General features: G+C 42.8%; 2 protein-coding genes across 2 annotated transcripts; one reads left to right on the forward strand and one right to left on the reverse strand.

Annotated features, from left to right (window-relative positions):
• The first annotated feature begins 20579 nt into the window (after positions 1 to 20579).
• On the forward strand, positions 20580 to 26091 carry adoa (2-aminoethanethiol (cysteamine) dioxygenase a). Its single transcript, XM_034118866.1, is given in 3 exon segments — positions 20580 to 21163; positions 24655 to 25080; positions 25082 to 26091. Coding segments are annotated over 3 exon segments (792 nt in total). The 5' UTR covers positions 20580 to 20827; the 3' UTR covers positions 25112 to 26091.
• A 4509-nt stretch (positions 26092 to 30600) lies between these two features.
• egr2b (early growth response 2b) lies at positions 30601 to 33103 on the reverse strand. Its single transcript, XM_034118964.1, has 2 exons — positions 32750 to 33103; positions 30601 to 32440 (listed from the first exon to the last, which is right to left on the reverse strand). The coding sequence occupies exons 1-2, from the start codon at positions 32916 to 32918 to the stop codon at positions 31278 to 31280; spliced, it is 1332 nt and encodes a 443-aa protein (XP_033974855.1). The 5' UTR covers positions 32919 to 33103; the 3' UTR covers positions 30601 to 31277.
• Between the last annotated feature and the right edge of the window lie 23587 nt (positions 33104 to 56690).

The following is a 56690-nucleotide window of genomic DNA, read 5'->3' on the forward strand; positions in this document are numbered from 1 at the left end:
TTTTCCTCAACATTTCCTGGCCTGCTGGACTGCCATGGCACGTTAGTGGAGACTGGGGTTTCCCTGATGTTGTTGTCCACAAACCGGGCCTGTGCCCTACCCCTCTCACTGAAGACAGACTTGTGAGTAAGAACATACTCGTCAGCCAAAACCGCAGCATCAGACAGTCTTACGGGTTTCTGCTCATTAAAGGGCCCATGTCATGCTTTTCCGGTTATTACCCGTGTGTTATGAAGGTTTTTCTGCATGTAAACGGTGTGCAGAGTCAAAACCCTCAAAGTACACCCTGTAGCGAGTAAAACTCTAACACAGAAAATACCTCCCCAAAATGCCTCGTTGGAGATACGTCATTGTCCATTTGATTCTTCCATTTCGTTCCGGGTACCGCATGATGTCATGCCGTACCCGGAACGAAATGGACCAATCCGTGGAGCCGTTACGTTACGTCCGCGGAGCCGTTACGTTAAGCCCCCGCTGATTAGTCCAAATTGACCAATCCACGGACTTCCTCACACACACACACTCTATGTGTAGGCAGCTCTGCTCTGCTGATTTCTCCTCCCTGGCTGCAGGCTGATAACAGACAGTTGGGATCGCGGCGAAATTCTCTCTGCAGACCCATTCTCACAGCGTTTATCAACCTTTTTCTTACTCAATATCAAGCCACACTTATTGTTTTTACTTCGGCTGTGACTTTGTGTGTGCTCAGGATGAGTTTGGCTGTGTTTCGCTGTGTATCCTAAACAAGGAAACAACACCTCCACGGAGCTCAGCGCGATTCACAACGTCCCGACCAATCAGAGCACACTGTGCTCACAGGGAGGGTGGGGGCTGGAGCTATTGGAGCTACAACGAGCCGTTAAAGGCAGAGAGTGAAATTCAGTGAATACACGTAGTTTACAGAGATACTGTATGAGAAACCAATGTGAGTTTGGAAAATTGCACAATATAAATCTATTCTAGTAGACCTCAACAATGGAATTATGATCAGTGGAAATGGCCATGACATGGGCCCTTTAAGATATGTGGCCACTCTGTCAGGTAAACAGTTTTTAAATTCTTCCATGAGTAACAACGTTTTTAGGTCCTCTAGAGACTTTACCCCCGTCGACGAGCACCATCGTTCAAACAGAACCTCTTTCTCACTGGGCGAACTCCACATAAGCCTGACAATCTTTTTTTTTTAACTACGAAACCTCTGACGGTATGCCTCTGGCACCAGCTCATAGGCGCGCAGAATTGCAGCTTTTACCTGCTCATAATCCAGGCTAACCTCCTCAGATAATGCAGCATACACCTCCTGTGCTTTACCCGTGAGAACGCACTGCAGCATAACGGTCCACATGTTCTTAGGCCATTTCAATGTGGTTGCTACCCGTTCAAAAAGGACAAAATATATATCAACATCTCTCAAAAGTTGAACTGAACCTATAATCTTTTATAGGGCCCAGTGATAATGTGTTTGTCCATTGGCCTTCCTCAGCACCATGTGGCTGGTGCCCAGTGGGTCACTCATCCATTCACACCTTGAAAAGTGTGTTGTGCATACCTCCTGCTATATTCATATAGTTATAAACATTAAAAAATATATATTTAAAAAATGTTTTTAGCCTCCTTTGTAACTCAACAAACGCACACAATATTAACTGCACCACAGTATAAATATGGCCCAGGTGTCATCATGATACCTTAGTATAAAGCTCAGGAGAACTGTGTGAAGAGTGTGTATACATTATCATATTTATTATCATACGAAAAGGAGACTTAAAAGGGCCACTGTTTCGGGTGAGTGTGTTTGTGTAACCCTAACCCTAACCCTAACTCTGGTAAGTCCTAAAGCTACACCTACCGAGGTTAAGCTCCGCCAATGAGCTGTTTGCTGTCTACAGCAATGTTTCTTTGACTAAAACTCCAATCTGTGAAGAGCGCAATAAAGAATTTAACAAATGAGTTGTTTCATATTCTACCTTTCTAATCAAATAATAAAATTATAAAATGCAATAACGTGCTTTAACCAGTAGGTGTCCCTTTCTATCAGCTGTGCACCGTTATGGCGTAAATACAGCATATCTACCAATTGGATCAAATATAAAAGTCAGCCGAATTAGTGTTGATACTGCAAGGAGACGTATTGTGTGAAAAGAAAGGTAAGATGTTGTTTAATTGCTTATATATTTAAGATCCACGTCAAGTTTTCAGTTTTGGCGGCAGTTCCTGTTTGTCTAGAAGTCTTGTCATCAGGGCTCTATACATAGAGTTAACTACAGCAGATATGTCATATTTAATGCAGCCGAAACGTGTATTACAATGCCGTTATGTGATGACTTTCAAAGAGAAAAGCAAGCACACTCGGAATAATGTATTATTTAATTTGTTTATACAGTCTATGGTTGCTACAGAGGATTGTGGGTAATGTAATGTCTTCGGCCATCCAAAACTCATAGAAAACTACTTGTTTCTCAGAATTGAAGGGGAAAACGTGACAAAAGCATTGTACACACACTAAAACCTATCAATGTCGTTTAATTAACAAGGATAATCTGGTGTTTTTGAGTTGATGAGTAGTGGAGATATCACTGTCAAATCAATCGACAGTAAGGGGAATACTTACTTCCGGGTGTACAATTCTCCGTTATCCAATGGGAATGGACGCTCACATTGCCTTTAACAGCCTCCGACACAAACGAATGCCGTGCTTCCCTAAGCGTGAAATACCACCGCCGATGGGAATACATTGCAATCAGTTGAAAGCTCTTTGCGTCCGTTTATGAAGCTGAAGGAGCCTCGGCGCGTCACAACTGGACGCCACGGGACCCTGACCAAGCGTCGCTCCTGGACGCTTAGGGAGTGAGAGTGTGTTGACTAAAGATAGGCAGGTACTTGCTTTCAAGCAGAACATGGGGGAACACAAACTTAGCGGGAGTGTTTACGTGTTCGGCGTAATGACGTACAACGGCCTCGACAACTTCTGTAGTCCTATTCAGCCACTTGTTAACAACCATCGTTTTTCAGACACGTAAACTCTTCAAAAATCACCAGTGGGGTCACTGCTGATGTATTTAATGTCGTAGAACAAAACGTGATCCGTCTCTTCAATTTGTGTCAACCACAGACCTTATTTCGAGATATTTTCCAAAACCCTATGGAGAAAATGCATTGCTTTTTGATGAAGGAACCGGAAGTGGTAAAAATGCTAACTTACTTCCGGGTTTTAGGACGTGTCACTGCGGTTCTCTATGGAGAGAGAAAATAAATCTAGATTTGGCTTTTAGTGCATTTTACAACTTTAAGGACCGAATGATTCTAATAAGGGCTATAAAATAGTTCATACTGGGTAGTTTATTTAGTTAAAAAAAAATTATCCACCGATTTACAGACATATCTTTCCCCATGTTAGTCAATGGGAAAAAGTAGTTTTGGGCCGGGTGACGTCACGGACTGATACGGATTTTGCAGTACCGCCGTTAGGACAGAACGAATGTTGGGCACAGAGTCCGGCGCACTTCCTGGGGGCTTGGGTTTGTCGAGCAAAGCGGAACGATAGCTGAGGATTCTGGGTAGTGTAGTGTCTTCGGCAATCTTAAACTCCGAAAAAATATTTGTTTCTCTGAATCGAAGGGGAAAAATACAAAAGCATTGCACACAATTTAAACCAATCAATGTTGTGTAATTAACAAGGATAATCTGGTGTGTTTGAGTTGATGAGTAGTGCAGATATCACTGTAAAATCAATCGACAGTAAGGAGAATACTTACTTCCGGGTGTAAAATCCTCCGTTATCCAATGGGAATGGACGCTCACATTGCCTTTAACTGCCGCCGACATGGACCAATGCGGTGCTTCCCTGAGCGTCAAATACCGCCGCCGATGGGAATACATTGCAATCAGTTGAAAGCTCTTTGCGTCCGTTTATGAAGCTGAAGGAGACTCGGCGCGTCACAACTGCACGCCAAAGAACCAGTGGCGGGGGAGCAAGGACATTTTCAGTGGGGTGGCCAGGATGGAACCAGTGATCATTTTGGGGTGGCATTGAAATCACTATTATATGAACATAAAAATACATCTCACTAGAAAATAAGGGGTTATTTAAGGCACCTACAACACACCTCTACATTATTTGGGATTAAGTGGTGGAATAGATCAAATAATATTCAGTATATCTAACTATTTTTTTCGTATTCCCGCAGGCAAAGTATCAACAAAGCTTACATTATACAAATGTAATGCAATATACAGACTGTTTAGCTTATGGTGATCAGCAGCACTATGAGCTCATTCTCTCAGTGTATCATCGAATACAGAGACACACACACATCATTTAAATACGTTTTGGTTAAGAATAAACATCTTAAAGTAAATAACAATAAACAATAGCCCTTAACCCTGTAAGGCCCCCGGTTGTAATTTTACAACATTACTTTAAGCTATCCTAAAAAAGTCAGTAAATGTTTTGTTTTTTTAAAAGACTACATTTACATAGTCAAAAGGTCCTTTTGTTCAGCCTCACAATGCTATTGGGTAGTAAATGTGTTTATAGGTCCTGCCCTCTGGCCATACACGCCAGGGATTTTGGGCCCCATGAAAATATATCACATTGGGCCCCACCACCAGGCCAACCAAGCACAATTGCTGTAACCACACCTCCAGAACCCAACCGACTAATTTATGCTTTAAATAACTCTACCTGTACAGGCTTGCATCTATCTTGTAGTCCAATACTAACCGCCAGAGGTGTGGACTCGAGTCACATGACTTGGACTCGATTCAGACTCGAGTCACCAATTTGATGACTTTGGACTCGACTTGACAAAATCACAAAACACTTGCGACTCGACTTGGACTTGAACACCAATGACTCGGGACTTGACTTGGACTTGAGTCCTCTGACTTGAGGTGACTTGATAATTTAATTCAGAGGTCTCCAACACACCGATCGCGAGATGCCGCTAGAAGAGCAGACTCCCGTCGGGGAGAGCAGAATCTCCAGCCGCTGCAACTCTTGCTGAGAATCCTTGCAGGCAGGGGCGGGTCTTTATTTAGCTGGGCCACCATGCGGCCAATCATATGTGAGGACACACTAGGATCATACCATTATGTGAAAGAAGGGTGGGGGGCAGACGCTCCAAAGACAGCAGGTGTAGTTGTACAGGCCAGCTACACAGAGCGACGGGGAGACAGATTTAAATGCAAGCGCGTCGGAAAAAGTCAAGAAATTAGCGAAAACCAAAAAAAGAAGCAGCTTCTGGCTGCATTTCAATGATATTGGAGAAAGCAAAGCTGAGTGCAGGATTTGTAAAATGAAAATAACCTTCAGAGCAGGGGTTTTTTTTGGTAACCACTCAGGATTTATTGTCAGAGGTGGGAGAAGTTCAGATCTTGTACTTGAGTAAAAGTACCAGAGTGTAGGAATACTATAATAAAAAGTCCTGCATTCAAAATGTTACAAGTAAAAGTACAAAAGTATTAGCATCAAAATACAGTTAAAGTACCACCTGCAGAGGGATCTAGATTCAGGTGTTCTTTTCCCCATAAAGACCGCCTCGCTACACATTATCCCTTGCATAAAGATAGGTTGTGGGTCCCTTATAACATGTTGTACACAGTGGAAATAAACATTCTGGTTACCTCAACATCAGGGATCTTATCAATTAAACTCCTTCTGAATCAAACCGTCACGGTAGCCTAACCTTACTGATCCCTCTTACAATAGAAGAAAACACGTTACTTTACCAGCAGAGAGAAAATAGATTATTACAGTATTAATGTGACTAATAAAGAGCAGTTTGATTATTAAGTATTATTCTGTTGATGGGTGTCATTACATTTGGTGAAAAGCACATAATGACTTGTTTAAGACTCGTTTTGTCAAAGTTTAGGACTTGGACTTGACTTGAACTTTCCCATCCTGACTTGAGACTTGACTTGGACTTGAGCACAAAGACTTGAGACTTGACTCGGACTTGAGCGCAAAGACTTGAGACTTGACTCGGACTTGCAAAACAATGACTTGGTCCCACCTCTGCTAACCGCACAATATTTACTGACACTGAGCTGTGAAAATATAACAGACGTGAATATGTGCAGACGTGCAACATTCTGCTGCAGTAGAATTCACTATTTGATATAAGACTAACATTCCTGACAATAGATCTCAATAGTCATCTTTTATGGTGTATATGCCTTTTCAATAATAACATTTTTGAATGGAACATTCTCAACATGAATGCATAAATCCAAATAAATATAACTTAAATATGTGGGAAAATACTGTGTTTGAAATGTGTAATTGAAATGAGATGTTAGCTTTTTGTTTTGATATATATATATATATATTTTGTATTCCAGTCTCCCTTCAGATATGTTAAGTGGCATGGCATTCAACACAATGCTGCTTACCTCCTTCAGTTGGGAGAAAAGCTGGTTCAGGTTCAGCATTATGGGGGGACAGGGCTGCTGAGCCTAGAGATGGATCTGTTGGTCTTGGCACCAGGGGGAGGGACAACTGATTTAGTATGAATAGCTGCTAAAAATGTATCTGCATTTATTAAATGTCAGCTAAAAGAGCAGTGAAATTAAAAACCTGTATAGATATTAACAGTAGTAACGATGCCGGCGGCCGCGGTTTTGACAGTCTCTGCGGCTGCAGAGCTGCTGCTTTTGGGTTCATCTGGCTGCACTGGTTCTATGGTTGAAGGGCCAGGCTCCGGAGTTGTGGATGTCAGGGATGTGACATTCAAGTTGTTGAATTTCAGTTTAGTTTGACTATATTTTGTTTTCTTATGCGCTGTTTCTTCTGACATGTTTGCAAGTTTATCTATCTAGATTAACGGCTGACACACACAGAACAACGTAACAAATAACGTAACAAATAAGGTAAACAACGTAACAAATAAACAAATCTAAGCTTTTTTATTGGTTGTAATGTACATGGATACATTTGAATGGTGTGACAATTTCCTATTTGATTGGATTAAAATGTACATATTCTTCCTGTTATGTTTACCTAATGCAAAGTGACCTGCTCCATCGAAATCAATTGCATTGACCCGAAGACACATTTTGAGTTGAATACACTGTTGGAAAGAGGAGATTCCTAGCTTTCTAATGATATCAGGATTGTTTTTGTACTCCAAATATTAAGCAAAATATGTCACATTATATAATGACTGTCACCGAGTCATCATTTTGAGAAAAAGGCCTTCAAAGTTTCCTCTTTTCTGGAATCCATCGATCTGATTGATTATTAGCGGAGCAAATCAAATCAAATCAACTTTTATTTATATAGCACATTTTTAAACGATTTTTGGTCGAGCCAAAGTGCTGTACATGTAATAAAATACCCTACAGTAAAGACACTTTACAGCAAATACAACAGCACAGTTTTTTCAGAATATCAGTATGAGAAAAACGACACCCTTTGTCCTTAGACCCTCACATCGTACAAGGAAAAACTTCCAGAGAAAAACCCACATTTCAAAGGGAAAAATGGGAGAAACCTCAGGGAGAGCAACAAAGGAGGGATCCCTCTCCCAGGACGGACAGACGTGCAATAGATACTGTGTGTAAATCGAAGAGATAATACATTTTACAGCGTAGGTAGACCGAATGTTTGGAAATGCATGTGTCTATAATACGAAGATGAATCCACGAAGATGTCAACAACAATCCTGTGGGAGCCATCAGGGAAGCAGCATGACGAGACCCAGGCAGGACCGCAGAGACAGGCCCAGCCACGACCCGAAGTCCACGACTTAATCCAGAACTCAGGATAGAGGATCCAGGGCACAGGACCACAGCAAGAGGATCAGCCTCGACTCCGGATCCCGGCGTCGATGTTGACACAAAAGAAGAAAAATTTGGCTGGGTTAATCGGAACATGAGAATACATAGACACAGACAGACAGAAGGAAGAACAAGCACTCCCTTAGGATAGGTTGAGGGAAAAGGGTAGCAAGTAAGAGAGTAAGAAACGGGGGGTTACGTATTGTAACCCTAGTTATATAAGCACAGGCGGAGCTCTCTACTGGACTCTATGGGTACTACTCTGTATCATGCTGTGCGTGCTTTCACCTACTGAATTTACGTAAACGTAGCCGACCAATCGGGGCGAGCCTACCTGAATGCGCGCGCAGGCCCACAGTATATAAGGCGGCTACACCCGCCGCCACACTATCCTATACACTCTTCAGCAAGCGGACTAGGAAAGACAGGGCCCCCAGGTAGAGGGCTCCGCCTGTGCTTATATAACTAGGGTTACAATACGTAACCCCCCGTTATATCTCACACAGGCTCCACCCTCTACTGGACTCTATGGGTACAGTGGGCGGAGCCCCAATGTATAAACGCCCTGTCGTCCAACAACATCGACCCACCACACCGTCCCTGACCGGCTTTTGGCTAACATCCACTGCATCCCCACTTCCTCCCATCCGGTTGTAACCGTGGAGAAGTCGGGGCCGCAACTTGGATAAGGCACACTCACACACGCTTACCTCGTGTAGAGTGTGCATGGAAAAAATTGTGCGGAGACTCCGTCTGGAGCCTACCGCGCACCATGTTCCCCAGGTCCCTCAGGAGCATGGGAAAACATAAGTGCACCACGTCCCCCACACTCACACACGCTCCGTGTAGAGTGGTCATGGACAATAGCGAGGAAGGCTCTCCCCGCCTGCCCATAGGCAGGCGGGGAGAGTCCTCCAGCCCTGTATGGGGCTGATTGCACACCATGTCTCCCGAGTCCCTCAGGAGCATGGGAAAACACAAGTGCTTTATGTCCAGGGGGGGGGGTCAGATACCTGCTGACCCACAGCCACCCCCCTCTCACCAGTCATGCGTTGCCTCGGCAAGCACCGACGACGAGAAGGAGCCAGACATGTCCAGGAGATAACATTTTATGAAGGGGCCTGGCGTAGACCAAGACGCCGCCGTGCATATATCTTCTACACTCACGCCGCTGAATAAGGCTGTTGACACAGCCACAGCCCGTGTAGAATGTGCACGGACCCCAGTGGGGAGGGCTCTCCCCGCCCATCCATAGGCATGTGTAATGCACCCGCATAGCCATCCTGTTAGGCGCTTCTTTGAGAGAGCTTTTCCAGCCACACCATCCCCAAAGCACACAAACAGCTGTTCAGTGCGCCTAATGGCAGCCGTGCGCTCTACATAGCATGCTAGCGCACGCACTGGGCAGAGGAGGTGCAATTTAGCCTCCCTGGCCCCAATATGGGGTGGAAGATTAAAGCCACCTAACTGAATAGCCCTTGATCTGAATGAACTTCCGATACTCTTAGGAGTAAAGGAGGGGTTCGGCCTGAGTGTCGCCCCGCTACGGTCACCCCGGATCAAAAGACAACTTGGGTGTACCGACAGAGCGGTCAGCTCGGACACTCTTTTAGCCGAAGTCAAGGCAAGTAGCAATGCTGTCTTCCATGACAGTGCTTTCAGGGAGGAGAGCTCCAGAGGCTCAAATGGTTCTGTGACCAGAGCCTCGAGCACCAACGGCAGGTCCCACTGTGGGGCGGAGGCAGGGGCGGACTGGCCATCTGTAGAATCTGGAGAACCACAGAACGGCCGGTCGTCAAGGGCTGTTGACGGCCGGCCGGCCCTTTACATTTTTTTTGTTTAAAGTCATCATTTAAGTTGCGCTTACGGCCGACAGAGGGCGACAGCGGCCGCTAATGCAGTTGTGTGGTTCTTATTTGTCAAATAATCACACACGAAGAAGAAAAAAGACCGGCCACACGAAGGCCCTCGCGGAGGGTCCGCCACATTTAAGTGCTGTTCCAAACCAACTAGTGTGGAGCGGTGTGGAGGGGGAGTGGGTTATCAAGCCCTCAAACAGCGAGTCTGCAGCGGTGCTGACTGGAGACCGGTCTCTACCTGACCGGAGTCACGCTGTGTGTGTCCGTCAGGTAACACGCTGTTTACAAACAGTTCCAGCAAACATCCACTGATAAACTCGCAGGTGATGCATATAAATGATGCATATAAATGTCGCAAATTGACAGACCTTTTTGGCAGCAGCGCTGCTACAAGCACTATCAGCAGCAGCTTAGAACAAGTGCAAGATGATGAAGAGAATGATGAGGGCGCGAGTTCAGATATACAGCCAGCCTCCTGTGTTCATGATGAGGGACAGAGTTGAGCTGGTGGAAGAACCAGCTCAACTGGCACATACAAGTGCAGGGCAAGAGCAAGAGGTGGGTGAGAATTATCCCTTGAACTCAGTGGCGTTTTCTCCTGGAGGCCAAGGGAAGCCAGGCTTCCCCTGTTTTTTTGGATTGTAGTTATAATTTTAATAAATAAATAAAAACACTTCGTTTAGTTTCGGTAAATATTCTGCCGGTCCATCTCTCCCCCATTCTCATTGAGTATTTTACAAAGAGTGAAACAGCGCCCCTCTAGATGTTATGGTGAAACAGTAGATTGCACTCTGTTGCGAGAGGAGGCTAGCCGAAATTGGCTTCCCTTGGTGAAAAGAAATTGAGGGATTGACCAATCAGATGAGGCTCACGTCATGCCTCACAATCAAATCAAATCGCATCAACTTCAGTTCGTACTGTAACTGTCATCACCGCCCTTAAAAAGTAGCAAGCAACTGAAGCAAGTGCAATTATGGAGGGTGGAGATTTGGATTATTTCATAAAAAATAATTTTACTAAACTTCCGCTACTACAGCAGCAACTCAAAATGAAATCTGATGACAGGCCAATGCCCAAACTGGAGCTGTGTACAGAGAGGAAAAAAGGAGCGAATCGGACGTAAAACTTTAAATAATAAACAGCGGATTTCTAACATTTGACATTTCATGTGGCCGGACTGGGTCAGTTTCCAGGGCTGAATTTTAGTCCCAGTCCGCCCCTGGGCGGAGGCGTGCACTACCGGGCGCTGCCTCCTGACCCCCTGCAAAAACCGCGTCATAAGCGACTGACTGAAGGCTGACCTGCCTCCAAATCCCGAAAATGGCTGCTGCATACACCTTAATTGTGGAATGAGCCAGCCCCCTGTCCACCAGTATCTGTAAGTAGGTAAGAATAGAGCCCAGCGTGCACGACAGAGGCTCTAGACTCCTTCCTTCACACCATCGCCGGAATCCCGCCCACTTTGGCCTGTAACAAGCTGTGGTGGATTCTGCTCTTGCTGCTTGGATAGTCTGAATAACGTTATCAGACAGCCCCACCTGTCTCAGCCTGCCCCTCTCAGGAGCCAAGCCTGGAGAGGTTGGCCCAGAGTGGGTAACGCCCCTATTGCACCTTCTTCCTGAGACAGCGCTCCCCAGACCTGAGGAATCGCCCAGGGCTGGCCCACCATCATCTGTGTTACCCCCGCGTACCACGGCGCCAGGCGGCGATCTGGGGCCACCAAGATGATTGGCAGCTGTTCCCGCCTCACCCTCTCCAGGAGGGGGGGGATAAGGTGCAGCGGTGGAAAGGCGTAAAGCAGCTTTCTTGGCCATGGCTCGTGTGCAAATGTGTCGACCCCCAAGGGCGGGTTGTCCCACCGAGCCAGGGAGAACCACAGGGCACAGTGGCTGTTGCGCCGATTGGCGAACAGGTCCACCTCTGCGCTACCGAACTGAGTCCAGACCTGCTTCACCACCTCCGGGTGAAGCCTCCACTCGTCTGGCAGGGGTCCGCCTCTTGACATGAGGTCGCCCCCCCCCCCCGTTCTCCGTGTGCAGGGCCCTTAGAGACAACACAATCTGTGAAACCCACAGCCACAGGTTCTCTGCTGCGGTCAACAAGGCTATTGAGCGGAATCCGCCCTGCCTGTTGATGTACGCCACTGTGGTGCGGTTGTCGCTCCTTACTAGCACATGTTTGCCCTGTATTAAGGGTTTGAAGTGCTGTAGGACCAACATCACTGCTTGCAGCTCCAGGAGGTTGCTGTGCCGCGCCTCTGCCAGAGGCCAGCAACCACCCACAGCTCTCTCTAGGCACGTCCCCCCCCCCATCCTGTCACTGAAGCGTCTGTGAAGACTGTGATATAGGAGGTTACCTGCCCCAGTGGAGCTCTCCTCCGCAGATTCTCTGGGGACCCCCAGAATCAGAGGTTGCTCTCTACTGAGGGGGGGGATGGTCACCAGACGTCGTTTGTGTCTTAAGATCTAAACGAAGGCCGGTAAACCACCTCTGCATGCAACGTGCATGCAGCAGTCCGAGTGGCACTACGGAGTGAGCAGCCGTCATGAGACCCAAAGTCTGCATGATGATCAAAGCTGTCACCGTCGCCCCCTGACGCAGCCTGCAGACTGCCCGCAGCAGGGATGCCTGTCTGCTTTCTGTCACGGTGGCACGTAGTCTGCCTGCACCGAGCATCACCCCCAGATATTCTACCTGCTGGTGAGATATGGGGGAGCTCTTCTTCCAATTGACCGCAACTTCTTTTTCAACCCAACTTGGTTAGGTGTAGGATCAATTGGGCTGTGTGAAACATTGCCAATTCCCTGGACCTGGCCATGACTATGAGGTCGTCCAGATAAAAGAACACCCTCATGCCATGGTCCCGCAGCGGTTGCAGTGTCGTGGCTGAATGTGCGTGGGGATAGGGAGTAGCCGAACGGTAGTCTGTTGTACTCGTAGGCTACCCCCTGGAAGGCAAAACGCAAATACTTTCTGTGTCTTGGAGCAATTTCGCCATGAAAGTAAGCGTTCTTCAGGTCGATGGTTGTGAACCAATCGCCTGGCTGCACCATTCCCAGTAACTGTTTCATAGTTAACATATGGAACTTCTTGCATGCAATGTGCTGGTTCAGGCATTGAAGATCCAGAATGGGCCTGAATTCTCCTGTCTTCTTGGGAACCAGGAAGTACAGGGAATAGTGCCCCTTCTCTCTGACTTAATTTATTGTCGTTTATTGTGTTTTGTAGTAATGTGTTTTTTATTACATGTACAGCACTTTGGCTCGACCAAAAATCGCTTTTAAATGTGCTTTATAAATAAAACCTGATTTGATTTGATTTGATTTGATTTGATTTGACTTGAGAGTGCACATGCCGAGAGGAAACCTATCTCCTCCTGGGATGACAGATGTGCCTCTCTCATGCCTCTGAACGGAGGAGGGATGCTGCAAAACTGGAGTGAATAACCCAGTCTCAGTGTCCTGTCCATCCGCTCTGTTAATACACCACTGCTTTTCCATTCCCCATAACATTGTGTTAGGGGATGTGCAATCAGCTGCGGAGCCGCAGCTATGAAGCTGTGGTACTCTCTGGAGGCCCACTCCATCGTCAAACCCTCCATAAAAGGAAGTTTGACCCATGGGGGGCTGACACAGAAAGGGCCGTTTTTCTATAATGCAGTTTCCACTCAGAGAAAAAAACGGCAGATTTTTCACTGAGGTCCCTGAACGCACCGCGGCCCGCTCTCGGGGGGGGGGGGGGGGGGGGGGGGGGGGGCCGCGCGTCGTCATAATGCCGTCTCTTTGAAATGGACATTATGGGGAAATGTGGAATGTGGAGAGAGATGACTCTTACTCTGGGATAAATGCAATCGTTTTTACTGAATGCATTTTACACACACATATCACTCTAGAACTAGAGTTACACTACGTAACCCACTGTTCTTCTGCGGAGGTCCCTGAACGCACCGCGGCCACTCTCACGGGGGCCGCGCCTCATAATGGGTGTCCAATTAACATCGTATGAAAACGGCCTTGCCGATCTCAACGAGACATTATGGGAAAATGTGGAATTGTGGAGAGATATGACTCTTACTCTGGGATAAATGCAATCGTTTTCACTGAATGCATTTCTCACACACACATCACTCTCTTGAACCCGCACAGTGCTTTGACAGCACTACGGTTTATTCCACTCACGTGCACACGCCCACCTGCTGGCTCCTATACTGGAGTTTACAGAGGGGGCGGGGAGTGTGGGACAGTGTTCTTTCCTTTGGGGATGAGCAAGAAGCAGCCTACTCCTCACCCACGTGACCAAGGAGATCGATCCAAAGAGCCCTTCCGTAAACACGGGGGCTCCCAGGAGATCAACACAGTCCTTTTTGGAAAGTGCCATGCGGCGTGATCCCTCACCGGGATATCACACGGCAGACAACGGCGGCGGCCACGATCAAGCTACAAATAATCGCTCTGATCTGGCGAGGTGGGGGCATCTCCAGCAATGAGCGAGATGCCCAACACATCCGTGTTTATCTGCAGTCGCCCTGTCACGCGGTAGCGTGGCAGAGCTCTTTTCAGCTCCCTGCCCAGCCTGCTGCCCGCTGGGAGCAGCTGCGCTCCGCCGCCATGGTCATCACCTAGGGCGGTGGACCTCCATGGACCGAACCCGGAAGTGCCCGACAACGGCAAACGGAGCCATCCGCCCCGCTGGAATGGCGAACGTGAATGGAACCGCCTCGGCCATATCCTGGTCCCCCAAACACTCTAACAGAGGTGGTGGAGATCGGTGCCCGCGATCAAACCAGGGCAGGTGGGGCATGGCCGAGATTCCAGTAATGGTGAGTCCATTTTTCGTTTCTTCTAATCTTCTAATCTTCGTACGTTTAACTCTTCGGTTGTCAGCTCGTCTGAAGAGAAAAAGGGTAGTGGGGCGGCGGGTGTAGCCGCCTTATATACTGTGGGCCTGCGCGCGCATTCAGGTAGGCTCGCCCCGATTGGCCGGCTACGTTTACGTAAATTCAGTAGGTGAAAGCACGCACAGCATGATAGAGAGTAGTACCCATAGAGTCCAGTAGAGGGCGGAGCCTGTGTGAGATATAACAGAGGTGGAGAGGCACACGCAGGGAACAAAGTCCCCACTGGAGCCTTAGTTGGAAATTGGTGAGAGATAGGGAGAAAGCTGTGAATACGGCCATAACACTCCCCTGCCTGGATAAGCTTCTCTGCAAACCTGTTTCCCTCTAATAAAACCTGGAGAGGTTAGAGAGGGAAAAGGTTTTTGGATAAAGAGAGGATAGAAAGAATCGATTATCGATTATTATTATTAGAATATGAGAAGTAGAGAGAGAAAAGATTTAGAAGAATGAGTAGTAGTAATAACCTTATTTTTCAATATAAGATCCACATTTTTAGGATTTAAGTGAAGGCCAGAGAGAAGAAGTGTTTTAAGTGTTGATTTAAAAACCCCTAGAGTCTGGGCCGACCTCACATGGAGGGGCAGAGTGTTCCAGAGCCTAGGGCCAGCTGCTGCGAATGCTCGGTGCCCTCGGGTTTTAAGCCTAGTCTTGGGCACTATCAGCAGCAGCTGGTCAGCAGACCTTAAAGCTCTGGCTGGGGTGTAGCAATGGAGGAGTTCGGCTATATAGGCCGGAGCCAGCCCATTTAGTGCTTTAAAAACAAATAAAAGGAGTTTAAAATCAATTCTGAACCGAATTGGAAGCCAGTGCAATGAGGCCAGAATTGGGGTGATGTGGTCACGCTTTTTGTGGCCAGTGAGAAGACGTGCAGCTGCGTTCTGGACTAGCTGCAGGCGTCTAAGAGCACGAGTACAGTCATTGAGCCACGGCTCTGAGAGAACTTTGGTGCGTCTAAGCGTAAAAGGAGCAACAGAATCCAGTATTAGGGTACATGTCGAGTCAAACATGGAGATAAGCTCATCAGCACTAAGAGCACAGTTCACCTCTAATTTACAGATCGGAGAAGCATTAAAACATCGGAAAACTGTGAGGCAGTCAAGGGGTTAATCGAACGCAGACGACGCGCAGGGGCACGTGATTCGACTCCTGCGGAAGGGTTCGAAGTTGTAAACAGAACCGGTAAATGGTCTGAGATACGCGTTGCTGCACAGATTTCATCCACAGAGATAGACAATCCAAACGATAATACTAAATCTAAAGTGTGTCCTTTTTCATGTGTTGGGCCAGCCACGGACTGAATAAGACCGAAAGAATCGAGGAGATTTAAAAAGTCCCTAACCAGAGGTTTAGACTCGCAGCACACATGGACATTAAAATCTCCGCAAATCAAAACACGATCATATTTCACCATGATCCCGGACAGAAAGTCAGAAAAGTCAGTAATGAAATCCTTATTGCACTTTGGTGGACGATACACGACTGCACAGAGCACAGGCGAGGCTGAGCAAATGATCAAAGTAGTAACGGAGGGAAGATATTTTCGTTTGGATTACTGGTCTGGGGGAAGCTCGCGAGTGTGTGTGTGTGTATTTTTGCATTTGTGTGTATTGTGTTTGTTTCCCGGGGAAAACACTCACGAGAAACACCGGCTGTTGTTATGCCTGCTGTGACGTTAAGTTACTCCGTTCTCCGCTTGTAATTATGCCGTTACAAGCTTCAAAGTTGTATTTATCATCTGAATTTGCCGAAACAAGTTTAATATTCTGAAAGCCAAGACTTTGTTTATTTGAAATCAGATACAAACAAACTGTAACGGACCCTGCCGTGTTATCTATGATTACTATACGCTTACATTCATAATTTCAGCAGAGGGATGGGAAGCGGCGCTGCGCAAGAGCAGAGTGGCGAGTGAGAGCTGTCATCTTCCCTTTACAAGCTTAAAAAATGCCTGTAGCTAATGAGATTGAATATAACAATAAAAAATAACAAAATATACACAGCTAGATCTTTTTAGATGCGACTTAAGTGTAGAGGGGAATTATTGAAACGGGATGTGTACAGTGTTCCGCGGCATCCGCTGCTGCGAAAATGTGGGGCAGGGCTGTAAAGTGGGGGGGCCAATGGGCCAATGGCCCCCTGGCCCCCCTGCTTCCGGCGCCCTTGGACCACACCCACCTTTTCTTTTGAAAAACTGGGTGACATACTGTTGCCCTTTAGTCCCTCTCTCTTGTCTTTCTCTCCTTTCTTTTCTCTTTTGAAAGCCTGACTTTGTTAGTCGTTGAGACATGGTATACAACTACACACGTAAGTACTAGCATCCCTGCTCCTCACATGCTCTCACTCTCTGCTAGGAAGTGCCGCCGGTGCTGCACCGCGTTTGGAGGCAGGACCAAACAATTACATGTAAATAGAAGGGGGTGTACAGAGGCTTTGGATAATTAACTTTTGGAAGAAAATAAGTTAAATGAATTGTAAGTTTAGTGAGTACATTATCTATATAACGTCCTAATAATGTTAATTCTTGATGAATGATGAAAGGTTACTTAAACATTTTTTTTTTAATGTTCTAAAATTGTTTGGGCCCCCGTGGTGAGGGTGTTTGGGGTGGCCAATAGGGTGGCCAGGATTCAGCTGGGGGTGGCCAGGGCTGCGTTTCACTTCGGTTAAATGGATTCCTTGCGTCCCTCACTTGCGTCGTTTCCCTGCGACTAGTCCCTCCCACCAGGGAAGCATGGAGAGACGCAAGGAAACCACGAGAAGCAGGGAAATGAGTTTTAAGAGCAATGGGACGTCCTTTCCTCCGGAGCATCACGTGAAGCGATGTCCGTTTGTGATGACGCTGCACAGCTGATCGTCTGACAGCAGCTCTGTCCCCGTTATTTTCACAAACACCCCCGCCTCTGTTAGTACACATTTACACAAACATTTGTATCATCTGTTGTAGACCCAAATAAATAAAATCAAATAAGAACTCATTCTCAAAAAAGACAAACGCCATTCTTAAAATGTATAAACGAACATTAGTTGGATTGATTAGAGTGCACAATAGAAATAAAATAATTCAGAGAAGAAAAAGAGATATGTTATCTATCAAAACCCAGTTAGATTAACATTCATTGGACTGCACACTTAGTTTGTTTGTGTGGATATGTAGCAAATTAACATTTTAAATAGCACTTAATGACTGACTGAATGGAAATGACAATAAATGAAAATGTAAAACGAAAAAAGCGATCATGAAAATGTTTCCAATAAATGAATAAAATGATTTTTGACCACTTTGTTGTTCAGATATATCACATATTTGTAACTAAATGATACATTAATTGAAACAAAACACGGTATAAACTGAGGAGTGAGTCCCGTGAGTTTCATGTGTTTTCTTCACTCCGCTGGGAAACTGCTCTCATGTCAAGAAGCATCAGATCAGTGCATGCGCTGCATCGTCCAATCAGTGAGCGATACACAGTAAGGGGGCGGGGCGAGTGTCTGAGGATTTCATCGAAGGATGGTCTGGTGGTTCTTCGATTATAGCTCCTCCATTATCGCTCCTCGCTCCTCGCTCCTCGCTCCTCCAGCAAAAATAAGGCCATTGGGACGCTACTCAAGATGGCGCAGACAAATCAACTTCCGGTGAGACCGAGACCGAGGAGTGAGGAAATGAAAAATAAGAGAAGTGAAACGCAGCCCAGGATTCAGCCACCCCCCAGCTCCGCCACTGCAAAGAACCCTGACCAAGCGTCGCTATTGGACTATCAGGGAGAGGAGACACACACAGGAGACTGTGTTGAGAGAACCCATAATGAACTGGCCTCATTACTTTTTAAGAGGATATTACTTGCTTTGTGTCTCCCTCACTCGTCATGCAGAATGCATCATACAGTACATAATGCAACACACACACACATACGTGCAGTTACCCAAACACTAAACACACACATGTAAAGAGGTACTGAAACCTTAACACAACGGTGCCAATTGCTCTGCATGTGAAAAGCTCACAGACACAGGCACACATGCGTTCAGTAAAGGACAGTTGCTCAGTGTTGTTGGGTTAACCAAAGTCACTTCCTTCTGCTCTAGAAAGAGATGACAGGCAAAGCATGAAATGATCTCAAAGGTCAATAGGCTATCTGTTTGTGTGTTTGTATGTATAGGAAAATATGAATAAGAATGCTTTACTTTTCTGACTTTAATATCGTTGTTTTTCTGTAGGTGTCTTATCTGCTGTTTTGTTTGTAGCCAATGATAAGTCGGAATCAGCTAACAGGGATCTTGTCTTCCTACATTAAAAAAAAAAAAAAAGCCCTCGACATCAAAGCTGCGTTACTGTTTTGAGGGAACCCAAAATCACTTAGCATTTTGGTAAAACTAAGGATTACGTTGAATCCATCCTAGCAATTCCCTGTACCCTTTAACAGATGTCCTCCTACCTTATTCATGAAATGAATGTGTTGAATGTCCTTGCATTCCACAATGAGTATTATATTAGAAATGTGCATATGTTTAATAGATGTACATAACTCACAAGCCAAAAAAAGTGAGTAGCTGGTCAAATTTGAACATCACTAGCCATTGGGCCGATTGATAACAGTGGCGAGGGGATAAAGTTACATGGGTACCAAGCACATTGCATTTTGTTTAAAGGTCCCATGTCATGGCCATTTCTACTGATCATAATTCCATTGTTGAGGTCTACTAGAATAGATTTATATTGTGCAATTTTCCAAAATCGCATTGGTTTCTCATACAGCATCTCTTTATAGTATGTGTATTCACTCTCTGTCCTAAACGGCTTGTTGGAGCTCCTGCCCCCCCCTCCCTATGAGCCCAGTGGCCGTCTGCGAGACAGCGAGACACAGCGAAACCCAGCCCGAACACACACACACACACACCCGCAGCCTGGCTGGGAGTTTGTGTGTGTGCTCACACACCGACTCACAGCCTCGCCGCGTCCTGCCGTCTCAGGGAGGAGAAATCGGCGGAGCTGCAGCTGAGAAAAGATTGAGTGTGTGTGTGTGAGGAAGTCCGCGGATTGGCCCATTTGGACCAATCCACGGACTTAACGTAACGGCTCCGTGGACGTAATGTAACGGCTCCACGGATTGGTCCATTTGGACCAATGGGTCCATTTGGGTATGGGCACGTCACTGTACCCAGGAAGAAAAAGAGAAATCTCCAACGAGGCATTCTGGGGCAGCATAGACAGGTATTTTCTGTGTTAGAGTTTTACTCGCTACAGGGTTTGTGACTCTGCACTGTTTACATGCAGAAAAACCTTCATAACACACAAGGGGACGGGTAATAACCGGAAAAGCATGACATGGGACCTTTAAATTGTATTATAAAGAGCTACATTAGGATAGAGATAGAGAGAGATATAATATTAGATGCGCTCACTATTGATGTGCAAAACATTTCATAATCATAATGTATTTTGCAACTGCAAATGTTATGACCACAGCCCACACAATTATGGAGCACATCTTTTTAAATGATTTAATGTTTTTTTTTAATGGATTCAATAGTTTAATTTTTTATTTATTAATTGGAATGTAGTATTTAGGTTGACATCAACCACAGTATGTGATAGGGGCTAGGGGCAATTGCAAGTTAGTCGCACCTGCGGTTTCAAATCCTGATTCTGGTAAACAAAAGAAAGTCCCTGGTTATAATTCTAAGAACTTGTAAAGTGAGAATGCTGCAGTAGCAGAGATAGAGGATGTGATGTTATACGGGAGGACTTCCCGGAGTTCATTGGCCTGTTCGCTCTTTCCCTTTGCAACTCTTTTCAATCTCAGGATGTCTGGGTAATGTAGTTCCGCTGAAATGCAGGCTTCATGGTCTATATAGTTTCGAGTCTGTTAGAATCGACCCTAATCCTACAAAGGCAACACACGTATTTCTGATAAATACGATTTGATCATGCAGTAATTCATTTTTCACGTTACGTGAATTATTTGACTTGAACATGTTCTGATAAAACTCCATATCCCACAATGCTAGTAGTTCAGTGCCCAGGCTCCGTAAACGCGGACGAGGTGGCGAGTGGGTGGAAAATGACTGGAGGGAGCTGTTATCCGGGGCTACAATTAGATATTAGCACCATGAAACGCGTTTTATTTTTTATTTAAGTCGTCTTTTATCTTTTTCAAACTTTGACCGTCCAGCTCTGGAGGGACTCTGCTAACATTAAAGCATTTGAAAGGCATTCTAACACTGTTTTCTTTGCGTCGGAAGTCTCGGAACCCTACTCGCAGATAACCGTTAGTTCTTTTCCGTAGCCAGGATGCCGCGGGACAACAAAACTCCTCTCATCCAGAAAATAGCAAAACAAGCACACATCACCTTCAATGGCTGGAAGCCCTCCGCCAGCGGAGATAATAAACTATTCGCGGAGCAACAAGGGGAACTCGTGTCTTTAGTGACCGCGGTCAGGGCGGCTGACCTGAAAATCGCTCCCCGGAAAAGCAACTCGAGCACCGGGGCAGTGGAGCTCCAGAGCCCCCCGGTCACCTACATGCATATCTGCGAGACGGAGGAGTTCAGCATGGGGGTGTTCCTGCTGAGGAGCGGAGCCTCCATCCCGCTGCACGACCACCCGGGCATGAACGGGATGCTGAAGGTGAATACACCTCCAGTCTGTGGCCTTCAGCCCGCCTCTGTCCTGCGTCTGCCTGTCACTCTACTGGAGCTAGCTACACACAGCTAGCTCAAACAAGCTTATGTCCAGAGGTGGAAGTAGTACTCAGATTCTTTACTTCAGTAAAAGTACTAATACCACACTCAGTGAAACTCAATTTCAAGTAAAATAACTGCATCAAGAATATTACTTAAGTCAAAGTATTTAAGTTTGATAATGAAAATGAAATATTAGGAGTGAAAGTACTCATTACAGAAAAAAAACATTGATATATTAGAAACATTTAAAATAGCAAAAGCAGCAAAATGTCTCATTTCAAACGCTGGAACTGTGAAATATGTTTGAACCATAGACTGTATATATTTGAACAGATAACTTCTTGGCTGAATTGCTGCCAATAAATGTTCTGTAACTAGTAAATACATCTGTAAAGTTAATGGAGTTAAAAGTACAACATTGGCTTCCAAAATGTATTAGAGACCAAGTATAAAGTAGTAAAATGAAAGTGTAAGTACCTCAAATGTGTACTTAAGTACATTACTAATGTTATTAGTAACTTTCCACCACTGCTTATGTCTCACACAAATTGAGAAGTGACTTGTACTGGGTTTGTGATTCAATTCACAAAGTAAATGAAGTCATGAAGTTCAAAAATAATTAAGTTCCAACTCAAATTCACCAATGGTTATCGGACCCTACGTACAGTACGTGTGAGGTCTAAAGTTGTCACCTTTGTCAAAACCGAAGTCGGGCAAAGTTAGAGTTTATAGTACTACATTTAGTTTGTGTTTATTTTTCTATGCCAGAGAACATGACATATAATCATAATTATAACAAACTTATAATTTCTAATTTATATACCTTTCAAACAGAGTTACAAAGGGAATAAAATAATCTTAAAAACAGCGTCTAAACACATGTTGGGGGTCACCATGTTACCTTCTCACATGCAAGGGCCCAATGGCATCATGGGCCCCTGAACATAGAACTGGCAAACCGCTAGGGTTTTTTCTTATGATTTGATATTGTTATTTTATTTATTAATCCCAATAACTTGTTTATAATGATACGTGATACATTTTACCCAAAGGTCCCTGTGTCATGTCACTTTGTGCAAAAGACAGCACTCAAATCCCACATATCCCCATTCTATACGAACTGTGACGGCATTACGAATAGATTGAAAGCCAGGGTTAGGGGGTTAGTAATCTGCGGCCGCGAGCTGTTATGTGCCATCATGACGCGCATGGTGTTATGTTTTAATATATTAGAATGAAGCGCGAGCTGTGTGCTCGAGTCTTCCTGTTTGTCGGCTGAACTCTGCTGCTCCGGGATGAGGGTCTAACAACTTCAGCAGCTACATTACCTACGGTGCGTTCGTTAACAGTAACGGCCCGTCCACACGGCGGCGTGCGTTGAAGCTTCAACGCTTCTGCCCATTCACTTTGAATGGGGTGACGTCACGTTTCGCCGAACTGCATTGTGGGAGCAAAGCGTAGCTTCAGAAGCGTTGCTCGCTGCAAAAGTTGAGCAATGTTCAACTTTTGAAGCTTCGGCGGAAGCGTCAGCCAATCGAATCATATGCCAGTACAAGCTCTAGCCAATCAAACCGCGTGCTTGTGTGTCCGGGGCGGGAGATTCATGTGATTGGTTGTTGGTCGAGTTTCAGCCCCCCCCCCGCCGGCAAGCTTCAACGCACGCCGCCGTGTGCACGGGCCGTAACTGTGCGGACCGGAGTCACTGTTAGAACCGTTCATGTGTTCAGAGCAGAGCTTCCTGTCGGAGCGGCAGAGCGTGATGTGCACTGAAACGTTTTTCTGTCGCAATATTATTTAAGGAATCGTTGAGCTAGTTAGCCAGCATACATTTTCACTATCTGCTAACGTTAGCTTTAGTCTTCGTTTTCTAATAGTTTGTTTCATAGGCTATAAACAGAGGTCGTATAAGTATAGATATTGTACTATAGTAAAGTAGAAGTACTCAGATCTTGTTCTTGAGTCAAAGTAGAAGTACTCAGATCTTGTACTAGAGTAAAAGTAGAAGTACACAGATCTTGTACTTAGGTAAAAGTAGAAGTACCAGAGTGTAGGAATACTCTGTTACAGTAAAAGTCCTGCAATCAAAATGGTACCCAAGTAAGAGTACAAAAGTATTATTATCCAAATGTACTTAAAGTAGCGACAGTAAAAGTAGTCATTGTGAAGATCGGTCCATTTCAGAATAATATATATGATATGTTTTATAATGATTGATCATGAAAGTGTTCTCAAAGCTGGTAAAGGTGCAGCTAGTTTGAATGACTTTGTATACTGCAGGGTAGCTTGTGAATTTACTCCAGGTGGAACTAAAGTCTGATTTAACACTTGATTAGATTTCACGTCATTCATCCAAATATGCAAAGTAACTAAAGGTATTAAATACCATTTACCTCTGAACTGTATGTTTCAAAACATTGAAATACATAAGTAAAGTACAAGTATCTCAACATTGTACCCAAGTATAGTACTTGTTGAGTTTATGAACTTAGTTACTTTACACCAGTGGCTATAAAGATAGAAAGACTAAGCCTTGCACAGAGGCATGAAAATACATTTTCAAAATGCTCAACAGTCCTGCCAAAATTATAAACTGACTGCTACACAATTAAATTAAATGCTTTTATATATTTCTATTGGATGTGACTCTTTAGCGTTTCTGTTATTATTACCACTGCTGCTTTAGTTGTTCTGACTGCTAACATCCTCTGTTATTCCTCATTTTAAAGCCGATATTCCGTGAGGTCGGGGGGCTCGAATCCTTGTCACCTTTTTCATACCTGATGTGTTTGCATCCCTGAAAAATAACAGAGAAGACATTAATTGCAATTGTTGAGCCTTGTAGATACACTGTGATCTGTCAGTTGTAATGTGCATGTGTACATGATAAACTAAGGCATAAAAGTGTTCAAATAAAACTTGTTTTCTTAAGACATTTCTGGTTGTTCATAATTATTTGTAAAAAAATGATTGGTTATTATGCTATGATTTTACTGGTCCGGCCAACTTGAGATCAAATGTAGCTGTATGTTGTCCCTGAACTAAAAGGAGTTGACACCCCTGATGTAGAGAGCTAAGGGAACATCATGAAAGGAAGTCATTAGGTGTACACTGAAAAAACTGAAAACATTGAATTAAATGTATTATGTCAACAGATTTCACATAACTGTACTACGTTAGTTCAAAGTAATAATATTACGTTTAAATAAAAAAAGATTAGGTTCAACTTAATTGTATTGCTTTCAACTAACCTAACACAGTTGTGTGAAATTAGGTGACATAATACATTTAATTAAAGACAACACTTCAGTTTTCCAGTGCAGTGAGAGGAGCACATTTACTTCTAATGGTGACAGCAGACCTTACTTTAAATAACAGTGTCTCAAATGACCAGATACAAGTACAAGCCCTGGTAACCGTTTCCTCTCTCATGTTCAGGTCCTCTATGGGAAGGTGAGCGTCCGCTGTTTCGACAAGCTGGAGAACAACCTGAGCGTCGGCAGCGCCCCCCCCCAGCTGGAGCCTCCGCTGGCCCTGTACCAGACGTCCCTGCGGCGCTCCGTGCTCCGCTCAGTGGTGGAGCTCTCAGAAACCAGCGGGCCCTGCCTCCTCACCCCTCTGCGGGACAACCTCCACCAGATCGACACGGTGGAGGGGCCGGCTGCTTTCCTGGACATCCTGGCCCCTCCGTACAATCCAGACGACGGGCGGGACTGTCACTACTACAAAGTCCTGCAAACTGTGTCTCAGGGGGGGCCGGAGGGGAAGAGCAACGAGGAGCAGCAGGGAGAGGAGAAGGAGAAGGAAGAGGAGACATGGCTGCTAGAGATCCCTCAGCCAGATGACTTCTGGTGTGGGGGGGAAACCGTACCCAGGCCCTGCAGTCTCTTTCTGATCTGAGGGACTGCAGAGATAGTATACTGATATTCATCTACAAGGAGACAGAGTTTTCCACCCATTAGGGTTATCACCTGGAACTCAAAGGGATTGGTGCCTTGCTCGGGGGGCTAGAGGCTCATAGAAACAGGATTGAACACATAAGGACCTCCGAACCTTCCACGAGTAACCTTTCAGTCCTGAGAACTGAGTTGACACGAGGAGTTTGCATTCCTAATATGGTATTTTTCTGCAGACCATTATGTTGCCTTCTACACACATGAATGTAATTAGCCAAACGTTCTGTGAATGATGGGATGTCATTAGGGTCTCTGTGTTTGTGAGGCTTGGAAAGCCCTTTACATTTTATTTTTTCACTCTTCCACATCGTGACGTGTCTTAACGCCAAAGCCTGTGACTACATTGCCTTATTTGTGAATATGAATGTATACTTTAGAGCTGTATTTCAATGGTAGACACTCATTTCTTCTTCCACAATGCACACACTTTATATATGCTGTATTTGTATTTGATGCGTTTAACTTATTCCACTTACATGATTCCTACACAGGCCTGGTGAGCTGATGCATAATGAGCTGATGTTCAGCTACTTGTTCTGTGATGTGTTATACTGTCATTTCACCTACTCTAACTTCATCCACAGTGATAGGGCCTGTGTGATGCCTCATATTTAAGCCTGATGGAAGTCTTTAAACCCAGTCCAGACCAAATGTATAGTCTATGAAAATACATTATATTTTTAAACTGTAGCTATTTTAGAGAATTTTTGCATTTCCCTCTATATCAAACAAACACACTTTCTTCACTAACTCTTACATGTAGCTTGATAAACACTATATCATTCCAGTGTGTGTTACTTTATTTGACATCTCTGCAGACAGCGGCTCAGGTCTACGAGCCACTTTAAAGTGATGCTGTTACTCTGATGTTGAATGTATGTGCAACAATAAAACACATGGTAATAATCATGGAACATCACGTTCGTAGTCCTGTAGTGTTGTTCATTTTTCGGATTGTAGTCAGCAGTCCAATCCTTGTGAAATGATATCATTCTGAGACGTGAAGGGTTGTTTTTGAATGTTGTAATAGTAGAAAAAAAGGGCTGTAATTAATGATATTAATGATGGCTCTAGCACGCATACCGTCAGTGTCTTGGAACTAGCACAAGCTAAGAGGAATTGAATGCAGAGTGTATATTGCACTGCTTTGTTGTGTACATTTGTGACGGTTTAACGTTTTTTCCATATTCCAGCCAAACCTGTGAAAATAAGGTGATAAAATAAGGCTCAGTCAGTCAACTCATCTCACACAGCCACCTCAAACAGCGTCTACTACATGCTTTTAGTTTTCTACCGTTATGATATCACAACATTTCATGTTGAGGCGTATAACCACAGGTCTGTGAGCCAATAGGAAGACAGTACAGTACAAACAATCTAGAAGCAGAGCACAACTCCACCCACTTTCTATGTGTATCTGTTTTACAGTCTTTGAGTCAATGAGCACAATTCACTATTTATATTTGAATTATAACCATTGTAACATGTTTCACAGTCCTGGACTAGCGTTAATGTTAGCATGTCTAACAGCCCTGACAGCAGTGAGTTAGTAAAGGTGTTGGGGTCTACAGTCTAGGACGGTGGTGATGCAGAAAGGGTGGAAGCGTGTGATTTGAACATTTAGAAGAAGAAAGTGAAACAAGTGCAAAGGAATAGAGGCATGTCCTTAAAGGTGGGGGTAGGCAATTTTGGAGAAACCGGCTCGAGATCGCTAGAATTTGAAAATACACAACCGGAACAAATCTGCCACTTCCTTACAGAGCCCCTCCTCCAACACACACGAACGCGCACATGACCAATGAGGGCACGAGATAAGTTTGTGCACAGATGGAAGGCTGACAGGCAGGTAGGCCATCCAATCATTTTAGCCCCGGCTAAAATGATTGGTCGTACTTTTTACAGTACTACGGCTTCCACAGATGAAATGTTTTTATGGATTTGTTGTCAAAGCACTTAAGATATTCATTGCTATCGGGATGTTAAGAGCATTCCATGGAATATAACAAAAAGTGTATCTCGAGCCGGTTTCTCAAACTTACCTACCCCACCTTTAAGTCAGTGTGAGACAGCAGGCGGAGAGAGGAGCTCCAGAAGGACAACGACCCCAACACACAGACCAGAGCCTCGAGGAGAAGACGAGGAACAAGGTCAACGTCCTGAGAGTCTTCTCCCACTCTGAGACACTAAAGAAGATGTGTAGCACGACTTGTATGCAAAGTATAGGTTTTAAAATGTAACAAACTTATATCTGCTGTTAAACCTTTGAAATTGAAATGAGTTTATCTCTAAGCGGATGGAAATCCTCTATAAAGCAGGTGTTCTGTTTCCATCAGCAGCTCTGTGAAGCTTTAGTTCTTTTGTTGAATAAACAAACTGCTTCTCTACTGTTTCCTTTCATTATCTTTCAGAATATATGATTCAAAACCAGCGGTGCAAGTAACTGTTAGTAACGCTATTACTGCACTTAAGTACTTTTGACTTAATAGCACATTTCAGAGGGAATTGTTGTACTTTTTCTACTCCACTACATAGTTACTTTTATTATGAAGATTTACGACCATTGTTAATATGACAAGCTTGTAATTGCAAATGCCTACACTTTTGTACTCTTATTTAGGATTTTCATGCAGGACTTTTACTTGTAATTGCATATTTGTACATTGATATATGCGTTTTTTACACAAGTAAAGGATCTGTTTACCACTACTTGACACAGTGCTAATATTCATGTCTGCATGTTCACACACTTGGCTACACACTCCGACACAGTGGTAGTCAGTCAGGTCAGTGGCAGTCAGTCAGGTCAGTGGCAGCCGCTCATATTAAATGCAATTATCCTCAATTTTCAGAGTAAAGTCTATCAGGCCGGTTGATCAGTGTGTGGAAGACTTGTGGTGCAGCGTGAACAAGAACAGTCTTTATTGGTAGCGGCTCGTTCAGATTTCAGATGTGTCTTTTTCTCATGGTCAGATGCTTTGGTGTCACACTCACTAAAGACTGTTGTAACTTGTATTTATTAGGAAATGTTCCATAATCTGAATTCAACAACATAAGACGAGAGAAGGTGCAGTATCACACACTGATTATCAGGAGCAGTTACACATCTCTTCCTATAGGACTGTCGCTGGACTTTAAGTCCATTTGAAATCATCTTAAATCATACATTTTGTAATTATTGATTTCTATTTCTGTTTTTTTGTATGTCTTTAACCTTGCTACACAGAGCACTTTGGGCTGCGTTTTTGTATTGAATGTGATATACAAAGGAGGTTATTAACCATTCGTAACCAGCATACATTCATTAACATTATAACTATAAAGTGAAAGCAGATCGTAGTGTTCATTCATGCATTTCCTAACAACTAGATCCTCCTGTGTGGACACCAAGAAGTGGAGGCTATTGTAATATCAAAAGAGGATACATTTCAGTACATGAACTGAAACAGTTCTTATATTTGATTACAATGACATGATGTGGTGAGGCCTTACATGACTTATAGACCATTTGTATTTAATGTACTGCTTATACTGTAAATGCCTAATAAAGAGGGTTAAAGGGAAGTGTGAGCAGACGTTCAGTAAGGGGGGGGGGGGGGGGGGGGGTAGGAGGACAGTGAGGTCTTTGTGTAGCTCAGGATGACTTTCTACAGAATCGGTCATTTGGACTTGCGGTCAACTTGGCGTCAGAAGAATAAAGATGTTACAGATTACAGCAGGCTTCATGCCGCTTCTTAAAAGAGAAATGTGTATTCCAGAAACCAAAGAAGAAGATTAATATCCCTTTAATCTGTGTGTCGGGGGGGCGACCTATACCTCTATTAGAAAACTGCACCTTCCTATCTCCAGAGCTGTGTACCCCAGACCATTGTAAAGTATTGGATTCTCCCACGGTGGCATTGCTCAATGAAAATACAGTCCTTTCTGGTCATAAAGGCTTTCAGCTGACATCCAACAAGTCCATTCAACAACCAATCATTTACTAATTATTATTATTATTATTATTATTATTATTAATTAAGACAAATGTGACTTCGTATTTGAAAAAACCCCCAGTTTATTCATATTGTGTTAAATAAAGAAATGTTGAACAACCTCACCACAGTTCAGTCACTTCATCCTGGATTGTGCTCGGCTGACACATTGAAGTGACACATATTGTTACTCCTCAAGATGCCGGAGATGCAAAGGGACAGGACTTATAGTGAAGTCACATGTTAGTCCAGTACCACAGAGCAACACAATAGCAGTTTGGGAGAGTGGAATAAACAAACAGCAGAATGACCCATAAGGTATTTTGTTCACACTCATTCTTTATATATGAATATTCTCCTAACACACATCTAAATGCTGAATAAAGCTTTTAGTGTTTACTTTAGGTAGGTTACTTTTAGGTTTTCTATAAGGTGTTTTTTTCACATAATATCAATGCCTAAATGAAAATGTGCATTTGTAAATGTAGGCATTAGTAATCATTGACTCATGAACTTGTTATGTAATGAACCTTCAAGTCAAAGCTCTTTAAGTGAAATGGAAACAGGGGTCCGGCAGCCCACTCCGCAGACTGATGGTTTCAATGATACGGACAGAGGAAATAAAACAACCAAAAAACCCACTAAAGTTTACAAATAAACATCACACAGATTTCAGCTGGTCAAATGTAAAAGGACTGCGTGTTTCTACTGAGTTCCAAATAAAAAGGATTTAACAATTATGGAATCATATATCAAAAAGTCTTGCACTCCATATTGAATGTAAGGGATTTGGGCGTTATCTTCCTGGAAGGAGACTACATTTGACTGTTTAAGCTTTTAAGGGAGTTTGAGTTTTTTTAAATCAATATATTATAAGTTAAGGGTACGCAAATAGAAATAAAGAGTAAGGAAAATGGAACATAAGGATGCTGTATTTCTCTACCAACATTTGATTGGAAGGTTTACATGGGGGGCTTAAGTGGGGTATTTGGACTTGTGACCTCAGTATTTCTAAATCTTTGCAAGGCTGCCTGTGGACATGGTGATATTGTATTCTATACCTTACACCTTTATTTCTACATTCTTCTAAACAGTAGTTGAAATAACGATCCCTTATATTGCATCCAGGGGTTCATCTAAAGGAGAGTTCAGACACAGAGTCTCTAAACACCCTCTCTCTGAAGAAAGTGCACACACCAGATCCTAGCTGTTTATAACAAAGCGTTAAACCTAAATAACAAGTGAGTGGGTGAACACTTTGAGTCAGAAATGCCAATAGTGACGCAGTGTGGGATTTACCCAAATGGCATTTCCAACATCAACAGCTTCAGTCTTTTTATAATTACAGATAAAAGAAATGTATTGCAGAGACGCTTGGGTTCCATGCGCATCTCGCCTGACTGCGCTGTTCTCCAGTTAGGAGTAATAAAACAATCTGAGATGTGTTTATCATTCACATATATTTAATAAGTCTCAAGAGACACGTCACAACAAAAGGGTCAAGTCGGTAAGAGTTCAACATATTTACATTCCAACATTGTTTTACACATGAACCACAACTGTTAGACGAGACGAAATGTGTACAAAAATAGATTCTTCAAACTTTACATATTAAAGGACAAATGTACATTGCATTAGAAGCGTCCTTGAATCAGTCAGTGTACAAAAAGACACAAAGCAAGGCACTAAAGGGGAATTATGGTCATTACAATCATGTTAGAATGAACACTTCAATTCAATAACTTAAACTGTTTTCTTTCTTTAAACCGTTATTGCAGTTATCTCACATTTATACGCGCAGCCTGTTGCGCGCTCTATAGTTGGCCTATGAGTTGGCGAAATTAAAAAAGTCCCCTTTATATTACAACCGCCTTCAGTATTCTTATGAATGAATGGCTATTTATTTTATTTTCAGTAGACTGTACAGGCAAAGTGCATTCGTGTCAGACGGAATGGGTGGATGTGCGTAAAAGCGCACCACTGCACAAAATATCTTGTTCGTTCCCATCCTGCAGGTTATGCTGCTCTCTTTAGTTCACAACATTCAAACACACCGAATCATTATTTAAAAGTCCTTTTCTTTAAGTGGTTAGTGTGCGCCACGCTGCCGTTACAAAAACGTTTTCCCGGGAAACTATGAACACATCCCGCCAGATGTGCTGATGGCGCCTGACGGCCGCTCCAACCCGGAGCTGCTGGAGGAAGAGGAGGACGAGGAGGACACAGTGGAGGACTTCCTCTCCTTCTGTCTCAGGTGGATCTTAGTGTGTCTCTTCCTCTCGTCGCTCCTGGCAAACTTGCGCCCGCAGAACTCACACGCGAACGGCTTTTCTCCCGTGTGCGTGCGGATGTGCGTGGTGAGGTGGTCGCTGCGGCTGAAGTTTCGCATACAGATGCGGCACTGGAACGGCTTGTGTCCGGTGTGGATCCGGATGTGTCTGGTCAGTTCATCGGAGCGGGAGAACCGCCGGTCGCAGCCCTCAGCCGGACACGGGTACGGCCGCTCGTGGATGGGCGTCTTACTGGGTCGGTTAGGGTACTTTCTGGGCCGCAGGATCGGCCTCAGGGGCAGGTTCTGAGGGCTGTAGGCAGAGGGTAGCCTCGTCGGTCCACATTCGGAGCCGCCAGTACCCGGACCCCCCAGCGTAAAGTTCCTGATAGTGTTCAGCGGGGTCAGAGGTGGAGGGACACGGAAAGTGTCAAGCGGACATGGACCGAACGGTTTCCGATCTTGGATACCTGCAGGGAGCATGTCCCGCTGGCAAGCCGGCTGGAAGAAGCCCGAGTAGTCGGGGATGATGGGGAACAGCCCAGGCGCGTCGCTCCCGGGCTGCTTGGGCGAGGAGTAAGAGGGCGGCGGGTAAGAGGCGATGGGGCAGGTGGGGGACAAAAACGCAGAGGGGTCCTGGTACATCTCTCCACAGCCAGAGGAGGAGTACGGAGGTGGAGGAGAGTACATGTGGTGGTGATGGTGATCTATCTCAGCCTGGTTCTGAGCCGCCATGGTGCAACTCAAATTTCCGCTGGAGAAGTGATTGGGAGATCCAGAAGAAACCGGGGAGGAGGACGCTGAAGAGGAGGGACAAGGAGGTGGTGGTTGGGCCACGTTAAAGAGGCCCGAGACGATGTTGATCACTCCCTCGGGGTTCCAGTTACCTGGATACTGGGAGTCGAAGGAGAACTTTCCCATGTAGGTGAAGGTCTGGTTGCGGTGTTGTGCGGGCTGAGAGAAGCCGTTGGAGTATGAGAGGTCCAGAGAGCGCTTCTCCATGCTCAGATCTGCACTCATCAAGCCATCTGCGGACACAAAACAAACAGGTCTTTAGTGAGGCAACACAAACCTGATTAAGATGTTCACACTGGACAGGACATTGGGCTTAAGTGAGAGAAAGCCGCTGCGCTTTTTCCCCCTCATTACGCACGAAATCTGGTCTTATTACCTTTATATAAAAAACATATTTTCTTATAATGGATTCAAATGCAAAACAACATTTTGAGGATGAAGATTTTTTTTTCTCACAATTAGTGAAACACTCACATAGAGACAACTTTTCCTAAATGAAAATGTCCTTAATATAGCCTTCGCTCCAAAGTTTGTGATCTTACCTGCCATGTTGATCTGGTCGTAATGAGCTCCAAGGTCTCCGTTAGGGAAGATAGCCACAGAGGTCTGCAGGCTGGAGCCCATGTCATCCACCGGGTACACGCTCTCTGATGCGGGGTGCACGAACCCCCCGAGATTCACCGGCACCTTCTCCAAAGTTTTAGCCGTCATTGTAACGATCTACAATGCCGCGTGTGCTCGCTCTCTCTTGTTTTTATGTTCTTTTCCTTAAAGGCTTTTAACAAATCAGAGTGTGTAGCGCTGGGTCACCACTGCATGTCTCTGTCTGTCACCGGGTGAGAGAGGATGAACGCCGCGTGTCTGGTGCGCCTCATGCGCTCTGATGTGAATGTCAACACCGCGTAAAGTAACTCTATTTGGGAACGGTGGCCCTGGCACTAGTATGTTTATATGGGGAACCTTTTGAATGCGGCTGCTACGTCATTACCCATATATGGAGTGGGAGGCGCAAGGAGAGAGGCGCTGCCGATGCTGATTGGCTGGAAGGCTCCGTGACGATTTAAAAGGGAATCACTTGTCAATGGAAGCACCCGCTGCTGCAGGAGAGATAAACCGGACTGTTTCCACTCGCTGATACACTGAGATAAACTCCTACAAAACAACACATCAACAAAACCCACCAGAGTGAGCGAACGCATCTCTAATTCTTAACATTTCCTTTACAAAATATTATTTGTTATACATGTATTCTACAATGTATTTTATATCGTTCTGATATAGAAAGAGGAATTCCGGTTTCTTAACCCATAAAAGGTATAATCCGGTAAACAGGGGAACGTCCCCCATACTCCCATATTTGGTTTTGATTCCGGAATATGATCATCGGAAAGTGACGAGTTCTACCGATCTGAGCAGAGAAGCCTGGCACAACCACAAGCAAATGATCCGGTCAGAGAGCTGCGCGAGGCTGCTCGGAAACTTCTGTCAGGGTGATTTGACTATGCTCTAGGAAAAAGAGATTCGGTTCACTGACGAGCTCAATATAGTCACAAAGACATATTTACAGCCAGGGAAAGTAAACTAATTTTTGTAAAGGCGTAGGTGGTGGGCCATGTGAAATAAACAAAGCAGAATGAATGCTATAAAACACCGATGGCAACATAAATAAGGACACGTTTCATTTATGTTCGTTATAAAAAATAATTGTATATGTATTACCCTCGTGGGATGTCGGATTTTGTTATAGATCCCAACTTGCCCCCATTCTAATATATATTTATATTTAAAAATAGAGGAATTATAACAAAAATGTGTGCATTATACTCCAGAAAGTAAGTCAATATGTAGGCCTATAATAGACCTACAAAATAAAACTAAACAAAAATAACACTGTTTATGATATGAAAAGGGATTGTTTTACTCTCTATTTCTCCTTATTTAGAGTATATTTATATGAAATAAATAATTTCCCTTGCAGCCTTTTGTACTCTCCATAAATATTTTGATGCACATTGTTAAAGACGTGTTTTCTAATCCTGGGAGAGTTGTGTGCCCTCCTGTGGCCTCATGGGGAATTGTGCCTCCACCCCCTCCTCTCTTCTCTCTGTTGGATCTGGTAAAAGTTCCCCCGTGGGTGGATAAAGTTGACAGACAGACAACAGATAAAACTGGGCAATTTGGGTGGAATATAGTTTCCATGTTGTGTGTTCGAGCCACATTGTGTTGTGATCTAAATATAGCTATTACTGAGGTGAGGGTGTCAGACTTTTGAAGTCAACTGTTCATTGATGATGTCAAAGGAAACCTTTACTGAGCAAATGGATAAATAAAACTGCAGAGGTTTTTTTAAATACATAATATTTAAGCGAATTATGATTACAAAGTGCCCTACGGGACGACAGGGGACAGATAGCTAAAAAACACCCATTCCCATTAATCATATTGCTAAAGTTGGTTAACATGATAACCAACTCATGATAAAGTCATCCTCGTGATTTATCCACCAGAGAAATGATGACATCAGAAAGGAAGCTCTTCAACTCCCATTCTGTGTGATAATGATGGATCTAAGCCTTTACAGTGGTTTTTAGAAATACTGACATTATAAACCCTGGAAAAGGCTTTTATAGATAAGGAGGTTTTTTGATTTGTCTTTCTGAGGCACTTTTGCCCAGATAGAAATATCCTGACAACTTCAGACATTCATGATCCACAGAGGATGCATCTTACTGATTTTTGTAAGAAAAGTTATTTTGTTATTTTTTGGTTTATCCATCCTATGAATGTTCAGCAATTCGAGCGATCAGTGCGCCTTCACAAGCCCCTGCAGAACCTGCTATATACAAATTGATAATGAGGGTTTTACACAAAGTATAGCACATTCATGCTCCCTGGATGATGAACCGCAATGACTTTGGTGATTATGTTGACATTATCCTGAATATATAAATTTCTTTATTGTTTTGGTATGATGGATGACAGACAGTCGACAGACACACAGCCAGAAAGGACTTACACTGCCAATGCTGTTTCACTTTTTAGAACTACTGTTTAACTATCACTTTTAGCATCACTGCCACTGCTGCTTGTGTTACATACTGTTGAAACCCTGATATCATCAATCCTGCTTCACAAGTAGTTACGTGTCTTTCCATCTAACATAAGGTGTGACTAATGAGACAAGTGTTTAAATAGCTTCAGAGTGTCTCATTCACACACACATCCCACACATTCATCAGCACACTAGTCAATAAAGCCTGTCAATAACAGACCTATCATTAAAGACATGCCCCGAGTGTGTGTGTGTGTGTGTGTATGTTTGTGTGTGTGTGTGTGTGTATGTGTGTGTGTTTGTGTGTATGTTTGTGTGTGTGTGTGTGTATGTTTGTGTGTGTGTGTGTGTGTGTGTGTTTATGTTTGTGTGTGTGTATGTTTGTGTGTGTGTGTGTGTGTGTGTATGTTTGTGTGTGTGTGTGTGTGTATGTTTGTGTGTGTGTGTGTGTGTATGTTTGTGTGTGTGTGTGTGTGTGTGTGTGTGTGTGTGTGTATGTGTGTATTGTTCCTGACGTTTGAAATAAAATTACCAAAAGCTGGCATGTTTCAATAGATCGGTGAGTAAGGGATGTCCTACTGTGGGAGAAAACAGATGTCTATAAAAATATATTTCCAATTAATTCCACTGCTATGAATTAGTCATTTTACGTTGAAGTCTAACCGTAGGACACTTTCAGTTCACTGTTCACAAAAGTTCACACAACTTCACACAAGAGGAGGTATTTAATGCTGTTCAATGTAGTTTGAAGCCTTTAGGTTATGGTAAATGGACTGCATTTATATTGCACGTTTCCAGTCTTTATGATAACTTTTACATATGCAAGTCAGCATTCACCCATTCCCACACAATCATACAGAGGACACACAATCATACAGAGGACACACAATCATACAGAGGACACACAAGCATACAGAGGACACACCAATATGTTGACTGCAGGCCAACTCTGTGGATTGGTGGAAGAGCGCTCTGCATGCTGAGTCACAACCACGGTTAAAGGCAACTAAACACTTGCATTGTATGTAGTTTCTGTTTGTGATTGTTTTGGTGGATCGGTGTGGAGGGGGGAGCTGTCCTACAGAGCTCAACTGGATGAGTGTGTTTGAAACTGGTAATGTGGGTCTGGCCTGCAAAGAACACAATAAAGACTCAATAAAGGCTCATCTCAAAGATGTTGGATGTCGTTGAGGTCAGTGCCCATACAGCCCCATACAGTTAATACAGTAAAAATCCTAGGACCCCCCCACAGTTTGGCCTGGATTATATCTGCCGGTCTATGAGTATTCTTGAACGTCCTGATCCGCCCTGTACATGCTCACAATTAGAATGCTACCATGCTGATGTTTACCAGGTACAATGTTAACCACCATAGTTTAGAGCAGTGGTTCTCAACTGGTCAGGCCTCGGGACCCACTTTTTCCTTTGTCAATAAATCGCGACCCGACATTTTGAACCACTCAAATCTATTAAACTAAAAATCATGCTGTAATATATATACGCTTTTCAGCATACAATATTAATCAAAGTGAAGTACAGTGCATATATCCCTTATATCCCTTCACAGAACTAAAGTATGCTTTTAAATAAGATTTAATGAGATGATGGAATCAAAGATGAACTGTATCACATAAAAAGGCTAGCAGCAAAGATGTTTTATTGAGAAGATGATCACGACGTGACAGAAGTTTTCAAAACCGTTTATGGTCTCCGGTACTTCCAGTCCAACGCCTACTGCATGCACAGCGTTAGAAAATCTAAAAAAAAGTCAACTTTTTTTTTCCTTCACTCTCACATCCGCGACCCATTCAAAACGGGTCCGCGTCCCACCAGTTGAGAACCACTGGTTTAGAGGGTTAGCATGCTAACATTGGCAAATTAGCACCAAAAATGTACCACAGGTTAGGCGGAGAATGTGTAATTGACATACATTGGATAGTTAGCAAGATATTTCAGTGCAACCAAATATGGCAACATTATTGAGAGGAAAAGCCAGATGATCACTTAAAGTTGCCTCTCCTCGATACCATGAACTTCTGTACAAAATGTTTTGTAATCCATCTAATAGTTCTTGATATATTCAAGGACTGACCAAAGAACATATCCATTACCCACCGCACCACACCGTTAGCTGCAGGCATGTGCACACATAGACATCAAAGTGGGCTTGAGCCCCTGCCCTTTTTCTTCCTCCAGAGAAAGTGCCCTTTTTCCCCCCTTTTTTATTTTGAATAAATGAATATATATCTACTGCTGTTTGCGCACAGTTTCCCTTTCCAAAAATGTATTGATTGAATACAAAATTAAAATATTAGGTCGGGAGATTAGACTGTGAAGCTCCGATGCTCTCTCTACCCTCCCTCCCTCCCTCCACGTCTCCTGCACAGCGGTGCGGACATCGGCAGTCACTTCAGACAGACAGGTAGCAGCACCTCCCACTTTACTGTGCCATGTTATGCCGGCTTTTCTTGGCTTGTTTGAAGGTGAGTGGTGATGAACAAATTACTAAACTGCCAGTGCCTCGAGTTTACAGCTAATTAGCTAAAAGACAATAATGTAGTGATCACTTATTAATACATAATTCACTCATGGAACTACAGGTTGGGGGTATTGTTCCGCACGGACACTTATGCTTACTGTACCTCCGGGGTATATACTGTGTCCTCCTTCCTTTCTCTTTCTCTTCTCTACTCGGACTGCAAGCCAGCAACATGTGCTTTTCTGCTCCTCAATAAAGTTACCTTTTGCACCTTCGATGCACCGCCTCCGACTCCTATCTCTCGGCACTACACTGGTGACCCTGACGTAAGTCTCGCAGAAGTTTCCGAGACTGGACCGAACATGGCTAGAGAGGCCGTTTTTCGCAAACTGCCGGAGATTTTTGGAGACCTCCGTGGCTGCCACGTGCACACAGACTGAGGCTCGGTGCGCCCCCCACGGAATGGCTGAGGACGTCGCTCGCCATTCCCACATTGTTTCGGCACTGGGAGACAGCAAGCCTTCCGACTACATGGAGACGATACACGACCTGCTAGGTACGGAAGAGCCTGATTTTTTTCATGGAGCTGTTTCTCCAGGACATGCGGCAGCCTGGACATGCAGCCTGGACATGCAGCCGCTAGCGTGGAGCCTCGCGCTTTAGCCGAAGAAGCTGACCGGTTCTTCCTGGCCGCCCGGCGATTTACCACTGAGGTGCTGGCCACTACACGCAGCGGCACCTTCCCTGGTAGAGGCACGCCGCCTAGCAGAGGCTCCGAGGCCGACGACATCGACTGACGGCTACCGGCTTACAGCTAGCGGCCGTCGACACCGGCTAACAGCTAACAGCTACCAGCTAACGACGACAGCTAACGACTAGCAGCTACCAACGACTAACAGCTAACGGCTAACGATGACAGCTAACGGCTAGCAGCTAACGGCTGGCTGCTTCCATGTGTTAACATCTGACTGTTAACATTTTTTTTTTGGTGGTGGAGGAGGTTCGACCAAGCCTGGTTGACCTCGTGTGGATCCTCTCACAATTTCACCTACCTGTTTTTGATAGTGGACAGGACGCCTGGGTGGCGCAATTCTGGACCCCGTCTGGCCTCTCCCCTGTCCACGGCTCCTGCCTCCCGGGGATGCTGCTCCTGCCTCCCAGGGATGCTGCTCCTTCCTCCCGAGGACTTCGTGCCCGCCGCCGCTGCGCCCTCGCCTGTGGCCGGGCTGCACTCCTCCCTGCTGGGGACCACCGGGATATTCATGCCCGTCCCCACGTCGCGGCTCAGCGACCCAGTTTTCTACGGCTAATGTACTGTACTTAAGGGGAGACACTTAAAGTGAATACAGTAAAATGTGTATCTAATAACGTCATCACAATCGCCACATTGATATGCAAATTAGGCGTTAACTAGGCTTAATTAAAATGCGCTAATTTGCATGCAGTTACCAAGGCATTGCAGGTGAAAAGGATCAAACTAAAAAACATATCACCTCACAACTTCCACAGATAGTTACTTACGTCAAGTCAGTATTTTCCCCTGAAATGTTATGTTTAAATGCAGATTAGCTTTAAATGTATAGATGAATTCAGACATGGTAGTAAAACGAACACCATTTATATGTGTTTTTTGGATGTTTTATTTCCATTAGAGTGAAAGAAAACATGGAAGCAAAATAGACCAAAATAACAAGTACATGAAAAAACGATCTTTTTGCCTGTAATGTCCTTAAACAGTAACTTCATCATTTTGATTGTTGGCTGATCATTTAATAACTATGAATTGTACTAGTTTGTTGTCTGCTCTTGTGCGTAGTGAATACTAAAGAAGGCCATTGTCTCTGTGTTAGCTGATTATTTTGTAGAATTCTGTTGAGTATTAAACAATTGCGTGAGTGTGAGGGTATTAAAATAAATTGGTCGGTAAGTCAGAGATGTGCAACTATATTTAACTTTTTGTTTTAAAACACTTTTTTATAAATGATTATGGGAAGTGCCCTTTTTCTCACTTGAGCACCCGCCCCCCAAAATGTCTGTGCACGTCCCTGCTTAGCTGGCTACAGATTACGCATCTCAACATTACCATGATTTTCTTTTTTTGTTACCTTATTACAAATTGAGCAGTCTGATGACATGTCATCTGACATCACCTTTTAATTGTAACATATTGAAAAACCCAGGGGAAATCCCAGCTCGGTCCCTAAAGTATACCGACAGACGGATGGTGTCTGTGGGTGTCAGGGGCTGATCAAGATAAAAAGAAGGTACCAATACTAATAATATCACTATCAGATGGAGGAAGTACTAACATCCTTTATTCAAGTAAACGTATTAATACTTATGGGCTATGACTCCATTACAAGTCAAAGTCCTGAATTCTAAAGGTTTTAATTGCAGACAAATACATGTAAGAGCATTTACATGTTGTATTCGTCAAAGTTGAGCCAATTTTAGATACAAATACAGTACTGCATCATATCATATAAAGAATGACATGCATTTTTTAAATATAAATGGTAGCTAGTAACTACAAGTGTAAATGCATTGGTGTAAAAGTGCAATACCTTTCTTCTAAAACATAGTGGAGTGGAAATATGAATTAGCATAACATGAAGTATAAAGATGACAAAATAGCAATCTAGTACGGTACAAGGCAAGGCAATTTCAACAACAGGCAATTTGAAGTCTTTTGTAAAAAAAAAGCTAAAATAGAAAAAGACAGGTATAAATACAAGAATAAAAGTTACAGTGTAATATATGAACAGTTATATAATTTAAAAGAGGTAAGGGTTGCAGTGAACCTTTTCCGGTAGTTTATTCCAGATGTGTCAACAGTTAGTTTACAGTAGTGAACTAAGACTAGATGAATGTCTAATGATCACCAGAATACAGTTTGGGTCAAGTTTAATGAGAGAAAATCCATTATCTTTAAACTTAAGAAAGCAAAGCCTTATTGAAACCAAAACATACTAATGTCATTTTCAGGTCACAACTTTACATTAAGGTCTACCTGGCTCTCTGCATTTGAAGTTCTTGACCCAGTAAAGATACACCTTTCTAAAAAAAACACATTTTCTTCCACAAAATACAAGCTGGTTCACTTTCAATAATTACCACTCATGTTTTACCCCTGCCATGAGTTTAGTTTGAGTGAATAAACAATTATTTCCTTGCCTGTTTAATTGTCACACATCAAGAAAAAACCCCACACTGCATACAGTTTGCTTTTGTTGCCCACATACTTTCACTGTGTGGGAGTAAATATGTTGTGTTGATGTGTGTAAGGGTGGAGAGAGACGATGAGTGTGCAGCTGTCAAAGGGAGAAAGCTAATTTGGTTTACATTTAAATCTGACCCATCTTCATGTGACAGATCAACAACAACAGGGCTGCCCCCACATACAGGCCTGTTGACTTTCAATGCCCATATTTGGAGCACTGACAGGCTTATGAAAGTGTTTCAATGCCCCACGTATAGTTTCATGCTTAATATCAGAGTATGATGGAGCATTCCTCCCAAAACCATGGCTTCACAAAACAGCCTAAAGACTTGGCATGACATTTGTTTTTAAGTGATTTTGTGTTTTTGAGTTATTTTAGAATTTAAGCATCATTTAGGTAGGCATGTGTCAGCCAGTCTGACACCTGAGCCGCTGCCTGGACAAAAACGTTTTTAAAAAAGCAGAGCGGTAATGGGAAGCAAACTCTCTGGCAATTTTTTTTTTGATTGAACATTTGTTTTTATACTGTATTTTCAAATGTTCTTATATATAATATGAATGATTCATACTTGAATTGATCGATTTATCTAGATTTCTTTAAAATCTCTATATGTGTTTCATGTTCACATGGCCTGTCCTCAGTGAGATAATACTTCTCCCACATCCTTCACAATTTCTATTATTCCTAAAGATACAATGGAAAAAAATCCCTAACCTGAAAAATAAAACCCACAAACAATATATCATCCAGCAGCAGCTAACATTAATCCCAAGTGAAACAATAAAACCTTCTCTAAACAAACATTTACAATAGCAAAAATGTATCCGGAGGATATTCTTACTCAAAGCATGTATTTGAAGAGATATTTTGTGAATCGATTTTGATTCACAACTTTTAATTCTTTGTTCTGGTGTTTTTATTTTCCTTTTATTTTAAAATACATTTAAAATTATATCAAAAATACCCCTGAGGTACATTACAGTAGCAAAAATGGAAATAGATTACATCCCAAAAAAAATTGTAATATTACAAAAGGTTTGCAAAATATTATAGAATATTTTCTACATTTTGGGAAATGTAATTACTCAATCTCATTCTAAAGGTAAGTACAGAAAAAAAGAATACCTGTCTTTAGTCTGTGTTGATTATAGGGCCGGAGTCAGGACATGATTAGCCTAGCTTAGCATAAAGACTATGAGCAGGGGGAAACAGCTAGCCTGGCTCTGTCCAAAGGTAGAAAAATACACCAACCAACACTTCTTAAGTTCAATAATACACATGTTATATATTTCACAAATGAATAGTATCTTCAGAGGGCAGGGTGGTTATACTTTTTAACTTTGGACAAAGCCAAGCTAGCTGTTTCCCCCCTGCTTCCTGTATGCATGCTAAACTATGCTAATCCCCTCCTTATTCCAGCTTTGTACTCAACACAAAGACATGAGGTTGATTTGAATTATCTTGTCTTCTTTATAAAAGAAAGAAATTACTTATATCCTGAAGTACTCCATTACAAATAATCCACAATATTCACAATATAGTGTAGATACTGTATGCAGTATTTGTGAATTTTTATGTAGGGCCTATTCTATTTTCGGCCTTTTTGTGTCTGTCTTACATGTTTTAGTGCTTCTTTATTCAAACTAGTCTGGACAGACCTATTACAACAAATTCAAAGCCACAGCACATACACTGAACTTGAAACATTGAGCATACACTTTGATGCAGGGCAGCAGGTCTCTCAATGTCCTGCTCAAAGACACTTCAACAGGACAGTCTTTCTAACCGACACACCAATGACCACCTCTTGAGGTGGAAGATCATTACCCCTAAGTCACCGCTCTTAAATCCATAATTCTTTCTATAAAGCAGCTTTCCTGCTGCCACCATGACTGTTAGCTTTGTTGCGTCACAGCTTTCATCGCTGTCTGTGTGAAACATGAAAGCTAGTGGACGCGCTCTGATATCAGTCCAAGATAGAGGAGAAAAGAAAAGAGAAAAGAGATAAAAGAAGAGCTGCAGAGTGGAAAACCTCTGTTATACGTTGTACAGAGACATGCCTTGTCTCAGAAGACCGGAACAGCAGCTTTGTAGGGGGTTACACTGTTCAGAGCGCAGCTTTATGAATCTGCTTTATAAATGTACAGGAGAAAAGTTAAAAAAGGATTTGGACTGAAATCCTAGAATAAATCCAGTTTAGTCAGGCTGAGCTGATCACAAGCACACAGGCACACTCCAGACAACTGTGCATCATTGCTAGCTAGCTTAGTGCTAAGAAATGGACCTTGGCTGGAAAAACAGATGTTCACAGAGAAAAGGCTCAAACATACTACAACTGGAGGAATTATGAAAAATCTAAACCTAACATTTTTAATATGTTATTTTGGGGGCATTTTGCCTTTATTCCACTGCTGTTGAGCTCAACAGGCAACATGGGGAGAGAACAAGCCGGGATAACATGCCAGTCCCCATAGAGGAAACAATCCTCAAATTAGCAACTACATATCTATGATATCAATATGACAATATTTTACAAAAAACTAGAGAGGTCTCATGTTCATTTCATGGGATGTAACTGTCATCTTGCATGCAGCCCTCTTTGACTGTTCAGTTGAAACACTTGTTGAAGCAGAGGTTCACCATAATGCATTCATAGCCTACAACTAGAGGTTCACCAAAAGTTCATACACATGCAAAGGCACAAACACACAAGCAAACACACACAGCCTGTCTTTCTTTCTTTCTCTGTCTCCTACTTAAGTTAACTTAAGTTACCTAAAATAAACCCCTCAACATGATGAGTTCTGTCACTTGTAATGCCTTCTTTTTAAGTGTAAATGGTGTCCGTATAAAGGCTGCATCTGTATGCAGTCAGTAGAGCCTCCCACCCGACTAAAACACAAACAAGTAGCCGCCCCTGTAAAGTTCCAGATAAAAGTGTCATAGCTGTATGTGTACAGTCATCGTCCCCATCACCATCCACCTCTGCTCCCCACTACACTGCAGTGCTGTGGTCTGACTGATCTCACTTCACACTGCACAGCACGGTTCCACTGTGGAAACACTGCTGTGTCCAATGCACTGCTGGCTTCAACCTGACAGGGTGTCACGCTGGAGAGTAGAGCAGGTAGGACACCAAAGTCACTTCATTATAAGTTGACCAGGTATAAACAAAGATGGGCAAAGCGAAGCAAGGCAAGAACCATTACATAATAAAAAACATAAAGGATCCGACAACAACTAACAGAAAAGCAGAACCTAAATACATGTAGTACTAATCACAAGGACAAGCAACATCTGGGCTAGGGAAGCAAAAGACAGGCACCAGTTGAACAGAATCAGGAAGTCAACCCATAACACAGGGGGTGAACACTTTTGAAAATAAAACAGGAAAACACAGACAGATCGTGACTCAAGGGCATTCATTTGCAAAGCTTTCACATGATCAAAATAACACATTGCCTTTCTATCTTAAAAATATTGCTGACAAATGATCTGTTCATAAACTTTGTTACTGCAAGTTAAAGTAAAACAGGAAGTCAGGTGACAGAATGAAGAGCTACAAAGCACGCGTAAAGGTCGGGTGGGTGGAATTATAATAATTACTTTTCTCATCCTAACCAAGTTGTATTTCCTTAACCTAACTAGTAAACCTACTGTAAGCAGTAAGGTTGCATACTTAGCATAACATTACCACATGATGAGGTCTATCGGACTGCCTTGCACATTGAAAAATAGCTCGACAACACACACACACACACACACACACACACACACACACACACACACACACACACACACACACACACACACACACACACACACACACACACACACACACACACACACACACACACAGACAGGCTGTCAGAAGGGAAAGGTTCCTAATCACTGGGTGAGCAAATGGCAGAGACACATTAACCAAACACACACACACACACACACACACACACACACACACACACACACACACGCACACATTGATGTGACATATTGGTTGACAGAGCAGCTAAGGCCACAGTGATAACAGTGTCAATGGGAAAACCCTTTAAACATTCACCCAGTGAATGAACTCAAATGATAATGAGACACACACACACCGACACCCACACACAAACCGACACCCACACACACACACACACACACACACACACACACACACACACACACACACACACACACACACACACACACACACATACTTACACACACACACACACACACACACACACACACACACACACACACACACACATACTTACACACACACACACACACACACACACATAGGAACGCTTGCTGACATGTCGTAATGAAAGCTGGGACTAATGAGGCCGTCCCCTGTCTTCCAGGTCGTATTTATTGTGTGGCTTGTCACTAGCTGTAGATCATGGGCTGCCAGATCATGAAGATGAATGCTGACAGGGAATTAACTGGTCTTTTTAATGCTAATTCACACATACTATTAAGATATTATCAAAGACACATGTTCATGAGAGGTATTTAACCTGGATATCATTACCTGTAGGCCTATGTATGAGAAACTCTGTCTTCTAAAAAGTGATTTCCTATAAAGCGAAACTGCATTCTCAATTACAATTCATGGGAAAGATATGTTCTCCCAGATTGCGGTTGCAGTTTTAAGCAAATATACTTGTAAAGAGTAAACGTATGATTTGGGTGAAAAAAGTACCTTTGTTATGCATATCATGTGGGAGAGAAACTCCCTCTGGAGGGAACACAGGGATGTTAGCCTTTGCACACCATTTACATGCACAAAGACATATATAACACACTACAATTCCTAAAAAGTTGTATGCACCCTGCAAACCTGGTAAAGGTATTCTACATCAGGTTAGTGTTACCATGTATGATCACAACAATAACTTTGGTGAGTGCAATGTAATAGCCAATAGCCAAAAATATTAAAAGTAGAGCGTACACCTCTCACTGTTGTATTATAATGTTTTGGACACAAACAGCTGAAAGACATGTCTGCATCCTGACATAACAGATGTTTGCAGTAACTGGCTGAAATCTGACTGTGTGTGTGTGACAGCTCAGACTGACACATTTTAGAAACCTGTTCTAACTTCCCATCAGTCCTTAAATGCTCTTAGTCATCAGCTGTATTCTTGCACAAGGCATTTATAATCTTTGACCTGCAAACAATGCACATCATATGATGCTCCCAGTATACAGTAGGTCATTGACAGCAGTGTGTTTGGACCACAGTGAGTCTGCTCAGTCCAACACACATGAGATGCTGATTGTGTGAGCAGTCCATTGACAATAGCCGAGCCACCACAAAAGCTCCTAAGTTTGTGCAGAACACTGAAAGCGTTTGAAAAGCCCCGGCGTTAATAAGCCTCATCTGAATGTTTCACATTTTCAGGAATGTTTCTCGTCCGCCTCCACAAACTCAGATGAGGAAACGGTTTGGCTGTGGGGACGTCCTCAGATAATGCTGCCTGTATTTCTCTTGTCTCGCCCACGGGCACAAAAATGTTTGCACACTGTGGCAGAGAAGTGAGAGACGAGTGAAAGCCCTGCCAGATAACAGAGGAGAAGAAAAGGAGACAGTGGCGTGTCCAGCATATATATATGTATACATAGGAAAAGAATGGAAAAAAGGAAAGGAGTGAAGCAAAGAAAGGAGGAGAGAAAGGAGGGAAGGGAGGGGGAGGTGAAAGAAAGGGAAGGAGGAAGAGGATATGGCAAGGAGAAGAAAGAGATGGTATCAGATGATAGTCTGAGGATCAGCTTCTTCAAACTTCATTTATCTGAAGATATTACATTGGAAACTTTTCACTATAACTGCTGATGTTTTAACGACAAAAGATATCAAATAACAGCAAAGAAGGAGAAGAGGAAGAAGGGAAGCAAAGTAGGGTAAAGACAGAAGGGAATAGGGAATCAGCAAGGAAGGAAAGGAAATGGAGAAGTGAGTAGGATACATTTAGTGTGGGAGTAGCAAATGCAGGGGGAACAATCTTTTGAGGACACAATAGAAGCAAGGAGTGAGGAAAGGAATGAGGGAAAAAGAGAAGTGAACGAGAAGTGGACAGTTGAAAGAACAGACTGAGTTAAGGGAGAGGAGGGAGGTCAAGAAGGAAACACATTCAGATCATCTGAATTTAAGAAGAGACAACCAGACCAGAGAAACAAAGGAATATCAGAAAAGAATCCAAAGGAGAGAATAGGGACGATTAAAGGAAGTATGGTCAACTGTGAAGGAGGCGAGAAAGGAAGAAAGGAGTGAAGGAGTCAAAGCAAGCAGGAAAAAGACAGGTGGAGGGAATTAAAAAAAATCAGGGATGAGGAGGATCGAAAAGAAACAAGAAAAAGGAATCTCATGGACTAAAGAAGGGAGAAGGAATGCAAGAAAGTATAGGCGAGTAGAGGATGTAAAGAAAAGAGGAAATAAGCAAGCAGTTGGAAAAGAGGAGTGAGTGGAGAAAACAAAGAGGGAGGGGGGGGGGGGGGAGAGAGTGGAGGCCTTTGGGGTTTGATGGCCGAACGCTCGGTGCGCCCACGCCCGCCGGCCGCTCCCGTCACCAGGCTTTATTCCAGCAGCAGCTCCAGAGTCAGCGGGGCCGACAGCAGCAGGGGCCCCGGACCCCCCCAGCTAACTCCTCACAAGATCAATCAACATGTATCTCTGCGCTCCCTCACCATCCCTCTGTGATCCACTGTTTTCCTGATAACAGCACATAACGTTTGGTGATTTGGCCCCAAATCTGCGTGATGTTTCATTATTTTATATTTGTGTTGTTTCATGTATCGCTATGGGTGATTAAGTTACAGGAAGAAGAAAATAGTAACTTCAGCTTTTAGTTTTAATGGGGAGCTCAGGGATATGACTTCAAATAAAAAAAAATAACTCAAGTCAATTTAACTTCTGTTGTTGTTAACTATCTCTGATAACAATGTATAAGCAGCAGCACAAACGTGCAAGCATATCAAAATGTGAACATCAATAAAAGTTATTCGGCTCTTCCATTGCTCTTAATGTTCTTATCATTGTCCAATCATTTCTTGTATTTTATATTGTATTAAAATGTAATATTTTGGATGATTGGTTCATCAAAAACACAGTTTCATAAGGGGCATTATTTTAAATGTTCTATAGGTAATAGGATTTATGATAAACGTAATATATGAATAGTTTTGGGTCCTTTAATAAAGTTCCATTTAGTGTCCATAACATCTCAGTGTTATCTCATATTTTTAAGTAATGATTTATTGAAAATACAGACAAATAGTAGTTATAGAATTTGAGTGGAATTTGTGACTACAATTGTAATGATTGGAGAACTGAGAGATTATTTTGAAACAGATGTAACTATTCATTGAGCTACTTGCATGTCTTAAAATTAGACAATCTTAAAGCATAAGATGACATTTCTATTCAAAATAACTACAATGATACATTCTCTGTCATAGGAAACCTTCCAGGAATTTACATTTAGCTACATTTAAGCCTTTTTCTTGGAAAACATATTTGAATATAAAGGAAAAGGAAAGTGCTGACAGTACGGAGCGTTTTGTAAAAATGAAGCGTGAAACATGAACGTGTTAAAACTCCGCTCTGCCCTCTCCCCTCTTCTCATTCCCTCGTATTGTCTCTCTACCTTCCTGCGCTCTCGGCCTGTCACTGTCCACCCACATCCTCACACACACACACACACACACACACACACACACACACACACACACACACACACACACACACACACACACACACACACACGCGCACACACACACACACACAGGAGGATGAAGATGACCATGTGGGAGATGGCTGCTGTTTGGCCGGCAGATTTCCTTTCTTCTCCTCGGGCCGTGGGAGGATTCTGTTATTCTTGGTAATTTGGTGTAGGTGGCTCTTTCCTCTATTGAGGGTGACCATCAAAGAGATTTCAGAAAGAGGGCACTGAAATAACAAGACAGCGCAGAGGAACATTACCATAATCTGATTGTTGCTATTTATAAGAATGCATTACTGGAATTATAATGCCGCTGGAATTAATTGTGATTAGTATTTTGGGTAAATATAATAGATGGGATGCTTTGTGTTTAATATATTTTTAGTAGTATAGTTTTCTCCCTCTTAAAACTCTACAAACTAGAGAGAAAACCTCCACACATTTGAACATGTTATAGGTGAAAAGCAACGGTGCCACTGTACTTTCCCTATGCTGTCAAATTGCATCAATGTGATTACTCTGACTTTGAAAAATGTTCCCTAAAATAAAACATTCAAATGAAGCAAAACTTGAAACCCACACACAAACGCGGAAATACGTGTGAATATTATTTTGGAGAAAGAGAAAAATTCCCCCCTTTTTGCTCCCTCTACAATCCACTCTGTGAAATGAGCCACTCGCCATGTTTCAGAAGAGAGCATTTCCATCTGCTCTGAACTCTGACAGCATACAGCATGCTAATAGCTCCTCACAGCAGCAGCAGAGGGACACACTATGGGGTACAGTTTGGCACAAAACATGCAGATGCACAAATCTGTATGTTAACTTAAAACTATGTGTAGAATTGTGGGTCAAATCACAAAAAAGTCAAGTCTTTCCATTTGAATTCCACACAAAGCAGTAGAAGAGTATGCAGAGCTGTTACTCACTGTCTGCTGAATGATCCACCTCCCTGCTTCTTGACTTCAGTGAACAAAATGTGGCCAAACACAGCCAGCCTGCTCCTTCACCGGCCTCGCTGCCTTGTTGCTAACTGAGCATGCCAGAAACCAAAGCTCTTTCTCACATTGTCAGTTCTGTGGTTGGTGTCATTTCTAACAGTTTGATTCTCTGAGCCATCCTCATCTACACGTGTTGATTGTGTGTGGGCATGGATTAGGAAGAAGTGGAAAGAAAAGCAAAGGGAAAAAACGTAATTCTCACAAGGGTTGTCCTTTTAACAGTTTGAGAGGTGGCTGTGCAAAATAGAAACATATATTGAACATGTTCTATAAAGACAACCTGTCAAGAAGGATATGGTGATGTCACTGTGGGAGGGTGTGTGTGTGTGTGTGTGTGTGTGTGTGTGTGTGTGTGTGTGTGTGTGTGTGTGTGTGTGTGTGTGTGTGTGTGTGTGTGTGTGTGGGGGGGGTGCTAGGCAGGGGGTTGGTAGGTCTATAAGATATCCCACAGCTGTGCCAGTGATTGTGTATGTCTCTGTGTGCATGTGCACATGTCACTGTGTGTGATTTGCATGTTAACACAAGCTCGTGTGTGTGTGCATTGATATTGGCAAAAAACACCTTGACATGAAAGCAAACATCTAAAAAGTTCAAATGGAAACGAGAAATGTTTTTGCTAAGATATCAGCCTGAGTGTTTCTATATAATGGTAATGACCTTTTTTTACTTGTCTTTCCAAATCAATAAGGCAGGACACATTACACCCCTGAGTTCAAGATAAGTAATTGAACACATTTTACAGAGCCGTCCCTCCCTACAGGCAGATCACGCAGACTGCGTGGGGCCTCAACTCGCGGAGGGGGCCTCAACTCGCGGAGGGGGCCTCATCTTGCGGAGGGAGCCCCCCTGACATTTTAACATGTAAAAATATTATAAAAATGAAAAATGATTTTAATGTCCCTCTGTCTTCAATGCTACTAGGACCATATGATTAACTGGCAGGATTTTGCCCAGTTGTACGATTTAGTAATAAAAGTAGTACAACTGATTTAATAATTTCCGGATGTTTGTCACTTAACGTAAACTCAGTATATCCCCTGGGCTTAATAGGACATTGCCAGGGATCAAAATCCCATTTTTGAAGTGATGGCTATATAATTGTAGAATGAATCTCGCAGCTCCCATTTATCATGAGCAGCATGTCTGCAGGATCACATGGGAGCAGCCAAAGATCAGCGGGTCACAGTTAATTGGTTTCCACTCATTAAAGCGATCCCTTGCCTCAGTCATTAGACTGAGCCGGGCTCCACCATTGACATTTGACTTCTGGATCATCATCAGAAAACATTAATGCTAATGTCCTGTAACAGCAATAAAGAGTTAAAAAAAACCTTCCTCATATCAGAAAGATTAGGTCATTAGAGAAAGATAGAGAAAGATCTGTTCTACACAAAGGTGCATAACCATATTGCATGTGTGCGTGTGTGTGTGTGTGTGTGTGTGTGTGTATGTGTGTGTGTGTGTGTGTGTGTGTGTGTGTGTGTGTGTGTGTGTGTGTGTGTGTGTCATTCTCATAGCCCCATTAATAGTCCTCCCTTAGTGACTTTCAGAGTGAGAGCTGTGACTGGGATGATGGGGCTGCTGAACTAATGGAGGTCTCTAACCACAGAGTGTTACAGGTCAAAGAGTTCATCACCGTTCCACACTGATGTTATGTTATGTGTCATGTTCACTTCACACCATGTTCAACGAGAGGAGGGGAACATGGTTCCACCTCCTTCAGCTTCAACATGAGCATGCTGCTCAGACATTAATGCAACCATAACATATCCCTCACATGCACCCTTCTTTCCTGTAATTTCACATTTGACATTTTATATTCATAGGTTATTATTTTCTGATACCTCTTAACATTTTGAATGCAGGACTTGTACGTGTTGCTACCTTTACTCCTTTTGTTCAATTTCTTTGATCAAATATCTTAATATCAATATTTTGACCATATTGAAGGGTTGACCATTGATGCTTTTACAACACCCAATGAGAATTGTGACAAATAATCATTTTTGTGGATATAATAACCAAGTCGTTAAGGCAATTATTTCAGAACAACATTGTATATTTCGAAAAAATTCCCATTGCAGTTTAATGATTTAAAAATCACACTCACAATATTGATAATCTAAGATTATGTCTAGTCTCATATCATGATATCGATATAATATCGATATATTCCCCAGCCCTAGCCCATCGTAATTTTTGTGTGTTTAATGTAAATATATCTAAAAGGCAGCTCTCAGAACATTCAACCAACTATTCATCACAGTTTCTTTTTTTCTGGAGATGTAAGAGAAGACAAACAGAAAGTAAATGGCGAAGACATTAAGCAAATGGCATCATTAAAGCCAGTTAATCTTCACCTGTTGACTTCGTACTTGTGGAGCACTCCATTCATCTTCCAGCACCTCCCAGGAGCTGATCTGGTGTCAGACAGCCTAACAAATGACCTCAACTAATCGCTATTTAATTTACTACCAGCAGTCACATTGAGACATGAGGCCTTAGTCCCAACATCTCCTGTGTGTGTGTTTGTGTTGTTTTGTGTATATTGTGTCAGGTTGTACAAACATTGTGGAAGTTTACCCATTAGTCGATGAGTGCATTAATCATATGTGGAGCTTCTCTCAGCAATAAGCATCTGTCCATCAAAATAATTAACCACCGCAGCAGCTGTTATTAATGTCTCACATCAGCTTTGTGTCTTCACCTTTATGTGCTTTTGTTGTTGTTTTGCAACTAATAATGACCCCACCAACACAAGGGTCCATACAAATGAGCTTTTTAAAGTCTTTCAAACATAATTTGGCTCAATTTGACTGATCATTGAGTTATGATTGAAACGTGTATGTCTTAAATCGAATGACTTCCAAATGGGGTCAGACTGATATTGGTTTAGCATTATTGATAAAATGTGGTCTCTCTAGGAGAACATGGAAGTTCCTCTGGGCCTAGAGAATTTTAAAGAAATGCAGCACCGTGAGCAGCAGTCAGTCTAAAGAGGTGTTTATACCCAGAAACTAAATTAAACAGAGCCCAAAATTACCTCCACTAATTTTAAGGAAACGCAACAACAGAAAATGGCTAATCGCAGTGACACCTCCTCCCTTTGTGTCACAGTCTGCTCCCTCACTTACCTATTTTCTGCATTAGCATTTCTCAGTCACCTTAGTCACCTGGTAGTCACACCCTGTTTCTCTCTCACACTCTGTTACACCCATTAGCTCCCCTAGTATATAGGCCCCCTTCACTCTCACCTCAGTGCCAGATTGTACTTCGCAGCATGTAGTTATTTTCCCTTATTCTGCCTCGCCTGCTCCCTGACCCTGCCTGTACCTGCGTCTCCCGTCTTGCCTACTCCTGGAACCCTCGCCTGTCCCCGACCAGCCCTCTGCCTACTGTCTGCCGGTTTATCTCATATCAGAACTTTTCAAGTGAGACACTTTATAATAAAGCTGCTTACCGAATTTCCCTGGTTTCCTGTGTGTTGCATTTTGGTTCTCAGCTCGTTCGTGACACTTTGACCGCTGTTGGGCAGTTCTGAGTATGTCCCCAAGCCCCAGGGAGTGAGCCTGATGTTAAAGCAAATATTTGTAGTGGACAACAACTTCTGTGTCAGTGTGTGACGTCATTGGGCCCAAAAATACTTTACCGTTGACTTACATTGCTGTAATATGACAGCTTTTAAGCAAAATCATACACCATGAATCAACCATTCATTTGACTGAGCCAAGACTTGGTGTGACGGAGTGGTTTGGAGGCTTAAGAAAAACGTGCTCTGTGGGCCCAGATCAGGCCATTATGGCTTCATGCCTCACTGAGCAACTTTCATATGAATGAACAAGGCCCCGCCCCCAATGCTGTATCCATCTTTCTTTATACATCCATGGTAGTCCCTACAAAAAAATGAACTGCTGCTTTGGCAGATATTGGTGACAATGCCTCCCTGAATGCAGAAAAATAAAAAATTATAATTATCATATCATTTATTCGTCCCAAAGCGAGGCCATTTACATTGTTACAGCAAAGGGGACAGTGCTGCTAAAGACAAAGGAAATCAATAGAGTAATATCTGATGAAAGATGAATGACATAATCACAAAGTTCTCCTTTTAGTTTTTTAGATTAGGTGGTTATACTGTAATCATATTATAAACTAAGCAGAACTAATATCAACTTAAACCCTTAATGTAATATTATGTAAATGCTTGTGTGATTAGGGTTAATATTGTCTATATGTTTCAAGTCACACATTGATATCAGGAAGAAAATGTGTAAGATCAGCATAATATATAGATTAGTGCAAGATCTGACATGTTGGGCCTTTTTTCCAGACTTGCTTGATCTTGATCTTGATTTGGGATGATATTACTGTATCGTCTTATTAAGCCAATATTTCAGATCAAATTCTTTAATGAGTGAAAGCCTATTAGAACATAACATCTACACAGACATATTAATACATTAAACCATGGGAGCCCTATGAGGCCTGACCCCTCTCTAATAGCCTGAGCAGCCACTGATCTATGTAAACGCACACACACACACGCACGCACGCACGCACACACAAACACACACACACACACATTGTGCATCTGCATTCTGAATAGGGTCGTAAAACTTTACAGGCTGGTAAATGGGAGACTGGCATTATTAAACATGTGTATCTCCAGCATTACTTTGATGACATCATTGATAACGTTATGATATCTGATCATCTTCATTAACTTTAACTTTCACAATTTCATGCTTTGTTAAAATGAGAGATCAATTGTGCTCTTTGATTTGAAATACAACGTCCTGCATTCAACTATTACATTATTCAGCTATTTCAGGACATTGAGGCTATACATGTTGTTGTTTATACCTTTTTTAAACCTTTTCTTTTAAATATTAAGCTTCTTCACTATTTTTCCTACTCTTCCAGTTTAACATTTCACTTTCAAGTTTCCAACAAAGTCATTGCAATGCATTTGAGCTGTAACCATTTTGATTCAAATCATTTCACTTTTCTGCATTTCTCCGCTAAGTTCAGCAACACACTTACTTGGTTTCTGTAGCTAAAAGCAGCTACAGAGACCATTCAACTAATAACATATTCAGCTTTTTCTGCATTTTCAGCTAAATTCAGCAACAAATGTTCACAGTTTACAGCATTCACATGCATTTTCTGCAGGAAATGCATTTTCTAGTTAAAGTCAGCGTTTCCGTTTTTTTCTAAATCCCAACTACTTACCTATTAGTAAAAAAATGAAAGGTTCCTTTAAGGGCCCTGTGCACAGTAAGACATGTGTGAGTGCCAGACACCATCTCCTGCTGAGGCCATTATGATCATATTGAAACTTGATATTACATATTAAAATACAACCCATATTTCTTAAAAAACAATCTCTGTATATAAATTAGCTTCTGATATAAACTCATCCATAGACAGACAAACGCACACACACAGAAACACAGATTATTAGTGTGATCACTCTCCTTACTCCCCCCCTCTATTCTTTCTGATATTGAGTGTAATCATATTACCATGTTATTGCTTTGACTCTCTCTCTGCTCAACAAGTCCATTAACACAGCTAGGTGAGCTAATGAGAGACTTAATTGGTTAATTGGACCCTTTGGTTTGGGAACTGGTGGATCATGTTTAGGCTGAGGTTACCTTTGATCAAATACTGATACACAAACAGCCATATAATAAACACACACATCTCATCTAAACACTGGTGGTGTTGTATGGAGGTACATTTGTCTCAATATTATTTGTGTGAACAGATCAGCAATCCATCTGTCTATGTATATATGTATATGTACAACACCTTCCACAAATGCAAAAAAAGATGTGTAAGCTCCAAAGATTATTAAAAAATAGTATACAAAAATAATATAAATCTGTAAATAATACCTCTGTCAAAAATAATAAGAATGTGTGAATTAAGTAAATGAAAAGCAGTTGTGAATATTTAACATTTACAACTTTCGATCAGGCTTTCGTGAATTGGCAACATGCAGTCTGTTTAATGTGCATTCTTTTTTTGTCCTATATTTTATTTTGTCACTAAATATTTTAGCGTGTTTTCATTGGTTGTATATTAACTAGCACAGACTTCCTTACACATTTCTGTTTGAGTTGGCCTATTCATTCAGTTTTCTGTACCTAGCCTCAGGGTGCAAACTCATCCTATAGGTTACTTTTAATGCATTTGTTTAGGTGGATAAAATGTAGATTTAGAATTTAGAAATAAGGATTTTATGTTTGGACTCATACCTCTTGATGGTGATGGTGAGGAAACATTTGAATTTCACAAGTATCAATGAGCGATTCAAGCTTGGCTACACCAGTGAATTGGTATTTCACTCCTACATTGTTGAACTCACAAAAAAGAGTTAACAACTAAAATATTAAAAATAAGCCATAGACATTGTCTTTTGATTCCATGTGTTCTTCTTTGTCAAAAACCTGGTTCCTAACAGACCCATGATGCAACTCAGCCACAGAGATTTCGGTGTGTTATGCTAACAGCTGCTAATGTGGCCTGGAGCATCTGACAGTTTATTTCCTGTTTAAGTTTTGCATGTCGTCCATATGGCTGCCTGCCTTCTGCTTGATAGAACATCTGTGAACTTAGTCGAGGCGTTTGAAGCAGTTAACAAGCTGAGGACAGTTACTAATGATTGGCTGAACTTGGGGGTCAAAGGTGAACAAACTTAACTCAACTCTGACCTCTGCCAAACCCAGGACCTCAACCCTGACCCCTGTATGTCAAAACTGCTTCTAAACACAACCAAGCCCCATGTTAAAGTTCCCAAGAAGCTCCGCCAATGCACCCTGTCAGACGCACAAACAGACCATCCATCAGCTTCCCAACATGGACGCTTTTTCTTCCACGTTCTTCTTTGGTTAGCTGGAGGATTCAACATAAATCGATTAGTCCCAGTCGATAAAATGACAAATCAAATTCTCCGGGCTCGTTGTACAGTTAAATGATATGAATGAAAGAAATAAAGATAATGTTATGAAGGCTG

The sequence above is a fragment of the Trematomus bernacchii genome, unplaced genomic scaffold, assembly GCF_902827165.1.
Source record: "Trematomus bernacchii unplaced genomic scaffold, fTreBer1.1, whole genome shotgun sequence".
NCBI classification, from domain to species: Eukaryota; Metazoa; Chordata; class Actinopteri; order Perciformes; family Nototheniidae; genus Trematomus; species Trematomus bernacchii.

Bases quoted from the DNA above. Each gene is read 5' to 3' on its own strand.
- egr2b (XM_034118964.1), bottom strand. From the start codon at position 32,918: ATGACGGCTAAAACTTTGGAGAAGGTGCCGGTGAATCTCGGGGGGTTC. The intron at 32,441-32,749 runs GTAAGATCACAA...TTGTGTCCGCAG, and splicing joins CGACCAGATCAACATGGCAG to ATGGCTTGATGAGTGCAGAT.